We start from the raw sequence: 72,089 nt of genomic DNA on the forward strand, positions 1-72,089 counted from the left end.
TAAGCAAATGGCCAAAGCTACTTATCCCAGGGAATCAACTCTCAATCTCTAGCAGAGTCATGCATCATCACCTTCAAAGGTGCATGTCTGGGCCCAAGGAAGCACTTTTTAAGTTGGGAGGCTTCCTGGAATCTGAGTAGAGCCTGATACTAATGACACCTCATTCCTTGAGGAGCTATCACAAACATAAGCACGAAATTCCATCCAAAGAACAAAGAAATCTAATGTACTTGCATATTATATAGTTCTTTTTAATATGCCTCAGCTTTCATTGTAGGATTAATGAGAGGCAGAACCAAGTAGGGCCTGATAATCATTTATACCCCAATAGCAAAAAAGTGTCTTGTAACAGGCATCAGTATAACTGCAATGTGACCAAACAAACTCAAGGGTAAAAGAGGTCAGTTCCCAAAGATTTGCATCCATGTTATCAACGCTCTCTGCTCTAAGAAACTAGAAAAATTTTATAGAAACAGCAATGCAAAATGCTTTTTTAAATAAATGCTACTAAAACCACAGAAATCAGTAGAAAATTATAACTAGTTTAAACCAAGCTGTAGAATTTTATGGTAAGGATATAATTTTCTGCTAAGTTTTATAGATGAACCCAGAAATAAAACACCAGGCCTCCATTGAGTTTTATAGGGCTTTTCTGTAAGAATTACAAACAGTGGTATTCAAACAATACTTGTGGATCAGCCTGCCAGCAGCCCTATAAGCTAAAACTGCATTGCATAAACCAGGCACTGAATAATTTGGGATAATGAACAAATTCATAAAGAATCAGTGGCTGTTTGTCAGTAATCTGTGAGCAGACAGAGTGGTAAATTCACTGAATAAATAAATAAAGAAAAACCAACCCTCTTGGCTGGGAATAGTTCACCCAGCTTTACTGCTTTGCCTCTAAGGGACTGCCTAAAGGGCTTATAACTCCACAGCATTCCTGCCAGGTAATTTGTGCAGCATTTTTTAGCAATGGTTAAATTAAAAAGCCCTTATGGGAAAACTCAATGAATTTAATAGAGAAGAAATCAATATGGTTCTGCAGAAATTACTCCAAAACCTTTAGTTAGAGCCTCTCCCCCCATCCCAGCCCGTTTACAGAGCGTAGTGTGGTCAACGCAGCAAAGAGAATCCTAAAGGGGTTGATTCCAACCACAGGGAATATATCAAGGGAAAGCACATCCCTGGAAGAAGAGGACAGCATCAAACTGAGGGGTCAGGATGTGGATGCAGCTTGGCTGGGAACCAAATCATGCCCAGAACCTCTCCAGTAGCTTAGTACACGGGAAGCTTAAATGCATTTCAACTTCCCATTTGGGACAGTGTCCTTTCTCTGCAGGTAACCCATAGAATTAATATGGGAATTCAATCTCAGCTCAGGGACCACAGCCAATCTAATATTCCCACAGAAAAGCTGGCCTTCTGGCTAAATTTGGTAAAATACTGCCTTTTGCCACTTCCTTATGCTAATACCTCCTTCACTTAACAGGAAGCTAAATATGGAAAAGTCAAAGATATGGAAAACAGGACAAAGCCTGCTTTTCATTCACAGGTGAATAAACATATCCTGAAAATCCCAAGTGAGGTTTAAACAATGAAAGTAACCACAGGGTTACATCATTGAAAGAGCTTCATGAACACGGGAGGATCCTAATAAAACTCCCTTAAGGAACAAAAGCCTCACCATAAAGATGTCTGTCGTGGAAAGAATAACATTACAGTTATGTTTCACCTTATTTAGATCTTAGCCCAAATTATAGAATACAGAACAAACCCACCACCATCCTCTATGTTCCGTTTCCACAGGCCTGAAAGAAGTCACACAGTAAGTCCAACAGATGGAACAATGATGCTGCACCCAAGAGCTCGAAATCTGAACTGTAATCATGATTTTCTCTCTTCCTGGGATACCATATGGGAACACACAGTAAAGTCTGCAAGGCACGCTGGTTAGCAGGGGAAGTACAGCAGAACCAGAGACACAGGAGTGGCAGGTAAGATCAGAAGCCTTCACCTGAAAATTTGTATTTAACTTCAAGAGAAAGTATTTGATTTTTGTGCAATAACTTTTACACTTTCTCCCTATTAGCTTTTAAAGCCTAATTTTAGTATCCAAGTTCACCTAAGTGGGTGACCAATGGAATAAAATGTAGCTGAAATCAACATGCTCCTAAGAGCTGTTTGGATTTTGTACCTTTGTTTAATACTGAACACGGTCATTAAAGTGCAGTTACCACAATAATAAATGTAGATACCATTAATTACAATACTAGATTTAAAATGCAACTTGAGTCTCTCCGGTGGTTTTTAAGGGGGTGTAATGCCACAGTCAATTGAAATTTAATCAAAACTAGCAGTTTAATTTAGTCTACATTTACAGCTAAAATACCTCCAAACTTTACAGCCATTCTATAACTCTATTCTATACTCATATTAGGTACAGAGAAAATAGGAATATTTCCTTTGATAAATAACTTTATTTGTATTTTTGCCCATCCATGCTTTCATGTCAACTTAGAGTGGAAAAATGCACACACTTCCCTTTTCTTAAGGGATGTACGTGCATTTTTCCACTTAGTGATGAAAGAACTGAACAAATAAATCCCACTGATAATTACAGCACGTAATCTTATCTGAGGTTCAATCTCTTGCACTAAAAAAATCTCCCTTGTGACATGTAAAAGGCTAGACAGATACAATGGAAGATTTCTGGAGTCTGTTCTGCTGTCCTACATTGCTGAAGCCAACAGCAACAGGACTGGTCTCAGAAAATTGCCTTAAGCCTCTGAGCACAAAGCTTTGACTTTTAAAGGAGTCCATGAAAACTGGCTCGTCCTTCTGCCCTTTTGAAACTCCCAGCCCTCGTCCCTGTTTGTGAGGAGGATTATTTTTACCTTTGTACAGCACTCGCATTTAGAGGCCCCAGCAGAGATCAGGGCCCTGTTGTAGCCGACACTGAGCAAGCACATGGAAGGTCTGAGCTCTGGAAAAGAGACAGGAGAGAGTGGGAGGGGAGGCAGAGACACAAGGAAGTGATTTGCTCAAGATCACAGAACACATCATTAAGGGGCCAAGACCTTCTGGTTCTTCATGAGGTTAAGGAACTAAAGATCTCCAACACACAGTGAACTCCTAGCCCAGAAAAACTGTATTTTCCTTTTCAAGTTTATATGGCAAAGAGCCCTCACCTGTCTTTTACATTGTAAAAACACAATGTACTGAGTATTTTCAGACACAACATACTAGTCTAGAATAATCACATCTCTGATCCACTATGGAAGTGTTCATATTCCATCCAGCCTTCAAACTTGAAGGCAGATTTCAGGATTAGGTACTGACCAAAGTATTTCTGCATGCATTAGCAAATAGTGCCCACCTTTGCTTCACCTTCACCATGTAATACCCAGTTCTCTTCAGGCACTATAAATATTTACCCCAATTTGCTATTTTCCTGGAAGGGACACTTGCATCAGCTCTCAAAAAGCAGATGTGTTCCAAATAAAATTATAGTTTTGCTATTGATTTGAATGGGGAGAGAATTGAGACAATGCAAAGAAGGGAGCCTGGGATTTCAGCCTCACAGGTACTGTACAACTTGACTGCCCCAAATGATTTTGCTCAGCACCTCTTTTGCCAAAGAAAGCACAAAATGCATTTCAAGGGAGAAGTATATATTGGGTTGCTCCAAATAAATGCTTTTCTGTGAAATGTGAGCATGAAAACACCCTAACCAGTGATAGCAGATGTACTTAATGTTCTGCTGAGTCAATTATTATAGCTCTTCCTAAGAGATTCTGAAGCTCCAAAGGTTGGAGAAGTGGAGAATCTCTATCAGACTGGCTTCAATCTGTAGCCTTGGCTGGCTTTTTGGAAACAACCATTCAGGCCCAGATACCATTTTAAAGGCTGCACAAGTCCAGATTTCTTTCAAAGTTTGGTTTGTTTTTTTTTTTTTTACCAGAGTAGTCAACTAACTGATATTTCTAAATTGTTTAGAATTGTAATTCTCATGCACACTTCCCAAAAAACCTGGCATGTGGTTAAAATTAACATATTTGTGCCTTGCCACAGTGCTCATTTTAGCACAGAACTAGACCAGAAATAGAGCTACATCTCTGTGGCACAAGTGGCTGATTAAATGCAAAGTAAAAGGTGCTTGTGACCAATGATGAAGATTAATCAAGTGTGTCAGTCATTCATTAGCAGGCACCCCAAAGGGCTCCTTTTCTACGGCTACATTAAAGCACTTTCCCAAATGCAAGAACCACAGCGTGACTCAGTTCTCTCCAGAAATTCTAGGATTTGCAGTAAAAAAAAGTCCATGGCGTGGTTTTTATCAGAACCATGTATCTGTTCCACCTTCATCATGTTATCAGTCAAGGAGTCAAGTGCACTGAAGACATGAGAGGTGTGGTGTAGTTGTGTCACAGAAAATTTACCAGGGCTGTGTGTAATTCAGGGCGAAAGAGGTAAAGAAACTCACTTTAAAATTACACAGGAAGAGACAAACTTTGAGCAATAGGGCAGAGTGTATGTGCAGTAAAACTCCCCTTATGTCCAGTAAGCTCAGTGTGACATCAACAGTAAAATTTTATTGGAATTTAGACATGAAAGAAAGATCCTCTCAGGTTGCCTTCCAAAATTTGTTTGGCAATCATCACTAGCATTATTTTTAAAAGGATTTTCAGTCTAGAACCTAAGCTGCTATTATATTGATATGAGAATCTCCAAGCAGAGTTTATCCAGTATAAACCCTTGGGCTACACAAGCTGAAGGGGCTCACAATCACTTGTCAGAGAGGAGGAAGAAGACGCTATGACAAATGCTGTCAAACACCACACTCATAACACAGCAGAGATCACTTCTTTGATCAAGAGAATCACAGCCTGAAAACCTGTAAATACCAGCACTCTGCACTATCACTTGGAAATTGTGATAACAGTTTAACACTGAATTGCTACTGAACTGCTTTCTTATAATAGCTGCTGTACGGAAGGAAGCTGGCAACAGTTTTGAATTTTTATTCACGTGCAATTTCAGGAGATGAGATGAGAAAGCTTCATTTAAAAATACTTAAATATTTAATAGGTCAAAGTAAACAGCAGCAAAAAGAGAGATTTGAAAAAGCCACACAAAACATAAGTGCAACATAAGTTTAAAACAACCACTGGGAAGAGGAGAAACCTGCCTCAAATAAAAAGAGTTGGATGTTGCCTTAAATCCAGGAAAGATATTAGGTTGTTACAATAAAGGGAAGGGCATCGCCTTCTGATGCTTCAGTTTCCTATTTCACTTCCCCTAAGCTCAAGGGGTATCAGGATATACAAATCCTGCCTGTTATCTATTCAGGCACTCCATAACCAGCACCTTTGGAAACATCAATTTATAAAGGAGATGAGATCTGCCCAAAAGAAACAAAATAATTCCCCCTACTCAGTAAGCCCCTATGAAAACTTAAATTTAAGAAATTGAGAAATTAACATAAATGCCATAGGAAAAAGGAGGGGGAAAGGATTAGATGAAAAGTGCCTTCAATATTTGGTACTTGGCAGCAGCTCCTACCCTCACCTCATGGATCACTGCTATTGATGATGCACTTGAATGAGAAGACAGAATCCCACCAAACATGATTGATGAGCAATGCTCGCTGTGTTTGGAGAGCGTGCACCCGTGTTTATGTGTTGGTTACCTGGAAACCATGTGCCAGTGACTGTATTTTAATATCCACCTTGAATCTCACAGAGACATTTCCACCACATGAAAGATCATGTACGCTATTTCACTCTGGCTTCTGGTTCCACTCTTATGATGTCAAACTCACATATTTGCATTGGCTGGAGAGCTTGCTTGCTCCAAGAGCACTACAGAAATTCGTCACAGGAAGCTGCTCTGACGCCACTGCAATGTCCCCTTAGAAGCATCACTCTGTTGGGAGTTTTCTAAGCTTTCAGTTGCAGGAAGAGTCAACTGAAAATAGCATTTTGCTGGTCACTGGCAGGGAGTTAAACAAGGTGACTGAAGTATTTCAAGGTTCATTAAGTTACAGGGACACACACTGGAAGAACATAACTGGTGAGGCTGTAACATTGGATTATAGAACAATTCCCTCCACTGCAAATCCTGACTCCTTCCAAAGAGTTTTACAATGACCACAAACCACCTCTCAATATTTCCTGGCTTCTTACTGCATTTATTTCTGGTTTTGGACCCAGGTAGACAAACTTGAGATGCAGACAAAGTTAAAAACAGTCTAATATTAACAACAGCAAAAGAACAAGCCTCTGCTTGCACTAACTCCAATTATTATAATAACCACAAATCCCCCACAATTTTCACACTGGACTGAAAGTTTACAGCAACTTGAGTTCTGGCTGACAACCAGCGGATGTGAATCTCAAAACAAGTGTCTCTACCAGGAGCTCCTCTTCCCTGGGCTGTCAGATAATCTGGTCTGGGAGTTATTGATTATAGAATTTCCTTGCCACATTCAAGGGGCATCATTTAGGGAGTGTCATGTATAGAGAGAGAGACTGTCCAAAGAGATTACTGATATAATATAACTTCTGCAACTGCACTCACTTTTCTAAACAAAAAAAAAAAGGAATTGTGATTTTTTTAACTGCACATGCAAACTAAAACTTATTCTGCCTCATACTCTGTTTTAGCTACTTTCCTCATCACTGTTCTGTGAACAATGGTCCCAGGAACTCTCACAATTAACTTTGCAAACTTTTTACTCCAAAAACTCCAAATAGCAAAATTGCTCCAAGCAGTCTTACCCTAGAGGTGGTACTGGTAGTGATGAAGAAATCGCATTCTATCTAATTATGCATGTACATTTGCTGTGGTGTTTTCAGACTTCTTTTGACTGACTCTTTATGATATTTTGGAACGTGTACTTCTGGCCAAACTAAGGTGAAGAAATAAAAAAAAAGAGAATATTGCATCATCAAATGACAGTTTACATTTTTGGACAGTAGTTTAATTTCTTTCATCAAAGATGGTAGAGAACATTAAAGTTATGAAAAATACAGTTCTCATCCAAAAAATGCCAATAATAAGTTTCATCCTAATTCTGTTGCTCCCCATCCCTTGTAATGCAGGCTTTTAATGACTACATATAAAGACACAAATTGCCAAGAGTCCATCTGCATCAATCCTTGTTCCCAAGGTGACAACTTGAGCCAGCCAGGACAGTCTAATACTGTATTTCACATTTGGACACCACAGAGAGGGGAAAAAGGCTAAAAGGCTGTTCTTAAGTGCTTCAACATCACCTTCTATGAGAATCTATAGCATCCCAAGGTTAGCCACTACAGTACAGATACACAAGGTATTACACCAAGCATTTTTACTTTATCAGGTCATTGGCAGGGAACTGTCTGAGTTCTGGTTATCTTTGTTGAACTTTTAAAAGTGCTTATGCACACTTGTACCCAGAAGAGGTCACAGAAACCTGTGGTTTTATCTTTGGGCCTTACAAGCTGAAATGACTCAGCAGTGTAAAAAGTACATTGACAAACTTTACAGATCCTATGGCAGAGAACTTATTTCAGAATTTTTTCCACTGGCCCGCTTTGCAGCCACTCTGTCCCCAGCCTGTAGCCCTGCAGAAGGTTCTTGTGACCTAAGGGCAGGAGCCACCACTTCATTTTGCTGAACCTCCTGTCCATCCTGGCCAGATCCCTCTGCAGGGCCCTCCTGCAGATCAGCACTCCCACCCAGCCTGGTGTCCTTCTGCAAACTGCCTGAGGGTGCACTTGATTCTTCTGGCCATGTGACTGACACAGACATTAAACCAAACTGGTCCAGTCTCATGGGGCCTGACCACGCAGCCAGCAAAGAGTGCACCTGTCCAAGCCATGGACATCCAGTTTCTCATGAGAATGCTGAGGGAATGATAGCAAGGCTTTCCTAAAATCCAGACAGACACATCCACAGCCTTTCCCTCACCTCCTAAACAGATCACCCTGTTATAGAAGGGGATCAGCTGGCAAGCAGGACATGTCCTAAGCATGTGCTGGCTGGGTGTGATCCCCTGGGTGTCCTGTACCTGCTGTGTGATGGTTCTTGGGATGAGCTGCTCCATGAGCTTCCCCAGCACTGCAGGCAGCTCAACACACCTGTAGTTTCCTGAATCCTTCTTCCTGCTCATCCTTGTAGGTAGGCATCACATTTGCCAACCTCCAGTCTCTTAGGAGCTTCCCAGGACTGCTGATAAATGATTCACAGTGACTCAGTGAGCTCTTCCATCAGCTTCCTCAGTATCCCTGGGGAGAATCCCATCCAGCCCCACAGACCTGTGTGTACCTATGAGCTGGAGGAGGTCCCTGACCATTTCCCTTTGAGTTATGGGGTTTACATTCTGCTCCCCAAGACTGGGGTCCTGGAGAACAACTGGTGTTACCAGTAAAGACTGAGGCAAAGAAGGCAATAAGTACTTCAGCCTTTTCCTTCTCTTTTATCATTGTGTTTCCCCCCTCATCCAATAAAGGAAGGAGATTCTCCTTTTGTTGCTCATGTATTTATAGATAAACAGTTTTTATTGCCTTTGCAGCAGTTGCCAGATTAATTTCAAGCTGGGCTGTGGCCACTTCTTTTGGAGAGAAAGACAGCTGTACTTTAAAGAGGGCAAATATCATCAAATAGATCTAAGACAGGAAGTAAAAAACTGAACTTTAACTGCTGTCACTTCAGAATCACTACTGCAGCATCTAAAAGAAACTATAGCTGACCTTTGTACAGACTGCTGCTACCTAAAATCAAATCTGGCCAGTAAGTAAACTCTCTATGAAGAATATTACAGATATTTTAATAGTGTGAAATGAAGAGGACACCAGTGTTTCATCTCATAAAATGGAAGCACAAAGAGCACCTTAAATATTTAATAATATTTTGGAATTTTCTGACTGATTTTTATCCAGACTTGCAAATAATCTAAAATACAGGGTGTCAAGGAACACCAGAAAGGATGCAATTATCCAAGTGAAATGAAATTTTAAAATGCAGTCCAGTGGCTCAGGTTTCTTTATTATTGCCTGATAACACCTTTTACAGACAGATGTCTTACAAAGATGGTAAAGTCCTTTCTTGTCCTTACAAAGGACACAGTCTATACCCAGGAGCTAAATGAAAGGCTCAGTGTAACTGAGGCTGGAGAGTTGGTGTCTTTTCCAGATTATGCCTCTGTTTCCACACTTTGGTGCCCACTGTTTCCATACAAGTTAATCACAAACACAGCCCTTGCTGTCAGCAACAAGTCCTAATCTCAATATGATTCAGGCATCAGCAGAGTCACTCTTTAAACTCTCCCTGCTTCAGTGGGTATTTCCTGTCAAAGCAGGACTGTGGAACTACAGCACATATGGCCCAGCATCCTCCCCTGGATGCACAGCTCTTCGTGCCCTACACTCACAAAGCTTCATATTAGGTCACCAAAAGCTCAGGAATTCAACTGCTGAGCTGACATGTCTGTTCTCACTAAGCTTCACCCACCAGAACAACCAGAGCAGCAGGGGAGTGGCTGCTTTAGAGGTGATAAGGCAGAAGGATTGGAGCAGATTCACACACCAGTTAAAAGCCTCTGAGTGGATGGTTTAAAAGCCCAGGTAATGTGCCCACAATTCAGATTTTGCAAGAAAAGCCAGCAGAACATAAAAAATTAGTTTTGATGAAGTTCTGCATAAGCTTTGTGCAATTACCAAAAAGAATGAGTGGCCCCACAGCTCCTGCCTTACAACTGAAGCAACATTATTATCAAATTGCTCTTGCTACAAGAAAGCGATTTTCATGTACTTACATCTGCTCTCAGAAGGAAAAGAAAATGGTTTGTGAAGTTCCCATTAGCACAGAAAAGCAGAAACATCTGCTGGGAGCTTTAAGAGGCTCATTGGGGTCACTTATTCAGCACCATAGGCCTCAGCTGGTCACCCCTGCCTTTGGCAGCACTCAAGGTGGGGCTTCAAGAAAGGAGGGGGCAACTTGACCCCACAACAGTCCTTGCAAGGTTTCTGTATTTTTAAAAAAACCCAAAACCTATTTTTACCTAGCTGAGGATAAGTAACCCACCTATGCTGATTCCTCCCTTTATAAATCTACAAACTGTATCACTGCTCAAATCAGTAATCCTTTGGTACAGTACCTGACTGAAGTGGGATTTTAACAAGCAAGACACAAAACTAACGTGGAATCACCTCCGTGTGCTGGGGCTGTGGCACCATCTAGAGGATTCGAGCTGGAAATTCCTCACACCATGGGCAAAAGAATGGGAAACTGCACTCAAAATTTGTGGGGGGAAAAAACCACCAAAAAAAAAAATTATGATATTTGGATGTGTGGAGGTAACAGAAGAAAATAACAAAACTTTATCAACAGTCAGATAGAGATATTTCCCAATCTCCTCCACTCCATGTCATGCTTGCTGCAAGACATTTTTCAGGTGAAGAAAGCCAAGTCCTTCCCTAGAGTTTTGTTGATAACCTAACAAGAATAACTGACTTTATTCTGTTTTCTTTCATTTTCACCTTTTTATCTTCATAAAACTAAAGCCAAATTTCAAACAAGGAAAGGAAAGATTTTTTTAAACAAAATAACAGAGATAATGGTTTTTATTATATTTCATACAAGGCTGTGCTGACAGCTGATTGCTCACTGCAGAACTATCAAAAGAGGAGGAAATGGACAGGCACAGCCCTGGAGGCCCTGGACACCCCAAACATCACTTGGAGTACTTTCAGCTTGGCACACTCTCCCCCAATAACTTAATTTTGCTGCAGAAACAAAAAAACACTTTTGCTCCTGTGTTTTAGCCTTCTGCGATAGCAAAGTTCAATCCCTGTTGCTTCTATAAACTCTGAGTTAGTTTCTCAGATGCTGAAAGACTGGGAATTGAGAATATTCACAGTGTGACTACTCCACAGAGTTTGTGGGCAAAAAAATCCAAACTGTATTGCTGAATATGTGACTGACCAGCAGCTTGATTTACAGTGACAGCTCTGCATTAAAAATTCAAACTTTTGTACACCTGAATACAATTTGTATCTGTCAGTGTTGTGTCAAAATAATCATGTAATACCAAATAATCATTTCTATTAGATATTTATAAGGACTGTGGGCTAAGAATGGATTCTAAGCTTTCAGCTACTATGCCACATTATTTGCTTCTACCCAATTTCCTTGGAGACTGTTGGGATAGAAATAAAAACATAGAGGAAAAAAACTGAAAGACCACCTATCTGGTCATCAGCAGCATTACAGGCAGTCATGGATGAGCTCATTCCACTTCAGAGTCCAACAAAACTGAAAACTTCTGGAGATACCCTGCAGCATTGGCATAGGAGTTTGTGCAATAGCTGGCAGACCTTTACAGTTAGTTGTAATCAAGATTATTCCTTATAAAAAGCGAAGTTCTTCCTGATTTTTTTGAATTGATCTGTGCCAGTTCATAGTGGCTGGCAGCAAATAAGGATTGTTTACAGCAATTAAAAACAAAAAAAGTGTAGCTCAAGTCCTTCAGTGTGTCCCTCAGTGTGCTTCACTCCCTTCCTGCCTCTTCCTTGTTTCGCAGGTTCAAGCAGCAAGGAACAAAAGCAAGTTTCATGTACTTACCAGCAGAATCCTCTTCCTAGTTTCCATGTCAAGAATTACATCTTCTATCAAAGCTTGAGGGGGAAAAAAAAAAGAAAAAAAGCTAATAGTTTTGAGTATTTTCCATCTTTCAGTTGACTGGTTTTTCCTCAGTCTTAACTATAAAGGCAGAAATTACTTTAAACAGCAGTCAAATGCAGGCACCTGAAGTTTAAGCTTCTCACTTTTTACTTTTCCAGCAAATACTTAAACTTAACTGGACAGCTAAGCTTTTGCAAGATTCCAGTCCCAGACTAAGAGGAATTTCTCTTTCTCAAGCATTATCACTTTGTTTCTCATACTGGCTTCACTACTCTGTATTGAAAGAGTAACTACGTAGTTTGGAATCTGAATCCTCAGCTCATTTTGAAGTAACCAAGAAAGTATTTTAATTTCTTACGTGTCTAGCTCTGATACAAAGCCTATCTGCATGTCTGTAAAAGTCTGTGTGTTTCAGTCTTTCATGCTGAGCATAAATAATGCTTCCAAGAATAATCCTGCATCATGCTAGCTGTCATTTTGGCTCCAGTTCAGTATTTTCTGCAAAGCTGAGCTGATATTTTTATTGGTTTTAAAAAGACATATCGGCATCTTGCATCTATGAGGGAAAGCAGTGGTCTTGAAATAAGCCTTGAAAATTAAGAAATAGCAACAGTGCAGCAAAGTAAATTTAAACACTGTCCTTTTCATTTTTCTAAATCCCTGGCATTGCCAGCCCAATCACTGAGGACAGGATCATCACTATCCCTTACAGTATGTGCTGACTTTAATTGGACTGTAATAACAAGTCACTAACACCAACAGTAGGACCAGGGTTATATTGTATAATCTGTAAGTTTTCATTTAAGAGCATCTACAGGCTGTATTAAAACAAAATTGCCCAGCAGATGTTCCAGGCAGATTCAATAATCACACACCAGTGCTTTCAATTGTTCAAAAAAATGAAAAGCTATCTGTAAGTAAAGTTACCTCATTTCCAAAAATTCACACCTCCAGACTTCTCCCTGTAACTGACCTGCACAGTTGAAGCAAAGCACTGGCTAAGCTGGGCACATGTGCAACAACTCTCACAGCTCACACATGCCAGGGTCAGCTCTAGGCATAGGGTTCTTGATTACCTTCCACAGCATGGTATGGGATGCTGGATTAACTCTTAAAATAGAAGCTTTTGAAATAAGGGTACTGTTTTTCCTGATAATTTCTCCCTTTCCCCATAAACCAGATTTTCAATTCAGCTGCACAGTTATCTGAACATGGCAACTTCAACACATGATTTATGCTGGCCCCTGCCAGTCTGAAACTTAATAAATGCCTGAAATAATATTGTTGCAATAGATAAGGCAATCCCACACACTGAAGTTATTTTCTCTCCAACATAGGGCCAGCAACTGCATTAAATTATGTGCTGATACACAGTTGTGGTTTCAAATACAATTGTGTCCTCAAAGAGATGCAGATACACAACCAGCTTGTTAACTTATTCTTAAAATATCTACCTAGAAGAAAAAAGAAAAAAATAAATGATGGTGCTGGTGGCTTCCCAAATTTGCCAACTGAAAAGCAGAGCAATTAAAAGCCACCTCAAGAACAAAAACCCAAGAAGCTTCATATGCAACTTCAATAAAACTAATCCCCTTCTCTTAAAAAGACAAGTAATGTTTTTTTGAACACATCAGCACTATTTACTGAGAATGGAGTTCTTCACGTTTTGCACACAAGAATTTGTCTCCTTAATGTTTTGGTGAAAGAGAACAGAAACACGTGGGTAAATTATCAACACCACAGCATCATAAAAGTGATCTATACCAACAGAAAAAGCCTAGATTTCTTCTGAAGATAATTTACACAATGATCACAGTCCAGCAAGACTGGAAAGCTGCTGCTGCTGAAAGCTGTGCTCTGCACACCCACACAGCACGTAACACCTGGGGGCAAACAGACAGCAGAGCAGGAAACAATATACATGCAGGGGAAAGACAAAGGCTTATTTCTAACAACAGCATCTCAACTGGTTACCTTTGGGATTTAGTCACTATCACCCTCAGCTTTACATAAACTAGCTGGAAAACCCCTCTGCTAGGACAACTAAGGCAGCTTGGGGTAGTCTTAGCTCACCTCAGAGTCCCTCAGCAGAGCTCAGCCACAGATTGCCCCCAGCCAAAACCACACCAAGGGCCCTGGCCCCCTCAAGGGCACTAAATAATAACCCAGCCCAGCCCACCCAGCCCAGCCCGGCCCAGCCCAGTCCAGTCCCACGGGGGCTGCCCCTGTCTCTGGGCTCTGTTGGGCCCTGCTACCCCTCAGGGTCCGTCCTGGCTGCTCCTGGCCGTGAGTTGTTGGTCCCTCAGCAGCACAAGGGTGTCACTTGTGCTGCTCCACAGCAAGGACAGAGCAGCAGCAGCCGGGACATGGCAGTGGAGATGGGTCCACCCAACAATGGGACAGGGAATGGGGTCATGGGGGTAGAAGGCAGAGCCCTGGGGCTGCTCTCGAGCATGGCAACTCTGAAGCCTCCTCACCGGGCCATGGGGCATCCCTGGTGTCCTCTTGTGGTGTCCTCTTGTGTCCCCTCTCCTCACAAAACCCCATGGAGGGGTTGTCACAGCAGTTGTTATGAGCACCAGGGGTAAAACATCCTTGCCCTCTCCAAGGATCCCCCTTGGCAGCAGCAATGAGTGTAGTAACTCCTGAGCACAAAGCTGCACAGTGTGATCTCCTGACACATCCACCCACCACCATCCATGAAGGAGCTGTGAATTTCAACATCTGTGTCATCTGAAGACACAAACATTTGGTCTGTGGCCATTCCTTGGAGCTCTCCATGTGATGTAGTTTTTTATTCAAGTTAATGGAAAGCAGGAACATGGCAAAGCGGAGCCTTGACATGTATTCACTGAAGAAATAAGTACAAGTATCATAATCTTCATGTAACTTAAGGAGTTCCATACTGTTACCTATCCCCCTTGTTTAACTAAACTGTTTAACTCAGAACCAGATCTTGAACATCTCATTATAGAGAGGGAAAATGTGTGGCACTGAGCCATTGCTTCTACAGGCACTCTTTGTCCAAAATTCTTCGTATACAAAAAACAATCACTAGCAATTCATTCCCACCTCTTCCTCTGAAAAGTTATGATAGAACAAAAACACCAGACAATAATATCTACTAAATGGTGTTGATCTTCTACTGTGGGAGCTATTCCTTGGCCCTGCTAAATATTCACAACTTATTTAAAGAGTGTGTTGTTGTTGTAGGAGGAAGACCAAGTTTCCCGTCAGGCCAGCTTTGTCTTTGATCCCACTGTCAGCCAAAAGTGAAACTGGTCACAGAATCAGTTTTCAGAAGTCAGGTTTCACAGGTTAATCTCTTTAAATTTACAAAGGAGACAGCTTTGTGCAATTCACTTTGCCAAAAATTTAGTTGACCTCCTTCACTTTTACAAACCCCAAAAACTCTCCTGCACCACCAGCAGTTTAGCAATGGGAGGCAACAACACCAAGAAGGAAACCTAAATGTTATTTAGTCTTTTCAAATCGTGAATAATTTCATATCTATGCCTGGGCACTTTAAGTAAAATGTGCTTTTGTTCACAGAATAGATGATGCAGATCAAGAGGGAAGCATGCACCCTGGCAAATGGAAACTGAAAAGCTGCTTTGTGCCTGCACTTGCTCATGTCAAGATATGGCTGTTCAGTAAGCTGAAATGCAGTCTGGTTTCAGAATGAGCACAGTTTCAGCCATTTCTGTATTCTGTTGCAGTAAATAGAATGTCTTGATCCAGTGAACACTTGGAATAAGCTGCAGATGAGAAGTGAACAAAATCCAGCACTTAGATAATACAAATGATCTTTTTTGAGTTTGCAGACTGATACATTTCTCAAGGCAAAATCACCACTGTAATTTAACAGAAAAAATAACCCTATTTTCTTAGATTCTGTTACTTGGAACTGTTTCCTTCTTGCCACAATATTGGTCATGTGTGCTTTCCCACTCAGGTGTAGAGCTGCAGTCCATCTTTACCTGGGATCGTGCTATGTTACTGAGGCAAAGCTCAGGTGCAGCTGTGCAGAGATAAGACAATAATGTGCTGCTTACAAAGGCTGTCTCTCTGTCTCAATGTTCATTCACAAAGTAGGAAATACATTCCACTTTTTTACGCATTAGATTGTTCACAGCAAGGTATCAGGTGCCCCCATGTCCTGTCTAAACTTCATCATCCTCAAAACTGTAGAACATGTGGCCCAAGTGGACCCAATGGACAAGAGTAGTGCAGGAATTTTGGGTTTAGTTGATCATTTAGAAATGTTTCAACACCAGATGCCAGATGTAAATACAAGAGAGTCTGTAGCTGTGAGGTTGCATTCAAGGTACCAAGGAGTTGGATTCCACAAACAAAACCTCAAAGTGTGTATTCAGAAGTTTTTGTTAGATCTCAAAATATACATAAGTAGCACTGGTCAAGCTAATTACTTCAAGCCTTTCTGTAGAAAATTTAATTTAATTTCTGTGTGAAACCTTTCAAACAAGTGTACAATTTTAATCACAGTAAGAATAGTCCAACCAGTGGTGCAGAAGTGATGTTTCTTACGTTGGTGAGGTTCCCTGAATAGATGAAACCCTCTGTTCTACACTAACAGCTGTCTTTTACTAAGATTTTTTTTGGTAATAGTGTAGGTGTAATACTGTGCAGGTGAACAAGCAAATGAAAGATTCCTGATACAAACAATGCCTGCTATTTGATTTAATGCTCCAAGTTGATTTGTTCATTGAAACACTCTGCTCAGTGTAACTTGTTTATTAAGAAAATCTCATAAACTGGTGCTGTCTCTCACAGTTAAGAAGGATCACAAAACAGCATTTCTAATGAAGGATTTATTTGCCTTTCTCTAATTTGGGTGGCAAATGCAAAGAGAATTTGTCCTAAAGTAAGCATAACTCAGCTTTAATCTAAGGATGTCACTAGTGTCAACTCATTTTCATGTAATGATTAGACCTTGGAGGATCATTTAACATTTACTATTTTCATTGAAAGTGCTATATTTGTTGAAGCAATCATTTAGACACAAGGTCATATAAACTTGACACTAATTCATTGCTGCTTTTAAGTGACTCACTCTTTAATGCTGTGATTATATAGATATTCTTATGCTAATGCAGTGCTTGGGAACACCTGTTTATTTCCATAAAACATTAGTTTCAATCTCAGTGTAATAAACATAAGACACAAAGGATCTAGTCGGTCATTCTGTGCACTTCCCTACACTCCACAATGCAGAATTATTTTTCAAGTGATGACACAGATTTTACATAATTCAAATAATTAGGGAAGTTATTGAATAGTCTAATCTCAGGTGGTTCTTTTATTTCTTTTACTTCTTTGCCTCTAATTCTTTACCTGGCATTCCCTGTTTTTACATGTTGGTTCTCTTTTCATAATCAGACTCTTCAATTTAAGTCGTATTATTCTGTTTTTGTATTCCTGTCCTGCCTATCTGGAAGACACAATACAAATGTATGCAAAGAGAAAATTGCCTTGCCAGCTTGTAATCTATTGTCTTTGTTACTAGGTCAAATAAATTTTTTATTAGTGAAACAAGCTTATTAAGGCTAAACAGTTTCACACTTGTAGGATTACTGTGAAGCCTGGTTTTAGTTTCACCCAGTAGCCTATTAATATAAAAAGATGATTAGACAAATCATCGATAAACAATGATTCATTAAATCATCATTAATTAATCTTGACTGATGTGGTCATATTTTAATAGCTAGGATCAATACACTGTGTACCATCAATTGTCAATATTTGGGCACTGATTGGAAGGGATTGTTCCAAGGGTGCTTTTCCTTGCCAAGTGCAAACACACCACGTCTGCCCTTTGATTGCTCTTGGTATTTCCCTGGGAATGTGTAATTTCTATCCCTGCATGTGCCAAATGCTACAGTGAAAGTGTGGGTTAGACTCTCGCAGCCAAGCTACACACCATGTTTCAAACGGTGAAACACCTGAACTGGTTAAGTACTGCAGAATGGAATTTCACAGGATTTAACAGCCTGATGAGGATCTTAGGATTAGTGATTAGGATCTTTCAGAAGATTCATTAAGGCATTCAATGTCTAATTTCCACTGATTCATATAAATTATACTTTAAATATATAGATACTTGAAACCAACACAACTCCTTTCTGCTACAAAACAGAAAAAAACATAGTGTTGATTTCCCACTCAGGATCTGCTGTATATGAAGAATATTCAGTTTAACTGAATGATTATTAGAAAATTATTTGTTTGCAGGTATTTCAATAAAAACAAGTCTTGATAAGTCTACAACAGTTTAGTATTCACATGTCCTTCATCAGCTCCCATGAAAGCAAGGAGCACAGCAGAAGGTATTGATCCTCAAAGTAATCTAACCTGTTTTAGGATCAGATCAAAGAAACACAAAATTATGGTTACTCCAGTCAATATTTCTGTTAGAACAACAGTAGAATTGTATGTCCTTTAGAATCACTTTTATTCTTCAGAAATACAACTACCACAGAAAATGCATTTTGAAAATGAGTATATGAAAATATAACCATATATTCACCATGTGTCTGGATTTTAGCAATATAGAGTTTAGAGTATTCAAACTCAGAGACAACCAAACAAGTCCAGATCTGAATAATGCTCTGGTTTCCATGGGTTCTCACAAAGGAAAACTATACAAGTATACATCTCAAGAAGTGAAATGTGCAAATCCATTTTAGCTCCAAACAGATGCAAAAATCCTTTTTTTAAATTTTTTTTTACTATCATTATTTTTCTTTGGTGTGCTCTCATGGTTTCCTCATCCTGGGTGGGATCTGGGTCATAGATGTGCAGTATTATCACTGCATGGTAACTGCAATTATTTTCCTTAAAACAACCTGTTTCTCATTCCTGTTAACAGCAAACAAATGTTAAATTTTTAGTTGTGTGTCTAAAAGAGAGCAAGGTGAGGGATGAACCATGGTGAAGCTGTGGCCAGTGACCAGCACAAGGTGAATCAGACAAAGTGGAAGTGACTGGTTTGTGCTGAGAGTCTGCACCAGCAGACTGGGATACCACTGGTATGCACAGCAGGCAAACACAACAGAGAGGAAGCTCTGGGGATCTCCTCACCTCCCAAAGTCCTGATCCCAGAGCAGAGGTGCTGCAGTAGGTGCGTGGCACCTCCCCTCCCTGGAATCATCTATCATGTTGCTATGAAACCAGTGTGTGTGACAGAAGTCTGGCACTGTCCTTAAATGTTAACATTAGTCAGCAGCTGTAACGAAGGTTAATTTTTTGGTTTAGTTTCTGCTTTGGAGTATAAACCTAATGCATTTTTTAAATCATGTTTTTTGCTCATTCATTTGAACAGATGGACTTGATTCTCATTTTGCATTTGCCCTTCACTTATTTTTAGAGGTGACTTTTTGAGTAGCAACGATGAAAGCACACTGACCTGAATATAAGTGGTGTAAAATGTGAAGCCTTTTTGCTAAAGAGAGAGATCAGTTGTTCAAAGGCTCAATTGTATTTTACTTACTAGAAGGTGGCAAATGAACCACCTATGATTTATATTAAGTGGCTTTTGGATAAAAATGACAATACAGGAGTGCAGCTTCTTAACTCTCCAAAGCAGATATGCCCCTTCTAAATTCACTGGATACTTTCATGAAACATTTCATTTAAAATAGATAATGTGAAATAGCTTCCAACTGAATTGTTTCCAAAACTTCCCCAGGCTCTTAGAATTAGTAGGCGAAATCTGGCATGCTTAGAATTTATTCATAGTAGAAGTCTATTCAAATCTTTTCTGCTTTTTTAATGTCTAAATGGGGTACTCCATTTTGAATAAACTAGTTAGTGAACTGAAAGAAGTTCTCTGCACCTGCAGAAGTGGCTGCAGATGTCAAAAGTTTTTTATTGTATCAAGCGCTGGCTTCCAGGTGCTTCTCTTGTGTTTTTTTTTTCATTTGGTTTGAATATCATTATAGCTTCTTAAAAGCAAATCAGGTACTTACTAAAGGGTTTAAATATGGTATAGTTAGGCTTTATACAGATTTTTTTATCTGTAATCTCAGGTTTCATACAAAGTGCTTACATTTTCTAACTGTTTGAGATATACATATATATATATTTGTAGATATATAGATTGATACAAATGCCATTGCTTTTTTTTTTATAAACAAATAAAAAGTTTGAGAGGAGTAGATGAATAAAGACTATTGATCAGAAAGTAAGATAAAATATTTTAAGTAAACATTTTATATATTTTTCCAGCTAAGGCATAGTTCCTGTTTGTCAGAGCATATGTGATTAGTCCTCCTACGATAATATCTTTAGAGACAGTGATGTGGTTCTACTTGTTGAGCCAATATTACCTGCTGATATCTAACATCAAACACAACACTAAGTAATTTTACATAAAGTGTAACTGTCATGACTGAAATGTTTCTAATGTAGGGCTCCCAGATGTGGTAATATCAGTTTGTGATAGAGAAAATCCTAATGCATATATCCAAATATTGTTTGTGTATCTTGATATTCAGAAAAGTGGTAGAAAAGCAAAATGCTTATAATTCTCTTTAGGGGATATTCAAGCTATTCTTTAAATAATTAATCCCCTTTACAATTCTTACATTTGTTTGAGGAAAAATCAAAACTTCTGGGAAGCTGTAGATCATGTGTCTACACACACCTCTAAATGTGTCCCTGCGAACCACAGCAACCACAATTACACAAACCAAAGGACACAAGTGGCATCCATGGCAGTAATGATGGACTGGATACTGAGCTTTGCATCTGAGGATGGGCAGAAACAGTGTCAAAGTGCAGAGCTGGATCTGACCCTGTGCTTGAAAAAAACATCCAGACATACTTGTTCTACAAATCATCTCAGGTTATGGAGATTATATATAAATTTTATCAATTATTTTAACTTTAAAGCTTCAGATTGCCTTCAGTTCTTTGCAAGAAGGGTTTTTTTACCACGTATAGGAAGGAAGAACACCAAATATGTGAGGTGGCTGTGAGGATGAAAGGAAAAATGAATCTGTTGAATACTGCTCAGGGAGCTTTGCTGTACATCATATGAATTGTGGCTGGGGTTATGAAACTGATAAATCACTGGAAGTCTCGGTGGAGACGGAGTCAGCAATTTCCTATTAGGACCGTGTTATGTATCACTCAAAACTTACACAAAGGGGAGTATCAAAGCCTGGTGGTATTTTATTTTTTTAAATCTGAGTGTTTGCTCTGGCTTAGCAGAGCAGTTTGGAAAAGCTGTATTTCACTGGACCGTCTGGGAGAGTTGGTCCTGCTCCTGGGAGCTGCAGGTTCCTGAGCATTGAGATCTCAAAGGCTGGCAGACAAATCCCACTGTGGGCACTGGGGACCACAGAAGAGCACTGCAGGGTCAGAGGAACCCAAGGCCACAAAGGCCCAGTGTGATGGAAATTCAGCCCAGCAATCCAGCTGGGCTGGACTAGCCAGAATTTTAAGAATATGTAAATCATGAGGACACAGTGGCACTTACTGCAGTCACGGCTCTGCCAGAAGAATTTCCTCACCACTGGAGGGAGTTTTAATTGTGCACTGGAAAATAACCATTTTGAGTTGTTTGCAATGAAGCAATATATTGGCATGAGGCAAGGTTTTTAAAAAGTAAGATTTATTTGTTATCTCCTCTGTTTCTATTGTGATAATTTTAAAAATTCAACCTGCATTATGATGCATTCATTTATTCTACTAATATCCTGGCACATCAAACGCCTACCAATTCAAAGCCCAGATTTTTCATTCCAGCACATACCCAAAACTGCTGCTGAATTCCAACTATTATTAATGTGTATTTGGGCCTAATGGTTTTGTTTCTGTGTTTTTTTTCCAGCAGCATTCAATTCAGTGGAGGTTTCACTGTGTAAGTTCAGAAAAGTGGCAGAATTACAGTCCCTGTTATGCTTTTCTGTTGTCAAAAATAATATTGCTGTTGCAATTTCCAGAATCACTGAAATATGTCCTTCAGCCCCGAGAACACAGTAGTGCCTTGCAAAGAGAAAAGCTTGGTATCTGACAATGTCCTTTCATTTCTGTCTGTCTGATACATGTGTTTGTTCCCTTTACAGACTTTAATCCAATATTTATTAAGCAGCTGATGATTGCTGTAGCTTGATAAAGCCCTCAAGAAGACTCTTTAGCCAAATCATTAAAATTAAACACGTGTTAAATCAATCTTACTGAAAAGTGGTCTTTATGTGGGAAAATGGCCTTAAGCAGATGCGTGTGCTTCTCCAAGGGTCAAACACTGCTCACAAATGAGTTTCTTTCCCCGTTCCTATGAGAGGTGCAGATGCAGATAAGAGGGCAAAGTTTGGCCCCTTTATAATGATGTGTGTGGCAACAAAGGCTCTGCAAACACATGGGCTCAGCTGTGCTGCTGCCAGCTCCTCTTGCAGGGCCAGCTCTAGTTTCCTTGAAAGCATTGCAGCATTATACAATTTTGGCAACATCTTCACTAGGGAGCAGAAATTGAAATACTCCATTTCATTCCCTGGTAATTTCTTCCTATTCTCTGTTAGCAAAAGCAAGCTGAACACGTGTAAACTTCTCATTTAGGTCTTTCAGTGGAAAATGGAAGTAACAATAGTCAAGGCTCTAATATCCCAGTGGAAACCCTTACTCAGCACATTGATCTGAACAAAGGTGACCCCCTGAAAAGGAATGGGATTGTCCAGACAAAATACGGGGGAATAAATGTGTAAGTTATTTGAACCCTATTAAAGTGTTACACCAAGTCATTTAAGCTGTCATTTCTGTGAACCAGCAGAGACTTTAATAGCTAACAATTAACTGGGGGGACATTGAGGAAAAAGTAGCATGAAAGAGATTATTTTCATAGATGAACATTTTATCAAGGGAATGTTGAGAATGTCAGGAATGGCTGTTGTTCATTGAACAGCAGTGCCTGGGTTGAGCTGGAACAAGTCAGTAAGGCAGCCTGCCAAGGAATAAATAATGTCACTGTCATGCATTTAGGGTCTTCAAAAAAAAAACTAAAACAGAAAGTTCATGGAGAGCTTTAGAAATAAAGCATCTTGGACTTTCCTTAGCATGTTTTTCAAAAGGCACAGTCCCTTGTGGGATGACAGCTGATTCAGTCAAGGCAGTTGTTCTTTCTCATTGTATTTTCTTAATCTGCCAGTTAAATATTTTTAAATATTTCAATTAATGCACACATTCACTGCACTTGGCCTTCTATGAAGTTGTTTGGAGTTTTAGTCATACAGTCATCATTTAATCCACTTTACACAATGCACATAGAAGTATTAAATGGTGTCTTTTCCAGATATACTTTCAAGATTTATGTAGATCTGCGGTCTTAAGTTTGTACATCATTTGATTGAAGTAACAATGGAATACAATCAGAATGATTGACAAGCTCTGCAAGCAATAAAGCATCGGTCAGATAATGAACTGCTAATTATTTTTCACTTGAGCAGATGTGCAGGAATTTATATTTTGTCTCTACATTTGTATTTTGTCAGGTCTGGCAAGGGCATTCTTGTGACAGAATCCTTGGAAGAGAATGTAGTGGTGAGAAAGGTGATATTAAAATATTAAGTCAAAATGGATTCCAGTGGACTGTAGTCATTAAGGATGGTCACAGTTCATCTAGGAAGAATTAAGATGTTAAATATGAAATTCTCCTGCTGCCAATGAATGAATCACCCATCAGTCTGTGTACTTTGTCATATATTAATTGTACTTCCCAACACAATTTCAGTGAGAAGTTCCTCAGGTTTACTGATGGCACAAGGCTTTGTGTTACAGTATTACCTGCATGATGGGCATATATAGCTGTATATCTGTATATAAAGCAGATTTCTGTGAACTTCCTGAGACATTTGTTAGATCTCACTGGTTTCTCTGAAGAAAATACCTAATGGTAAGTCTTAATAATAATGAACTCAAAAAAGGCAAATTGATAAAATATCAAAAACTACTGAAAATGCAGGTAGGAATTAATCTTATTTTTAAGAGATATTCAATTAATTTAGGAAATAAACAGTGGCAGCAGCACATTCAAAACTAGAGGGTTTCTCTAGTAGAACAATCAACCCCAGCTCCACTATCTCAACTTAGCAGGACTCAAGTTCTAGGATGGACCCACTGAAAAAGACACAATTTTCCTGAATAGACTCATGTCATCCTTTTAATTATGTTTTCATTTTAAAGTTACAATCTAGAGATTATTTAGGAAGATAATTCCCCTTTTTTCAATTCTCTGGCAGCTAAATTAGAACAGCCAGGAGAATTCCAAGTTTGTGTTCTTTTTGCCTGGCACCTGAACAAATTAAATCTCTCAGTTTGGAGAAAAATTAGATCATAACAACAAGCTTCACTGCAGGACTTCACAGTATCCATGGGAGAAAGGAAGACTGATGCTTGGAGAGAAAGCCTAGCATGTCCTAAGTTAATTAAGCATAACAGCAGAGATACATCATGTATTTGTTCAGATCATGGCACTGATTTGAAACTCTCTGAACTTCAGGGCATTCACCTTTGGGGAAACAGTGGGACTAGAAACAGACCCCTATAAAAAAATGCAGCAACTAGCAGGGAAGTAAAGACCACAGGGAGATCAGATGATTCCTTGAGCTTTGCAGATAATTTGAGAGAAAAAAAGATCTTAATTCTCCTTCAGGATGCCACTGAGCAAAAAATCAGCCAGCCCAAACACACTCAATTTTTGCCATCTGTGTAAATCATTCTTCAATAATAAATAAAGCACTCTGAATTTACTTTTTTTAAGAGTTTTCAACAGTTACATTGACCAGGATACACTATTTTTAAGAGCAACGCTGATTAAAGTCAAAATTTTCCAAAGTGAATTAATAACAAGAGGGGGTGTGTGGATTGTACTTGCCCATGTCCTGCTACAGACAGCTGCAGCTCTCAGCTCTGTAGCTTGCTTTGGGTGGTGCTGTTGTAAGGAATATTCTCCTTCTTTTCCAAAACTGTATGCCTGCCTTTGACCTGAGCACCCTTCTCATTGCCCTGCAATCATCTGCACCACTGATTTCAGTGAAATTGTTTCTATCTAAAGCAATTAAAATAATGCAGGAAAGATAGATCACCTTGAGTCTAAGCCAGCTGGTTCAGGAAGAACATCCTGACATCCCTCCACTGCCTTGTTTTAAAAGATACTGTGCAAAACAATTGCACTGGACCACTTGGGGAAGATGGGCACGCAGCATGAGTTACCAGCTGGCAGTAGGTTTACAAAGGATTGTTCAAAGGCCATGATTGCAAGCAGCAAATAGGTAAGTAGAAGTCCAGACTAAAACAGTTTACTGTAATATAATTAATAATTTTTAATGGCACAACTCAATCAATGAAGATGACTGCAAAGAAGGGCAAGGGATGCATCCATTAGCACCACTGAAACTATGTAAAAGTGACTTTTCAAACATGGAGGGAAAACTCTAGAATCCAGTAAATTATTCCTTCCTCCCCTTGCCCCTTGTCCCAAGGGGAACATGTATTTGTTGGACAAACCCATCTGTTTGTCAAACCTGTTGCTAATTTTGCCCAAGGCTACCTCAGATTCATGTCCCCAGAGCTGTGTCTGCTTCTTCCACATTAAATCACAGTTCCTACTGTGCAACTCTTCCTGCTGAACTAAGTACTTAAACATATTCTTCTGCTAAAATAGGCTGGAAATCTCATGGCCACCCCCTAATGAGGATTTCTGAGCTGTGAGTGGTTTGAAGCATCTCACTGTCTGGTTCTGGCTAAACCCCAGAGCAGTGAAGTCAAATAGAGATAATAAATAATAATAAGACATTTAAATTAGTAACAAAACTGTATCATTTCTGTAAGGAAGTTTTACTTTCAGGTGAGAAAATTGTGAGTTTCCTTCTAATAGGCCAAAGAGTGATTTATAAGTGAGAATGCCCATCAGCAGAATTATTTTTCTCCACAAAAAATCCCACAGCTGTAAGTCCACAGCTCAATATTGGCCAACTTCAGGGTTGCCAGCACATGTGTCATAACTTGGAGAAGAAACTGGAAAAGCTTTTATCTCTAAGCAAGTGAAAGAATGGAGATAGATGGGAAAGGGGAAATTGCTTCTGGTTAAGCAAAGATTTTCTTGTTTTATTTTAGTTTGTTAAAATGAGTTTATAGCTAAACACTAATCCAGATTTAAGAAAAAAGAGTCCAAGGTTTTTTTCCAATTTCTCCTATCTTTACAATTCCAGATTTTTGTTAATTGTTGACTATTCTAAGGGGCCTTTCCCAGTGTGGTATTCCAAGAGCATTCCCAATATCTTGCCATAGTCATGACAAACCCATCCTTGGCCTTAGGGGCTGACAGGCTGCAAGGCCAGTTTTCTTCCTTCTACCAAATGAAATGATTCTGCATTCATACATGATTTACTTTCCCCTTGTGTGTTCCACTTTGGAAGAATTTCAGAAATAAAAGAAAGTCTCATGGTTCAGCAAACCACACAACAGGAGAAGTTACAGTCAGGAAAATTTAGTACCTACAAAATATGAGTGCATTTTTTCAATCAGTTTTAGTCTTGTCCTTGAGGAAACAGAGCAACTACAGACAATTTCTACTTATTTACCTGACTGCAATCCATTAATAAGAGCTCTGTAATTCTCCCTTGCCTACCTGCAGTATGAGTTTCCCTAATTTGCTGCAGAGGTGCCCATGCTGATGCACTAATACAAGAGATTCCTGCTTAGCTGTAGGTTCATTTCACAGATAGGATTTGAAAAAGGTTGTGGGTTTTAGAAAGGGCAGCTGTGAAGCCGCTGGACTGCTGAAAACACTAAGCACTACTGCTATACCAATTATTTGTGCAATTTCATACATTGCATCCTCAGTGAAGTCAGCTCTAGGTAGCTAATGGATAGATTTCTCTTTGCAAAATGGGAATGTTTTACCAGGTTTTTGTGTACCTCCCACCCACAGTGTCTCAGCACATTTCACCTTCTGCTTTGGGTTAGAACATCAGAAAGCACATTTTAAAGACATCAGATCTTGTTTTCAGCAACTTCTAGTCAAGCTTTTCACCCATTTTGCCTCCCCTGCTGATGTTCTGTAAGATAAGGCATGAATTTTTTCCTATTGTCACAGTTTTATTACTCAGAAATTTATTTTTAAATGTTCCACTGATCACCATTTCCTGCTGAAGGAGGTAATGTTTACTTGCACCATTTGCATTCAAAACACGCAGAGCTACAAGGGGAGAGGAATTTATTCACACACCTCATTACTTCCACCAGATTCCATGTTAGAAATTGCTCTGATTTGTGGTTCTTAGATTGAAAGTATCAACCCCCCCAAAAAAGGGGGGTTCATAAGACCCTTGTGTGAGGAAGTAGCTTCCAGGAATTTCCAGAGAAAGGCAGGGGGAAAAAGGAGATCCATATTTAGGAATTCCATTTTGCAGTGTCTTTTTTGACTTCTGTAGATCAAGTCAAAGAAAATATTTACTCAGTGCCTGTCGATCAGATAAGCACAGGGAATAATGGACATACAAATATTAAATGTGCATACTGCAAAAAATATCCTTACATGAAAATTTGGCAACTGCTTGAATAAACATTAGCATATTCAAATCAGGGCTTTTGTGAGTAAGCTTGCAATCTTCAGCTTCTATTTCACAAATAACAACAAAAGTGGATGTTTTCTTACAGCAGAGGAAGGCATTTCAAATAATATTAAGAAATTAAAAGGCATATTTCCTAAACAAACACACCAGCTCAGACAAATTCTGGTCTTTCCTTCACCCAGTATCCTTTAATACTTATAAGTATTAATGTTTCTCCAGGAGATAAAGGAATCTAGAAGGTGCTTCATAATTTCATCTCTACTCAGACACCCTTATTGACAGACGTTTCTAATATAGATAAGAAAGATGGAGCGGATATTAAAGTGAAACATCTCCCATCTCTTCTTTGTTATTCCAGCAGAGATTTACCTCGAGCACTTTCTCTGTGCTGGGGAGCTGGGTTATTGCAGGTGCCACCGTGGTCTGCCCAGGAGGAAGAGGCATCAGTGTGTTAACCCTCCCCAGCAGTGAGGGATCTTATATATTGCTCATTATAATAAAAGAATGGGGGTTGAGAGTGTCAGTGGAAGGGAGAATATGAGAAAAGAAAAAAAAATCAGAATTATTGCTCAGTAAGTAAATGAAGGAAAATTTAAAACATCTCAAATTATTATTATTATTATTATTATTATTATTATTATTATTATTATTATTATTTACAGACTTATGTTTGCTGTCAGATATACAATGCTTATAAACAATATATTGCAGGCAAAGGTGGAATTTCTTTCTTAGTTTTCAGCAGTTTTCATTTTTTGATGGTAACAAAAACCCCAGTGTAACACACGTAAATCTGTGAGCAAAAGCTTGCATTTCCTTTGAATTTTCTGTGCATTTAGCTCAAGAATCCCCAGCGACAGGGAGCACCCAGCTGAAGCCAGGCTGGTTTGCTCTCTGCTCTGGCCATTAGATGGCAGGCAGCGGAATGGCCTTCGCTGTGCTCCGTGTCCTTCAGATCAGGAAATCAGCAGGAAAATGCTGCTGCTCCCTAAATGAGCTCCACTGCTCATCCACTTGATATACACAGCATCCCAAAAGCCTTCAAAGTTCCTTTCCTTCTTTTGACTCCCAAACAGCACATTGCAGCAAGCCAAACCCTGCAATAAAACCACTAATCTGCCATTCCTTCCTCTATCCCTGACAGTCAGTTGCACTCAACTTTAAGCAGAAAGCATCATCACACCCTCCATTCCCCACTATTTGTGCACTCAGGATTAATCTCTGCAATGAAGTAATTGGTCTCATCTGAACTATGACTGATTTCCCCATGGTAAGATTTCTTAACAGTACAGAAAATGCCTGACGTTGCTCTCCTGGTAAAGAGCTGTTTAAGCAAGGGAGTACAGCTGCATGCTCAGAGCCTTCTCTTTGGATCAGCACTGCAATATTTGCAAGGGCATTCATCTACCTGTGCCAAACAGACCTTGTTTTTCATAAGCCAGTGATATCATCTACACACAACTGCTGACATGAGGAGCATATTTGTAATGCACAGAAACAGATCTGTGCACGGAAACGTCTTACAAATGCAATCCATTCCTGTTCTTCAGACAGCCCCATATGAAAATCCATTTTGTGGTGTAATTGCATTGTTAATCTTCAAAGAATGCCAAACCATTAATGGAAAAATGCTCCCCTCTGCCACACTGAAACCAGGAAATTTCCAACTAGTGTAATTTGAATGAGGTGTGACTGGTGGTGTGACTTTCTCTGTGATGACAGAGCTGTGAACATGCGCATCAACATCACAGGAGACTTTTGCCAATATGTGCTGTGGAAATAGAGTTTCATATCAATTTTGACTACTTATAGCTTCTCTCCTATATAAATGGCCCAATCTAAAAAAACAAAAAAACATTCTTGCAGTCTTTCACCAACAGCCTCTACATGGAAGTCCTGCACTCATGGAAGCTGCTGTAAAACAAGCAGGCGTGGCTTCTTCTGCAGCCCAGCTTCATGATGTGTTTGAATAATGTCAGTATGAGGCACAGACAAGTGTAAGTTAATAGGAATCATATCTGTGGGATATTTTAGAGTACGGATAATGCAAACACACATGTACCTGCACATACTGCATGGATTATATTCCATCAGGACAGCACTGAAAGCAGCGCCAGCTTTTGAAAATGTGGACAGGGTAAAGTATCTACGGGAACAAATTTACAACAGAGGTAGGAGGCATTATAAAAGTCAGAGTGATTTACAGATCTACAAAAGTTATTATCAACAGACATCAACATAATCTGTTAGTCATTCATGAGCTGTATCCTATCCAACAATAAACTTCCAAAAGATTTTCTTAAAAAGTCCAGGACCCTTTGCTATCATCCTAAATTCAGAGAAAGAAATGAATGTTTATGTGCTGTTACCTGAAGCACAGAGGGGCATGCTTCAAGTAACATAAAAGGCATAAAAACTGACTCTAAAATTGTATGAGGAAAAGCCCAATATAATACTTTGCAAAAGACTCTTTCTCCAGTTATGCTTTTGCATTCTGACTTCTCAGAATTCTATTATTCAAAAAGGTGTGGGTTGGTTCACTGCACCCTGTGCCCTGCAAAGGCAGCCCTTCCCCATAAGGCCCCTGTATGGGTGATAAATTGAAGAGGGCCTGAGTGTGTTAAGAAGTGAGAGGTGGATAGATCCTGTATTGCCCTCTGAAGAACTGGAAAACTCATTTCATCTTCCAGCACCTATGGCACCAGCTGACTGTCACCTGGTTTGCAAGGGTCGTTCACTGTGTGCCTTGCTTGGTTACCACACCAGCTCCATCCTCCGGCACAGCTCAAGGAAGAAACACTGCTCCTGATTCAACACCTCGAGGGTCTGGATTTGAAGTTAACCCAGACCTCATCCCTCCATCAGCACGGCACCACACGTCAGCTGCATCTTGCCCCCTTGCACACCCACTCAGTCAGTGAGCTGGGGATTCTGCTGTCTGCTGCAGAAACAATTACTTCTGCATATTAAACTCAGGGGCTGTGCACTACATTATCTTCATCAGAAATTAATATTGGGCAAGCTGGGATTTGAACATGTGCCCAAGAAGCAGAAACTGCAGCTGCTAGTGCCTAGTCCTGTCTACAGGATATTTTGGGGCCTGTCTGCAGTTCAAATCTTCTTGCACCGCGCCCTCCAAAGAGAGCACAAGGAACACCATGGCCAATCTTGGCACAAATCCCTGTCAGCCTCTGGGTGCAGACTTCCATGTGCTGCCATTATGGAATCAAATGTGGAGTTTGCTTTTAAATTCTCCTGGTGGGTAATGAATAACACTACTTTATTTCATTAATGTTAGGAGATTAGGAGGTTTTTTCATGGCTTGTATTCCACATGCTCTGGAAATAATTTTAACAAATACTACATAAGACTATGTGTGATTGCTGCACAATAGATATCATCTACTTATGCTATCCTTCAATACACAGAGGGATAAATATGAATCCCACATGTGGGAAATTGTTAATATTGCAGCACACAAGAAATCTTTGTGAATATTCTCGTAATATATTATTCATTACACAAAGTGCTTGAAGACTGAGAGTTCCCATGACTACAGTATAAATCCAGTTTACTCATAGCATAAACTATGAGTTCAAAAACACATCCCAACATAAGTTACCACAGAAAATCGCAACAATGCAGGTTATTGTTCAGTGCAGAATGACTAAACATGAGCAGTACATATTGTACATGTGATCATCTACAAATATCACACTGTGCTTGGGCCTTATCTCCATGGCACTCCTGTATCCCAGATTTCCAGACCTAATTCTTGCACCACTTTACCTCTACCTCACTAGACTCTTAGTCCTACCCTTGGTTCCTTGAACTGTACACCAAGATTATATTTTAATACCTCATTATTTATCAGCACTAGACATTTTAACTCAGCTAAACACACACTGCACATGTTGTTGAATTGCCCTCACTAATGCCAGATAGGCACTGTACTGTTCACAAGACACATATAGTATGAGCCACAATTAATTTTCAAAAGTGCCTATGTGACCTTAAAGCCCAAGTTTTTGAATCTGTTTTAGTATTTTTCTGTGAGATTTTGAAAACCTGAACGAATTTAGAAATCGAAATTTTATGGGCAAAACCATTCCTGGTTTAATTGTGCATCTTCAGTTTAGCCCAGTTGGATGTGTTAAAACTCTTCTACATCATCATTACACGCGTGTTTTGGTTTCCACTCCTGTTACAAAACTTCATACATACTGCCCTTCAGAGTGGCACAAATGATCTCAGCAGGATATTAATGTGTAATTATCTTCACATAGTCACTCTCTGCCTAGGAGAACACACATTGGCCTGTCACTGGAAGTAATTGCTCTAAATTATTTTTCTATGATGTTTTACACATTCAGTGAAATAATGCAAAGACCTCATGATGGATAAATTCAGTTAAAACCTTTTAAAAGCCATTATTCTTACTTCTACACTACAAATTACTGATTTAACAATGATTTGATGATGGAGTGGAGGAGTTCTTATAACTGCACAAAGAAATATACGCACTCCAGTGCTGGCTATGTTTTCACCTGTGTATCTGAATTATTAAATCTGCAATCACTGTTCCAAAGTAGATGTTCACAACTTATTTTTCTACACCATCCAGTCTGGATGTATTTCCCTTCTTATATTTATGGTTTCCTCAGTTATTTGCTGGGTTGTTAATTTCTACCATTTTATCTTGACTGGTCAGTCTCATTATTACTTTTTTTTTTTTCTTGCTGCAGTACTTTGATGCATTTCAGATATCCCTTTCTGGCATTTTTAGGGTATCTGACTTTGCCTATTTCCAGGTTTAGCCACATAGCAGAATTTGAGAAAAGGGCAAAATAAGATAAAAAATCTCAACACAGGAATACACTGTAAGTATAGAACAGGTAATTGTCAGTACATCAACTAAATCCTTTTCAACAAATCCCTTTACCACAAACTTCAAAAATAAAACCATTAATATCCATTAAGAATATAACTCTAGCATACAGTTCATTCCATCAGGAAAAGTCACTGCCTTTGAGCAGGGTTATCTTCAGAAACAATGTCCAGCCTTCTGCATCTGCAGAAGGTTCCCCTGAAAGCGGAGCCCTCCATGCGGTCACAGAGGGTGCACAGAGGATGTCACTAAGCAAAGCCAGGTGTGAGGAGGGTGGCTGACCACACTTCAAAAGCTGTGGGCAGACACTGTGCTTCAAATGGAACTGCTGTAACTCCCTCCTCACCCACAGATGTCCAAGCCACCAAGGGCAAGTCGGTAGCTTGCTGATATCTACTCATTAAACTCAGACAATATTTGGTCTCTGACTTCATTAGTAGTTGCTTCAAGCCTTAATGGCTTGAAAACAAGGCTTTTAAGCATCTGCTTTTTCCTTAAATTAAAATTTAAAAAGCATCTGAGACATCCAAGAAATTTTATTTTGAACTGCTTTTAAAAATGAAAAGGAAGTTAGAGGAATATTAATTAGCATTAGCGATGAGGACTTGCAAGGCAATAGCAGCTTGGTATGGCTTGAAACTGCTTTATAAGCCCATTAGAAATGAGGTTTCTGACACAAATAGCAGAAAGCTTAAACTTACTGCTCCTTTGCAGCAAACAAAGGAGGACATAAGCAATGCATTTTGCTTGATTAATTGATATTATTCTGATAACTGTTTCCATGACCACCAGCTGTACACTTCTGCTTGACTTCTGTTTCTGCCAGCCTTTTAGGCACTAACATCATCCCACTTCTGAGCAGGTAGAACCCACCCAAAATTCTCTTTATAAATTGTTACAGCTTTAAAAAAGACTATGCAGGTTTGTTGTCGTACCAATCCTTATGCCTTTGGATCATCTCAATGACTAATAGCACCCATTATGACTTTTAAACTTGACAGATGTCAGCTTAGCATCATATTTAGAAGATAATCATGTGTAACTTATGCTGTAACTAAGTAAATTGCAGTAAACAAGCAGCAAAAGTCACTGCCAGTAAACAGAGCAGACAACAATTCTGAAACAAGGTCTGTGGTTTCCAAACTAACTGCTTTTCATTTTAATCTTCCATAAGTAGCACAGAATAGACCTTTGTTAGTGTGTCTCATACTTACTGTTATGGATCATTAATTATAGTTCTGAGAAAAATATATAATTTTCAATAGAATTGGCTGAATAATTCATAGCAGTTACACTTGTCTGCGAGTGTCATTGGCAAGTAGATCATGATCGTCTTAGCAGTATTCATTATTTAAAATTATTTCCCAAATACCTCCTACAGATAGTTCTTGATCTGTAGTTACTTGGAAGCTGTTAGTTGCAAATATTTAAAATTTATAAACTGGGCATTAACAGCTTGATATCTGGTCAGGAATACACATCTAATTCTTTGCTTGTGTATGGAATTACCACGCTTGCAAAATCACTCAGACATTGTCATGTGAGCATGGATCTGAACGAATCAGAGTTATGCCATGAGCCTTCAGCTCTGACCACGAAATGTGTCCATCAGGCACAAGCCACGTGCTTCCCTCCTGTGTCAGGATTCTTCTGCTCCATGGACATGCAAAAAGGAGCATCTTCCTGCCTGGAAAGGTGTCACAGAGGAGAGACAGATGGCCAGGATAATACAGAAGCAGTAGCACGATCCCCTGCATCCAGGGACAATTGGTTTGGGAAACTCATTTTCAGAGATCAGAAAAGAAGGTGAACTGAAATTACAGAATCCCGTCTCCTCAAGCATGAGGCAGAAAATGAAATGACTGAAATAGAGACAAACTGTCAGCTGAAATGCCAGTACAAAATCCCAGGGAAAGAGATTTAGCCAGCTTGGCAAAAACAGGTGTGCTCCAGATGTGGATCTTTCAAAAACTCTTTGCTTATGCAGACAACATCCAAATATTGCAAGAGTTTTAAGCATTTGATGAGCCAGACCCTAGTCACAGATGCTCCTCTATAAACCCATCTTCCACCACTGCTCTGAATTTACTACAGCACAAAAGAGATTAGAATGTTTCTGAATAGAGAGAGAACTTCTGCTCTGTGAGGATCTGTAGGAAACCAGAATTCCTCAGAGGTGTTTCTCAGAATTATGACAATTAAAACAGAGGTAGACTTTAACATGCATTTGAATGCAAACCATACATTCTGCTCGAGTTAAGTACAAGGACTGTTGCCACTGCAGCATTAGGAAGAAAGGTTCCTCTTACTCCAATTCCCTGAAGCCAAGGTCTCAGAGGCCTAATTTAAGCCATAAATGCAGCACTGAACAAGTAACACATAGGAACGATTTCCTAATGTCCACTATTTCTCTTGCCCAGATAGAAGACAGAACAGAAAGTGGCAACGGGAGCAAAAGGACTGTGGAAAGCGAGCAGTGAAAGAAATAGAATCCCAAGGCAAAAAACAGGTAAAATTATCTTGACACAGCTCTGAATGTTAACTATTGTATCACATAGAGGCTATGGACTTCAGTGGGATTGGCTAAAAACTGGTGTCACTGATGTCTTCTACTAGATGGAGCAGCAAGCTTCTTGACAAAATTAGAAATGAGGTTTCTGACACAAATAGCAGAAAGCTTAAACTTACTGCTCCTTTGCAGCAAACAAAGGAGCAAACAATTCTGGTGTTAAGGTTGAAAGAAGCATCCAGAGTCCGTCAAGTCAGGAATTGACACCTTTTGTAACACAAGAGCCAAACCACCATTTTACATCTATTAACAAGACCTTACATTAAACTTAGGATGAGCCCCACTAGGAAAAATACTGAAAATACAGATATCTTCTCGATGTTTTATTAGGTACAGAATACTAAATGGGCTGTCATCCCTGTAACTGCTTGGGCACCATTTGCCAGATGTTGTTTGTGTGTCCACAGCAATGTAGTCATATTAAAATGAATGAAACTGTTTATTTTTGGTGGCTGCTCAGCTATAGCACAGGCTCCACTGAGCATCCTGGCCTGGTGCAGGCTTCCAGCAAGACACAGTTCAGAGATATGAACTGCAGATTTCACTTCTTCATTGACCTACAGTACAAGTCAATTACTAGCTTAATATTGCTCAGACATTCATTAAAGCTTGAAGCAGGCAGAATTTCATCTGTTTGATTCCTGCTGCTTAAGAGAGTCCAGGGAGAATATTTACAGTTGGTGGGTCGTGACCACTTACTTTTGGAGGAAAACCACAGATCTTTTCTGCAGTAAACAGTGGCTACCCTGATAAGAATTTGCACTGGGTCAAAACAGAGATATTCTGCTTGAGTCAGTCAGTGGCTAGGTTTTACTGTGGTCTTTGGGAGGGGCTGCCTTCTGTTACCACCTACCTCATTTTATGTATTACGTTTTGGCAACTCCTGGCTTTGTTGCATCCCTTTCTGCTGTCTACCCCATTAACTGATGGTCTATTAACACCAATTAGGTAAGAAAACTCTGTTTGGTGGCAAGATAATAGCAGTCATTAATTATGTTTTCTTTTAGTAAGTAAAACAGGAAACATCTCATTGTTTGATATTAATAAATGGATGCATGTTTAAATGGATTCTGTTTTGTCCATCCATAGTTTCTGGGGCATGTTAGAGAGATGCCTCAACACTCCTGATGTGATACATGCCTGCAGATTCAAATTTGTCAGAAGCTTAAGAGAGTTCTCATCAGGGATTAGCCCAGACGCCATCTGCAACAATTATAAATCATCTTGATAGGAAAAGGCTGGAAAGTGCATTTAGGAGAATGCAAAGCAAATCAGACTGGGCCAAATGCATCCCGTCTGCTCCTCAGAACCAATTCTCATCTCCATATCCACTGTGGCTGCTCAGTTCCTTCAGCTCTGCCAACCTGGACCTGCTGCTGCTCTCTCTTTGCCAGATAGGCATTAAGCATTGATTTTTAGAGTACATCTTAAGGAATGTATGTGCTGTTCTGTGTCCAGCCACTGTGACTGCACACAAGTAATTAACTGCATAACAGAGCTGATGTGTATCTGCTGTGGTTTGTATGCACCAGTGGCATCATCCAGGGTTTCTGCATGCTCACAGCTCTGGCACAGAAGGGCCCTCCTGCTTTTGGTCTCTTGCAGGGAAAGAACAGAAACAGAAGGAAAAGGGTGCAAACTCTCCTATGAGCATACGGGAAAGAAACAGAAAGATCTTCTATTGAACTCAAGAGAGCTATGATGATTTATATCCCTTGCAGATCAGGTGCATAATCTACAAAAGCAGACTGCCAAAGGGGGGCTGGGGCAGCTGGAGCAAATACAGCTGTGTGACACCCACTCTACACCAGTCTGGCCTCAAGCATCATTTGCAAAAGCAGCAGCAACAGCTCCCGTTCTCACCCCAATAATGATCGTGGCAGTCGCTGATGTATGAAGTAGAACACAAGTTCATTATCAGATTCCAGTTTAAGCTTGCTTGACTGGCAGTTAGAGGAAACCTTATCTTGATGTGTAAACTCAAATAATATGCTAAGGAAGAGAGAAGAGGAAAGGCAAACATGGAGCACAAAGATCTCAGCCAGGGGTTTGTCTCCTTACACACACAGCCTCCAACTGCAACCCGCTCCCTGCACACAGCTTCAACTCCACAGAAAAGATACTACAAAAAGCAACTGCTCTGATGATGTATAGGTCTCTGGCTAACTGATATTGAGCATGGAGGGTCTTATCTTCAAGTGATTTGTTCATGGCATTATCTTTACAGAGCAGTGAGAGGTATGAAATACCTGTCATGATAGCACACGAATATACCAGACTGCTCCCCCTATAATGAATGACTGAAAATAAGTAACAGTGGGTAAAGAAAATTAATGGCTCGAGAAAAAAATTAATAAGGCACTTATATGAGCTGAGGAAATGATTATGGATCCTTTCAGGTATGCAAACCCCACCTAAAGGCCAGTGTCTCCCATATGTTTAGCTATAGATTGAGGTTATTGCTCCATGAGCACTAATGACTTCACAGATGAGAATACAAAGGATCCCTTGTACCAGAAGACCTGGCAGCCCAGCCTAGCAGGGAAATAATGCTTTCTAACCATTCCTATGCCTTTCCCTGGTAAGACCATTTGCCCCTAAAATTTAGCTTTTTATTCCTTTCTTGATTAAATTCCAATAATGTCCCTCCAACATGGTATGGTCTAAGAACTTTAATACTTAGGGAAAGTGAGACACAAATCTCAACTTCCACAGGCAAAGGAGGTACCCAAACACAAGCTCCAGCAGCCTGACTGTGGCTCGGTCACTACGCTGCCATGAGAGAAGAAGGGTTTGTGTTGGGTTGCCTGCTCACCCTTGCCAAGTTTTAAACAATACAGCATTTTTCGGTGTATTTTATGACAAAGCTGATCAAATCAGAGTGATACGTGGTCACTGCGAAAATCATCCAGGTCAGGCTCCTACAAGACATGGATGAAGAACACCTCATGGCAGGTCAGACCAGATGCTCAGTCTCAACAACACACTTCAATGTCTTGGATGATCGAAGACTCTGGGTGGCATGTAAGAAGCATTTCTGTGTCTTGCAGAGAACTGTGCACAGAAAAAGGAGCTAGCTTGAGAGCTAAGAGAGGTTAATTCCAGAGTTACAGAGGTAATTCCAGCAGAGCAGGTGACTAGCCAGGATGACAATTTTAGCCTGAACTATTCCTGGCTGGCAGAGCTGACAGTGGGACCAGCTCATTAATGCATCCTTCCCTTCATCATTTCAAAGGAGGTAGAGTATATTTGCTCACACCTGCCATCCCAAGCCAAACTCTGCACCTTCTTCTGTTACTCCAGCCACAGTGAAACCCTCCGGGGCCATACGGCACCCACCACGGAGCAATCCTATCCGAGCTGCCTGGAAGGAGAATGTAACAAAAACCTGTCCCCTGCCAGCCCGCAGCACAAAGGGCTCCTCCAACGCTGCCTGAGCCCACAGCCCTGCTCCCACCAATAATCCCCTCCTCCATAATTTAATAAGCCTCAAAGCAGCGAGGTCTGCCCTCCCCCATGCCACGATTCCCCGTTCCCCAGACAGGCGGTGACAGCCGCAAAGAAGAAATGCTCCCCGGTGCATTGTTAAAGGCCTAACTCCCCAAGCCAAAGACAGGCTCAGTTAACATTAAAGCCTCTTCCCTTGTGAGCAACCTGAGCTGAGATTAAGGAATGAGCCCACACTGTCAACCTTAACCCTGATATGAGGCTGGTAACTAGGGCAACAGCATCTCACAAGTAAACCCTGCCATGCTATTTTGTCTTCTGACACTGCAACACAAAATATGATAGGTAAGTGGATGGATAAATAAAAACTGAACATTACCCACTCTTCTGGCTCATATTTTAGTCTTGGAGTTTACTAAGAGCTAGGAATGGTTATTTATTAATGCTGATATTAATGCCAAAACATAATCTTGTTCACTCTGTGCGTGGTGCACACCAGATGATGGTGTGTTCTCCCTTCTCGCTTGGACTCCAGCATAATTATTTACAGAAGGTAGCACAAAATGATCTTCCCAATATTAGACTCAAGCTGCTTGTCTGGTTTAGCTTGATCTTTATTTATAGACACTGAGTCTGGGAGCTTTTTGTATGCAGAGCAGGACATAGTGACCTACTCTGGCTCACTTATATAATAGTTTCAAAGCAGACTTAGTGTAAATTGACCCTAATCTGATCTTGAATTGTAACACATGATAATTCCAAAAATAAATCAGCATTTATCTCACTCTTTGCAACTCATTTATTTCAGAATTGGAAATAACCAAAGGCTGATAAATCTAAGTGTTATTTATTAATACCTTCAACCTTTTTTTAAAGTCCCTCATTAACTCTGACCATTACAACAACCAAGATGTTATTATACCACGTAGCTGGGGAGAGCTCTGTAATACACTTGGCTCAGCTTTAGAGTCTGTTTCCAAATGCAAATATTATATTCACAGAAAGCAAACTTAAAGACAAAATTTTCATGTGGTTTTTGAAAGCATACCCTTAAAATCCACCCAGGCAAATTTGCAAGAAGACAGGAACATTGGCACACCTTCAAGCACACAAGTACAATTCTTCCCCTATCATTATTTGTGCAAATTTACAACTCCATCTCCACAAGCACTTGAGTGTGCAAGAGCTTTCCATGGGCATCTTGATTTTACATTTCAATTGTACTCATAGAAGACAACACAAAACATGGACCTGAACCTGAATCAGTATTTGCAGATATTTTTACAGTATTTGATTAAGATGCTGAAAAATGGTAGCCTGTATGAAAACACAGGGACATGCTTAGAGTGGTTTTCTAATAACTTTGAGCAATAATTTCTTGCCAAAAAACTGATCTAAAATGGTCTTAGTATCACTGAAAAGCAGGTCCATCATATTCTTCCTTTATATCAGTATTAACTAATTAATCAGCCAAACTGATTATGCATGCTATTCAAATCTGGCCTTTGTAAAATGCCATAGCTTGGGTTCAAAGTGATTTTTCACATGGTAATAGTGCTATTAATTTACAGTAATTATTTGCATGGTAAAAAAGGCTCCAGTGCTGCAGACTGGTGTGAGCAGCTCGCTCTTGGCTGGCAGTGCTGGCTGAAGCCCTGCCCAGATCAGATTGTGCAGAGGGTAAATCATTGACATTCATCTTTCCTATCAGGGAGCAGCACACAGATGGGGCTGGCAGTGAGTGTGCACACTTCCCAGTGCAGATATTAAGGTCCATACTGCTAGTCCTTGCATTATGCAGGTTATAAAGCTTTTATGGGTGATCAGAAGCCCCCTTCTGAGATACCTGTCCATTCCTCTCTATATTAAGGTATCCATTCTCTATTTGTAGAGCAGAATAGAGCCTCCTGCTCACTTACAGGGTTTAGAATATTTCACATTATGTGGATGTGCATGGAGAGGGCAACAACTTTTCCTATTGCTGCTATTGTTCCTGAAAAACTAATTGTTTATTGTAAACTAGGTTTGTCCAACACCTTTTGCGAATGAGGATTTGTCTATTTTTCATTTATGCATCAGCTACTTGATTCCTATAAAAAATTCCCAATCCAGGCCCTCAGAACAGGGACATAGTGTTCATTTTTTGTGCAGATCTGCATGAACTAATAACAAAATCCTGCACCATTTGGAAGGGTATTCTCCTTCAGACTTCCTGGCAGCTTAGTTCTGGGCAAAAATACCTCTCTGGACCCTGGCAGTATGTAATCACATGGAGATAGAGCATCTGATCCCGCTGAGTTACTCACAGAGAGCTCTGAAACAAAATTCCTGACAGGCCTTCCAAAGCATTACCTAACTTGCATTTGTTCTGATACACATTCAGAACAGAGTTTGTCTGCTTAAATAAGGTTTCAATGACAGCATTTGGGGGAACAAAAGGTCTTACTTTGACCATGCTGGTTGTCACCATTCCCTTTGAGTGCCCCATAGCTGTCTCTCTTCCGCGGGTAGGAGGAGGAGATCTCTGCAAGGGCAGGCTGTAGGTAAGAGGATGATGCCTTCTCCCCAGGGAGATCTCAGCCATGCTGCACCAGCTTTGTCTCTGCAGCTGCTCCTCTTCCTCTCATACAACCCTAAAGCCATGTACCAAATCCCACTGCTCCAGGCACCAGATATGGGATATTTAACACCCTTTATCTTCTATTTCAGCCTTCCCACACCACACAAAGGCTCTGGCATTGTGATGATGGTCTTACCTTCACATCTGAAACAGGATGAAGAAACTCAAGGTGAGGATAAATCCTTGCTGCATTCCTGTTTCTACATGTTCCAGGAGAGCAATTATAGAGGAGAGGCTCCAGGCCAAAACTTGAAAACAAAATTAAGTCTTATTCCATCACTTGCAGTTTCCATTAATGTGTTTTAATAGGCACCAGTATTTCATTTTTCCTTCAGAAATAATCCTTCTAAAGACACTTGTGTTTGCAAGTAGGCAATATTTTTGGCACACTAAATGTGCTGTGGAGGAAAGACTTGATTGTCTCTTGCTTTATCTGGGAGTGAATAAAGGGCAGTAGGAATGGCTTGTTCCTACTCCAGAAGAGATTGGATTACCTGCATTTGGCATAATGGAAATAAAAGTTAAAATGGTGCATATTTCTTTTGAGATATTGAAAATTAAATCTTCCTTTCACTGAAGTGCCTTTACTCTGAATAAATATTTTTGTTCTTTACCCATAATACAGAATACCTAATTGAATGTGTACTAATGAGCTTAAAATAGTTCAACTTGATATTGATTTTCCTTGTTATTTATTATCACCATCTAGAATTTTTAATTAAAAATTGAAGAAATTGAAAGAAAAAATATAATTAATCCTAAAATATGCAGCAAAGAGATTTCTCAAATTACCCAAGAAGAAGACAAAGATAAAACAAATGCCAAAGGCATAAAACCCAAAAAAAAAATCCTCCATAATACTTGTATCTTGACAACATCTTTGTTTTCAGAATGGTCATGGAGCAATTGTTACTCAAAGGCAGGTGGTGAGAACATGGCAACACTCTCAGAAGTAAGGAAGAGCAATTTAGTCTTGCAGAATTTACCAAAAAAATACAGAAATCAGACAACCAGAAACCCATACAAACAAATGGTAGTAGACTTCAAATCCCACCAAAATACATTAGGTGATCACAAGCTGCAGAACTGTACAGATGCAGGAATAAAGTTTTCTGGAGGCACAATTGCTGAGGTGTCTGGAATAGCACCTTTTAAAGGTCAGTTTTTAAGGCTATCTAAAACTGGACCCCTACTGAGTACTTACAAGTCTATCTGAAATAAAATTTCTGGTGCAGATTACTGGGAAGTTCCTACACTGACACCTCAGCTCCATGATTAAGTTAAGGCTCTGAGATTAGGAACATGCCAAGAACATCTGCACCCAACTCAAATTGTCTGATATTATGACTCTCATGTATTGTGGTCTCCCAAAGAAGAACTCTTGACTTAAAATACACTTTTCAAAACCAAAATTCAGGAGAGAAAAGTTCTCTCTTCTCTCTTTTCAGACTATAAGGTTCAAAGGCATGCCTTATCCACTACACATCTGAAGTCAAGGAATCAGCACTTCTGAGGACACCAGATGGGCCTGAAAACACCAGGCATTCCAAACTTTTCTCTAATGACACCATCTGGGTGGTTTCTTTATAGAAGCCTACATTTCACTGGCAATTCAGTGACATAAATGCTTTGCATATAATATTTTCTCTAGTCTTGCTAACAATATCTGGATTATAAATATATATGGGATATAGTCTACAGCCCATCTTATGGGGTTTTTTTTATGCCACCTTTCTAAGAATATAAGGATCCCAAGTTTCATGCATCTTCATTAGGAGTTTCTCTCTTAATCACCCAGAATTTTCTAACCTGGGCACACTGGCTTCCAAAGCACACCTGTGTCTGAGTGACAAGAAACCTCTCCCCACAACCCAGATCAGAAATGCCAAATGGATGCCCTGAAGACCCAACAAGAAGGACCCTGGGCAGCCTCCCGTCCACATAGCTCCAGTGTGTGCTGAAAGCCCAGCTGAGGAGCAGTAACATATTTGCAAACAACTATGCTTCCCTCCAGTCTGCCTTTGGCATGTGTTTTTTCCCCTGCAGAGCTTCTTGTGGGAACCAATTCAGTTCCTCTGAGTAGATTTCAAATGTCATTTTCAAGAGAGAAAAATAATTTGTGTTGTACATTTTCTCAAGCTTCATAAGCATTATTAGCTCAGTATAACATCAGTCATCCCCTTACAGTCCAGCAGTGCCATAATCTCTGCTTTACTATGCAAACACTATCACTCATGCTTAGACTTTAACTAACTCTTTTCTCAATGCACTCAACCTGTTAGAAATCTTGCTTGACAGCTCTTTGATATCTACACAGTATATTTTCAAGCCCTCAGCAACAAAACTGAAGCATAGACAATATCTCATGATGTTGAACCTTATCCAATTGAAGGGCTGAGTTTAGACTTCAATTATTTATGAACTATTAGTTTCCTGAACTAATCAAATAATTCCACCTAAACAGTAGAATAGCTTTTACCGTAGAAGACAGTGCAATACTCTATAATTCTGCTTGACAATCTGCTGCCATAGGCAGGGAGAAATTGTTGTGCATGTGCCATTCAGATTTAAAACTGATAATGGACATTCAGAAGATAAACATTAATCTTCCAGACATGTTACACCACACAGAAAACAAGCAGTGACAAAAATATTTAGACTAAAGAAATTTCTGGCTGCCTCCAAACCAATATAAGGCAAATACAATAAAGGGCCATTGTTCTAAGAGAATAGTTTCTGTATGGGGAGCATTTCTAGCTGTTGTTGAAATAAACTATTGTGTAGTGCTTAGTGTAATCCCCTAAGAAAATTTACACATATATTTACTTGGAGGACAATGTAAGTTTTCTCATAAGTACAGCACTGCCATGTACACAAATCACAAATCACCCACAAAGAATCACAAACCAAACCCCTCAGAATCATGAGATGAACTCAGAAATGTTGTGGGTATCTCTCTTTGGCCTTGCCCTCATTCTCCTCTTGCCATTGACACTGCTTGGGTATCTCACAGGAATTTCTATTTCCTCATCTTCAGGTGGACTTTGATCTCATGCTCACCTGGTTGGGTTGCTGTGTGCTTTAACATCTCCACCTTCCTCTCCTTCACCTTGACTACAAAGCACAGGCTACATTTAGATTCCCAATTCACACTCAGCTTCTCCAGATATTAAACACAATCTGGTTACAGCACCCGGACATAACCCTTGGGAATAATTGATGGTATCTTGGTCTTGTTCATTTAAGTTTTTTATGAGAATTACTAAGTTTTTAATGTGAATTACTGCATTACCAAAAATATATGGCTGGTCTAGTTTTATTATGTTTTTTGTGTAAACACTGGTCATAGTTAAAAGCTGTTTTATCCAGCTATAGATCTGTCTTCTGAAATAAAAGCTAAGATTTTTAAGAAAAGGATGAGCTTCCACAAATATTCATCACTCATTATAAAAGTGTGAAGGCTGGTAGTACTGTAAAGGCAAACACAGAAAAATCTGGTGTAATTCTAACAACACACAGAAATGGTTTTCAGATTAAGCCATCGATTTTTTAATTTATTCTCAACTCTGAGTTTTTCAAGCTGCCTTATCTGTTAGTTCACAGAAGTGTTACCCTGAACACTTACAATTCAAAGTTTCACCAGTCTCAGGCAAGAATTTTTCTTTTTTCATAGTAAGATATTTATGCATCCCATTTATCCTGATAAAAAACATTTCCATAGACTGATAAGCTCAAATATTTGCCTTGATGAAGCATTAACTACTTCTTATGGTATGAATAAGTATGTGTAATTATGCCCTCACTTTCAAATATATGCAGGTGGCTTTGCACAAAACTCTCTATTTTCTTTCTGGAGCATTTTGTAGTGAATAAAAAAAAAATATATTCACAAGATTAGATTTAAAAACCACTGCAATCTGTTGAGAAGAGTCCATCAGGATCATAGGATTCTGGAAGCTACTGTACATTTCATCCAGGAAACTCTTGTCTTTTGACATATTTCATCATATCTGCTCAATCTCAGTCTGACCTGCACAAGCCTAAGCATCCATATGCTCAGGTCCTCATCCCACCTGTGCTTAGATGCCTTCCTAAGGCAGAGGAAGAGAAAAGATCCCTGAGAGTCAAGCCCTAGTGGATTGAGGAATGGCAGTTTAAACAGTGTTTCTATTCTCTGCCTCATCCTTCTGCCAGAGGTTAATGTCAGCCTAATGGGAGGTAGTTATGCTTGAGCTGGCACAGTTTATTGCTCAGGAGGGTACTTAAACCACCGTGGGTGACACGTGGATACCTGGAGAGGCAGGAGTGGGAAAATGGGAGTCACAGCTTTTGAAACCACTGCACTTAATCCACCAGAGCTTTAAATTGCTGCTCTACCCACCTCTGAAGTTGGCCATGGAATTCCAGTTCTTGCTGGTAAATCCAATAAACTGAATTTGGTAATGTAACATAGCACTAACATTTTACTTGTATGTAATCTAATTACATTTCAAAGTGCTACATTTTTCTTTACTTGCAGGATTTTTTAGCTCTGAGTTATTGTTTTGTATTATTAAACTTCAACTAAATCCAAATGTCATTCCCTAGAACCACTGTACTCAGCATACATAAGAAGTTATTTAGATTTATTTAATGTCCGAATTATTGGGCAGGACTGTGAAGTTATTCCATTAAGAAAAAATACATCTTGGGAAAGAGAACATCTAAAAATGAGATGTAAAGCCTAAATGCAAGGATTTGGGTTACATGTTGGCATTCTGCTTCATAGTAAGAATCTATTTATACACACTCTGCTTCGTTCACCAGGGGAATTGGAAACACATTTGCAAATTAAAGTCTGATTCAGAACAGTCTCTTGCTCGAGTAAAAAACAAAAACAACAACAGTGACACAGAGCCAGAGTAAAATATCTTAATTTGTGTCTACAGGGAACATGTTTTTCCTCTCACTTATACCTTTAGAATTTACCACATCAAACCTCTGCTTATGGATGACTCATTTTAGATGCAGTCATTGGTTATTCTCATACATCTGGTGTCACACATGGCAGGTCACCTCCTCCAACTGCTGCTGCCCTCCTGCTCCATGAGCGTGGAACACAGCCCTGCTGCTGTCCCCTGCTACAGCTGCCACCCTGATCAGCGGCAGAGATCATGGAGTCATGGAATATCTCAAATTGGAAGGGACTCATAAGGATCAAGACTGAGACCTTCAGCACCAAAACCACACATTTCCATCCTCACAATCTTCAGATTTGTAGGAAATGCAGCTCCTCAGAGCATAAAATCAGTGAGAGGTTTGCTACCATAGGGATTCAGCCAAGCTGGATTCACATTAAGCAAATCTACCCTGTCCTAATTGTGTGTAGAGACCAAAACACCCTCCTGAGAGGTCTCTGCTATCTGGTGGCAGCCAAGGACAGCCTGCACTGCCCCCACACCAGAGGACCTTCCCAGCTCCATCTGCTCTTCCAGTCGAGCTCAGGTAGATGGACACAAACAGCCACCTGTGGGCAACACCAGCACAACTCCCACAGATCACTTGTATGTCACTTGAAATAGTGACCAAGTTCTGTCACTGCTGTAGGAGACATTCACTCTGCTGGGTGATAAATCCTCCTCACTGTAGGATGTAGAAGTGATGCTGTTTGAGATCACCTCACTCCCTGCTTCTTCTCGTGCTTTCCTTGCCCATGTTACCATACAGAATTATTAAGGCTGGGAAAGACCTCCAAGATCATCAAGTCCAACCTTCAAATGAAGGTTGTCCTACTGAAAATATGCATAAAACAGGGAAGGAATCCTAGATATTTATTGTTATAGCATGTTATATTGAGTCTCAGAATACAAATCAATATGAAAAATCATTTCTCACTTAAAAGGAACATGGAAGTATTTCCCCTACAGTGCTACTGACTGACTTTAAACCACAGCTGATCCTGATCAACAAGAGATATCTGTGTGTTTGTGAGTGCAGCAGGATTGGCAGTATTAGGAACACATAAACGAGGTTTTATCCATGAGGGCCATGCAAGAGAGCAGCATAGGCATAAACATGGATGGACCATGTTATGTGTCCAGCTAAACAAACTCAAAATGAGTTTCAGGCAGACAAATCCCTTTTTTATGTCCCCACACATAAACCCACTGACCTTACTGAATATGTAGGACTGACAGGCAGCACGTGGCAGTCGGGGCCTGCAGGTCAGAGCCAGGCTCAGGCTGGGTTTGGAATTGAATGCAGACACACAGAATGCACACCTGCCTCTGCCCAAACCCAAAGACCAAAAGAAAAGTGTTTGCCTCAGCTAAGGTTTTAAACAGGAATGATCACATTTTGGGCCAGGAAACCCAAAATACAGAGCCAAAGGGCAAGTAGAAATGCTGGGAATCCAAGGGAAGGGTTGGGAATCCTGGGTGCAACAAGCAGGATTTGCAGGAGGGATCAAATACAGGCAGCAAAGCCTGGCTGGTCAGAGGAGGAATCAGAAGCAAAACAGAGACTTATAGCTTCAGCCAAGGGACACCTTGAACTGCCAAGAACAACTGGAGGTATTTCCAGTCTGACTGTGGAGTGTGGAAATCACCAAGAGCCCCACAAGCTGCTGCTCAGCTGGGCAGGCTGGCTGGGCTGTGTGCCCCAGAGCCCTGCTGATGCCCACAGCAGAGCCTGGCTCCTCTGCCCCTGGCAGAACTGCTCTGGGATTGCACAGATGGGCTGCAGAGGGGTTCCAGCCATTCTGGAGAACACGGGTCCCAGAATAAACATGTCTCTGTAAGATCATGAAGGAAACACTTCACTGGATCAACAACACAAGGCATTTTCCCCCACATGGCATTTCCTGCTGCTTTTTCATTTGCTGTTACTTTCTTTCTGAATCACACAAGAGCCACTCTTTCTAGTAATTGTTCTATTGCTTGGAGTCTGCAAGAGAAGATCTGCTACTGCCCTGAAAAATTTATCCTTAGCAAAAAAAATAACAAATATGTCAATTGAACCTGCCTCTCTTTCTAATGCTTTTATCATTATCCTCCTTCAGATATGGACCTACTTTCTGTAAAAGGTGATATCGGATACACTAGAACTAACAGCAAATAATCTGAGTTTAACTTGCAGATGTGCTTATCATCCAAGAAGATTGACTATTGCCCACACTATTGATTAGAGAAAACATATCAATGCACATCGACCCTATGTTGCCAGTGGAACCCCTTAAAACTAATGACTTTTCATTACTCAATGCAGCAGTGGCAGAACTGACAATTGCTTATTGTAATATTGACTCCAAAGATCACTTGAGTGATGCTGTTTGAAATTATGGAGCACTAAACTTTGCCTTTCAAAGAGCAGATGCACCTTTTGATCACTGATCGAGTTTGTTTGGTTTTAAAGATCCATCAATAATGGGGTGAATTTCGCTGTTCCTAGTCATCTCTAAAGAAATCTCTCTGGGAGCTACACCTAATGGCTGGTAACGTATTTGTCTACAAAATGGGTCAACTGTCAAAGTCTGCAGTGTTGAGCAACTTCCTTAACAGGCTGATAACTGCTTATTAATTGTAAAAGGTTTGCACAGCATTAAGAGGGTCTATAAAATCCACTAATGACAAAAACCTATAGTAGCCTATAACATTTTACTAGGCACTGAAATGAGAGGATTTTATGGGTAGTAACTACAATTGAAGCCTCCAAGAGTTTACATTTCTGTTCTCACTATCTTTTCCCTATTTTCTTCAAAGTGTGAAAAAAGGTGTAAGTAAATTGACAAAAGCATGTCTTCTTCTTCTTCTTCTGTTAATTTATACAGATCATTGCATTTTTATGCTCTCAGATTGTTTAATATGGTATTGTTGTACCATGTCATATAAAAAACCCAAATATGTCCGTGAAAGGCAGAGCTGATCTAATGAAATGATGTTATTGAATGACTCTTGCAGATATTGCAGAGAGATGACAACATAACCATGGCTATAGGTGCATGTACATATAAAAACAAAAATTCCTATACACATTCATATTGTATAGACATGGAAACACTAAAGTGTTTCTTACTTTACTGGCTCATTTGTTTAGTCCATTCCAGGTTTACAGAATAACCTGAACAGCTGCCTTATTCTTTAATGCTCCAAAAGTTGCTAAACTGGAATTAAACTTCATCTAAAACTCCACACTCACAACCTATATACACAGGGGTTTGGATTCATGTGATTCTGAGCTTGATATGTCATCAAGAGAACTGACCCATGCCTGCATGTGTCTCATTAAGGCTGCCCAGATATGTCATTTCCAATTTTTCATGTTGACCCTCCCATCTTCCTTTCTTAGCTAAAGAGTTCAGTCATCTCCATCCTGCCAAAAAAATTCTAAGCATACAGCTGATCTTGAGCTCTTCTCTTGACCCTTTGTAATGCTTAAAATAGTAGATGCTAAGAAATGCTTCAGCACCACAAGAACACTAATGATTCCTTTTATAACCTCCTTTAGTGTTTTGCACTAAATGTTCAATACTTTTAGACAAAATTAATGCAATATTATATCTTTTTTTAACTTTTAGCTTTCATATTTTTCAGATTTTGTACTGCCTTAGTGTGTACCTCTGAACTTCATATAAAGGTTTAGTAAGTTCTCTTCACAGTTTAGTCAGACAAAATAATCCTTTTCCAGCCTGAGGTCCAAGGACACTGTTGCAGCTTTGGGCACAAAAAGTGAAAAAACCGGAGTATTGAGGAGAGCAATCTAGGAGGATGGGACTTCGTAACCTCAAGGTGTAATTGGACAATTGACCCCAATATGTAAATGGACCAAAACTTATAAAAGTGTGAAAACTCCTGACCTGTCATCCATCTTGGGTCCATCTTGGGTGTAGCCATGGCCAGGCTCTTGTACTGCCCAAGGCCTTTTGAAGGGCTTTTAATAAATCCCTACTTTATTCCTTTAACTCTGTCTAGCCTCTGCTCCAGGTAGCCTCTTTAGGCATCATGTTTGTATTTGTAAAGAGACCTTTGAAAAATGTTCAACAAATTCCCTAATGAGTTGCAGGATTAACACTAAATGAACGCTAAATCAGCAACTCCTGTGTGTGACCTTGTGCTCTGCACAGCCAAGTCCATAAACTCCCTCTGTGTTCTGGCTCAGCTCGGATGAGACTGAGGAGATGCAAAGGACTCAAATATTCCTTATGAACCCACTGCTGCTTGCTGTGTTTTGCAGAGAAAAGGGCAGTTCCAGAGAGTGTCTGCAAGGGGGAATGTGCATCTTAACCCACCAGACCAGTCAGTCCTGAGCATGGGGCAGGAGGAGCAACCTCTCACTGCTGTGTGGGGACAAGGCCAGAGGGGGAGTGTCAATACTTAAATGTGGATTTGCAGTGGGACTCCACTCAGTATGGCATGAAGAGATGAGAGTGGTGATGAGCATGTGAGCCCTTCACCTCCACACACAGAGTGCACACACACCTGTGTCTGACTAGCTGCTGCTCCTGCAAATATTGTGATTTGGAAGCTCCTTCTGAGGTCTTCTCTGATAAATGACATTTCTCTTTAACACTGTATTACCTGCAAACTACAGGTCAAATTCTGCTGTCATTTGTCCTTGCAATGTCTGCAGCCCAAGAACAGTATTACAGTATTACAGTATTACAGTATTACAGATTATTATTATTACAGATAATCACCTTTTAAATTAATCAGATGTAGCCTACTAGGGCTGGTTCTTAAGGAGCCTTATGGAAAGGGGATGTCTTTCCATGTGACTATAACCCCATATAATGTCCAGCACAGGAAGATTCTGCAGGAAAAGACTAAAGGTGTGAGTGGCTCAGTGAATCACCTTTGGAAGGACCCTGAGCTGGTGCCACCACTCACACTGCTCAGTGTTACAGGTCCTTGCTGCAGAGAACAGCTCATTCCTGCATTCAGTGACAGATGAAGCAGCTGAGGTGGGTTTTCCTACCTCTATTTCTGCAGGAGCAGAGGCAGTCACATGCCAAGGGCCTGATCTGGTTTGGTTGAAGAGCACTGGCCAAGATGCTGCAAGGTGAGGATGTGCAAGTGCCACTGCTCTCAAAGGGGCTGCACACAAATTTGCCTCCTAAGCACAGGGTCAAGAGCTCTACAAGGCTAACACGAGACTGCTCAGCATCTTTCACTGCTTTGACTCCAGCTGAAGTTCAGATAAAAGGCAAAGCATTTTCTTTCACTGTAGTCCTGATGTGCTGCCAAAGAAGTGTGCTTGGGAAATAAAAACCCTTTGGCTGCCTGAGAGAAAATTCCCCCAGTGCAGTTAGTGCATACCACACTTTTGCTGTAATATGCATGGGATCTCCTACAAACTTCAGAGTAGGAGGCAAAGGGTAGGAGGAAAATCTACTGCTTCGAAACATGCTGCTGAGGCAGTTCATTGTGCTGCTTTATTCAGATTGGAACAGTCATCGCCCCAGTATCTGAGTGCCTAATTATTGTTCTTGAAAATTAAAGCAAGTGCTAACAACATGAGATTTTTCTGCCTGTTCACACTTTTGCTGCAGGGCACTCAATGCCTTTATCAGAAACAACTGGGAGTATGGTTTCACATCACATATGGGCCCAGAAGGGCTACTTTATAGATATCTAAAGAAAACTGAGGGCTTTGGTGGAGATACTTTAAAGTCAGAGAACACGAAGAGCTCCTTCCCTGACAGAAAATGCCTCTTCTACAGAAAATCAACAGTTTCCTCTATTCCTGTCCAGGAGAGGGGTTTGCTTCAGGAGATACATGGCTGTCAAAAGATACAGCCTACAACCCCCACTGCTCCTGCAAGGATGCAGTTTTGTGAATCAACATTCAGTGATGTGGGTAATGCCTCCACAGTGGCTCCACAGTGCTCTGCCTACAGCAGCTGGGAGCTCAGTGCCAGCTCATTAGGTACTTGGTGAAAAGTGGCTCCATACCTGGAGTGCTGGGATAGGAGTAACTACTTAGCATTAATTTAGGTATTTTCCATTACACTCCAGTATAGACTTATCCACAATGTGATTTAAGCAGAGCAGGTCTGAGCTATGATACTCAGCAGATGTAAACTTTTACCTGCCAAAACGGACACCTGTGCCTTTTGCCACACTTCAGCTACAGCCTTTAATGCTACTTCCCAACTAGAATTTTTTGGATAGCACAGAAATTTATGGTAAAGGAAGATTTCTAGCCTGGGAGGAGAGAGGTAAGGGAATATGTATCATTGAGAAGTACTATATTATTATTTTATTTACAACTTAGATGATTCCTGTTGAGTTTCCTTCTTTTGTATGCACTCAAATGCATTTCTGGTTAAAAGAGTAGTATGAAAAAAGGCCATTTTTAGCCTTCCAGCTGTAATTCCCAACATACCACTTATATTTTTAGGAACACAGCTTCATAATTCTTTCTATATGCCTTGATATTTATCGTCTGACAAATCCAACTATATTATAGACCTCTGCCTTAATAATTGTTGGTCCTGTAGGAAATGGCAGACACTATTTTCCCCTTAATGTTTTCTTATGCTAATTGCAAGTGATATGAAGTTCATGTCACCTAGCTACAGAATGAAATCTCTCAGCAAAGCCTGTGTGATAAAGCCAAGTATTCCTTCTGGTAAATACAAAGCCAGGTACTAATCTGTAAGAAAGTCAGCTGTATGTAGTACAGAGCTGCATACTGCATTCCCAGAAATTCAATAGAGGAGAAGATGCTGAAGAAAACCATCAACAAAAAATTCTCAGGACGTGATTCTCATTGACAACAAAAGCACCTTTCAATTTGCAATACTGTAAGAGAATGTTGAGTAGGACATAAACAATATAATATTCTATTCCTCCAAGGTCTCAATGCTGTCTGCACTGGTAAAAAGGTGTCTGGGCAGTCAAATCTGTTTCCTTATAACATTATGTCATGTTATATTTCATTTCAAAATGATGTTTAAACATAACATAACTGATTTGCCCTGAACTTTTAATTTGCTGCCCATTGTCCTTGTCCTCCAACAGTGACAATGAAAAAAATGCTGTCAGCATCCCACTCCTGGATTCACTATAATCCTGTTAGGAAAGTGGAGAAGTCAATGCCAGTCTGACCCACAACATGCACTTGCCTGAGAATTGACTTCTCTTGCCTTCATGTATGAATAGGGATCAGCCTCACGGGTGCTGGATGAGGAATGTGAACTCATCGGCATCTCCTGCCCGCACGGGTTTATTTCAATGATAAAAATAAATTTCTTTTTGAGCTATGACCAAGTCAATCCACAGTTAGGATTGCATTCTCAGCTGGTGTGTATCCCTGTGGTGGCAGGGATCATCCCAGCCCAGTCTCCCAATGTCTCAGTTCTCAAAGGCTACCCCAGGCATTGCTCTGTTTGTGGTGTCTGGAGGACCTTGTGCAGAGTGCCAGAAAGAAAATGAAAAAGCTTGGGAAAGCACATATCCTTCTAATAAATGATCCCTTTCCACTGCAAATTCCACAAAGGCTTGTTTATCTTTATAGTCTGTCATCCCAGAATGACACTTCTCCTGGCTGCTGTGTCAGTCTGCCAAACGCTCTACGTTTCATGAATGAAACCCCCATTTGTGCACAGGCCACCATCCCACTGATGGCTTTTAGAAGAAACAAGGCATCTTTCTGAAAACAGTTTCTAACACCCCAGGTTCTTCTACAGTAAATCAGATTAACAGGACCAAGTACCTTTGTTTTTTGATAAGCAGTATTTTGTCAAGATACCAGACATAAATGCAAGCAGTTGTAAATGAAAATTCCAGTATTTACATAAATTTGGAAATTACTTTGGGGAGGGGGTGTCAACATGTTATTTTTTGAGCTGGCACTATTTCCCAGTCTCACCTTCTGCCCTGATGACCTCACAGCCAAGTCTCACACACAGAGATGATGTAAGGATTTTCTTCAGCAGCAGCAGACAGAACCCCAGTGCTACCTGCACGTACTTACCAGCTGAAGAATCAAGTGCCTGACAAAACTAGTGGGGAGCTCCAGTGCCTCATCCTACAGGAATATGAGAATTTCTAACACCTCACAAATTATCCCACCTCTCCCATTCCCCAGAGGTTACTCCTCTGTATTTGCATCAGCAGAAGCAAGTAGTGACTTTGTAGGGACTAAGTAACAAAATTAGTAACTTGCTCTACTGGTCTTAACCGAAGTGAGAATAAGTAAGTTATGTTTTAGGCACTCTCACTAGCACAACTGGACAGAGCTTCTCAGGAACATTTCTGGGCCATGAACATTAATTAATCTCCATTAGAATTGGTGCAGGGTACTGAAATCGGTGCTTCCAACTCTACAAACAGAACCACTAAAGCTTCAACAGCACTGAACAAGTAATTCTCTCTTTTGTGTTTCAGTGAAAAGAGCCAACAGTGACAGCCTGACAATGGGATTTTGTCCTGTCCCTTTCAGAGGCCATTTCCCCTAATCCAGGCTGGGCTGTTGAACAAGACCCCCCTGAACATGAGCAGCACCTCCAGTGAGACATGAGCCTTCCTGGCAGGTCTTGTTCAACTCTCCATCACACAAAGGTACTTTTACTACACATGGAGACTCTCCATCATGCTCACTCTGATTTCTTACTGCTTCAGATACCACAGCAATGTTAAGCAATATTAATGATGTTTATGCAACCTCTACTGCAATTCAGTTCCACAGGACATCATGTGTCATTTGATCCTGTAATTTTGTAGCCTCTCCAGACTTAATCTGACCTTAACTGGTTTAACACAACTGACTCAGAACCAAACCAAAATACTGAACTTGAGGTTGAATGTGTGGTTGAAGGATCTTTTTTTTCCTTCTAAACTGAGGCTAGAAATAAACCAGAGATATTCAGTTATAAGGTCATCCTGAATGAAAGAACTGAGATGAAGATTTTCTGCTTTCATTCTGATCTATCAAATGGAGATGGAAACATTCTTGAAATGTTTTGGCTTTGGCAGTAGCTATGATCTGTCCTCAGATGAGCCTGCATGCATAATTGAAATGATAGCAGCAGTTCTGCTACTGAGGCTCATATGATACTTACCTTCAAGATGGTCTGCAATAACAGGAGTGACAGCATGAATTTGGCATAGAGAACTATACAGACTGAGCTACATACCTGTAAGCTACCATCATATGGGAATGTTTACTCACTGATATTTGCTATTGAAAACATTGGTATTTTTTGAAGTAATTTATCCTAACCCCTACACTCCTGGATGTTGAATGAAGAATTTTGTCATGGACTTTCTCCTTGCATCTCTATCTGGACAACATTGTGCAAACACAGCAAAAGTTCCATCAACTTTGGTAACATCAATACATCACCCTTGACTCACATATTGAATATGATGTTCATTAAAGTTCATTCCAATTTATTAAAAGGGTATCTAAATAGAAGAATGTGCAGTTGACTTCAGCCAGGCCTGAACCAGACACTACAATTTCTGAATTACTTTATTACCCACAGTCAACTAAATCAATAATATCTGGATCAAAACCATCTCTCTTTCAGCCTCATAATTACAGAATGAGATTCTTCATTGTACTGTTGTTGTGGATTAAATTGATTCCACATACTTCCAAAGAATGGTATTTTTAAGGGCCCCATCTGTTCTGTTTTCCTTCTCACGTTCTCCTGTCAGCTAATTTGTCAACCTTTAACTCCTTACTCGGGCATCTTCTGAAAATGTGTAATCATCAATTCCAGTGCAAAACCAAGGTGGATGCTGCCCATTATAACTTAAATGGCTACAACTCATCAGTAGCACAATATCAAGGGGAGATTTTGGTAAAGGAAGAGGTCAGATGAAAAAGTAACACACCTCTTGTGACTCATGATCTAATATATTTGTTTGTATTCAAAAATTGTAAAAACTCTCTGAAAGAAAGAAAAAAAAAACAAGAAAGAAAAGAAAAATGATAACTGCACATGTTGATGATGCCCCAGGATATTTTAACTTGCTTGCCAAGATATGCTTGGGTTTGTGAAGCTATTGTGCTTATTCTTGTTGTTCAATAAAAAATAATTAGTTGCCATGGTAACTGCCACATCATGTCATGCTTATGTTGTTTCTGGGATAAAGGGCACCTTCTTCAAAAAAGTCATCACTTTGTGGTAAAACGTCTTTGCTTTTTGTCATATCTATGAGAAACAGTTTCTCTCTACTTTAACTCTCTGTGTGGAGATGACGCCATATGGTCAGATAATTTTCTTTTCCCTTTCTGTACTGGAATAAGCCATTTTTATCTTCATTAAGGAATTAAGCAACAGTTGTGAGAATAGTGGTTGCAAAAATAATTCCATATTTTTTGGACATTCCAGGTGCAGCTTTTTAATGCAAGCAAAACAATAAAATAATTGCCTTAATGCACACCTTGGCAACGCATTTCATAGAAGAGGGTGGATATTGATTGAACTTGCACTGGGTAATATGAAGGGGAAGTATCAGGTTCTGAAGGAAGCAGAAAGAGGTTGTGCACAGATTTATGGCTGCTCCAGAATGTGCTAAAGCTTCATTAGCAGTGCAGGTGAAAATGAGCAAGAAGAACTGTAAGACCTGACCCTGGCTGGTCCAGCACACAGTAAAACACACCACTGCTGCATCTCCTCATCCCTCCTTTCCCCAGGCCAGGACAGGCTGATGCCTTCCAAGCTCATCTAACACTTTGCAATGCCTGAGGATTAGTGGTTTGGAGTAAAGCAGATCATATCTCAGCCTTCCCAGGAGTCACCACATTCCTTAACACTTTTTCTTCCCTTTAAGTCAATGGCATTCATTTAAGAATAGCAGAGCCAAAATAATGTCCATTTCTAGAGCCTACCACTTTGCATGACTACCCCACCACCCCACTTTTCCTATACTTATCTTAAGCAGATTGTTAGTAAGGTTTTGACTTACTTTTCTTAATGACTTTTAAAACGCCTTCCTAAGAAATAATTACAAAATTTGTTACTTCAAAGACATTAAGATCTAATCCAACTTTAGACACTATTATCAAAAAACAGGGTAATACTTGTGGATTATTTTATCATTCAAAGCCCAGAATTCAGAATGAGGGATCTGTGTGTACCCCCCCACCACAAGGATGGTTTGTGCATACAAGTTAAAGGTGTTCAGTAACCCAGACACTGACAGATAAATACAGGAGCTGGATGCCACCATATCTAAGTGGTTCTGGTCACCTTTCAAGATGCTCATATAACATGAGCTCACATAGAATGAGCTTAACAAACTCTATTTTTGACATTTGACTTGTAAAAGCCCAGAAAAAGAAAGGTTTTCTTCTTCTATAAAAGAAAATCTGGTGTTCTTCAAATAACTAACCAAATTTTACAAAGAGCTGGACTTACCTTTTAGTGCTTCCTAAAAGTGATCCTCAGGCCATTACAGATGAGTACAGGAGAGAGAAAACTGGGAAAATTCTTACTCAGGCAGAACAGTCAATAGCATGTGTCTTTCCAAACTTGCAATGAATTAATGTGTCTTAAACATCACCAGTAATTTGCCTCGAGGTGCAGTGAAACACACCTTACCTCAGTGCAATCTTCATTCCACCACTGCGCTCCACATCCCCATTTCTAGAAGTGACAAGTACAGAGCCACTAAATACAACAAATATCAAAGTCTTCAGCACCTGGGAGATGAACATAAGCCACAAGCTTATTTGCATGCATACAAAAAGCTACATTAAAATAATGCTAGTTCTGTTCTATTTCAGACTTTCCAAATGTCACATTTACAGCTGCACATGCAATCTTAATTTGTCTCCCTTGTGCATCCAGCCTGTGTGTTGTGGCAGGCAGACTGTCAGGGAAAAAATGTGACCATGTAGTCCAAGATCATAATACCTACACGCATGGAAATGCATAATCACCATATTTCTGAAATTCTCCAAACTTCTGTGTGGATTCTCTACCATCTCACATGTATTAATTATGATATTGAATTTTTAAACACTCAGACTAAAGAAGAACATTGTGGTGCATACAACTTCTACCATGCTCTCTCTGTTGTGACTCAATACCAGAAGGAGAATTGATTTCTTGCTGCTCAAAGCAGGCTCCCATCACTGGGGAACAAAGCAAAATAGGCAGCATCTCGCAGGAGGAGAAGCCTGTCACCTTCAAAGGATTGCACAGCACTCTTAGCACCATGCGCTGGGTTCATACAGTGCCCCAAAAGTGGGGTTACAAAGCCACGAGACCAAAACTAAGAGGTGGGGAGATGGCGTCACCTTGATGTCCCCAAACATCCTCAGGACACTGCTCTGAGCCTGCTCCTGCTCTGCTGGCAGCATGTGCTGGGCTCTGCAGAGTTCAGTGAGGGCAGCAGACTGGATTTCCCCAAGGATCTCCTGGGAGGGAAGGGAAATGATGATTTTAACATCTCACAACTGGTTAAGCTTAAAAGGAAGGGCACTGGACCAGTAATGGCCAGTTTGTACCCTTGGAGCCTTGGTTTTGTTTTGTTCTTGGGTTGGTTTTCCTTGCTAAGTATATAAAGATTGCTGTAATCTGTGGGGCTGATAATGCTCCCCAAAGAAACAATCAGACCTTTTATACTGGATAATAATATCTGGCAACCTGAGTGTAAGAGCTTGGTTTCACCTCTTTGAAATTACAGATGGTTTAATACTGATACACAAAGTATGACCTGCATATTTCTGGGATTTTTTTTTTTTTTTTTTTTTTTTGCAGCAAGAGACTTGGTAAAAATTCTATCAAAGAAAAGAAGCAACATCTAAAAAGGAAAAAAATGTTGCTGTTACTGTAATTTGAGGGGAGGATTTTCCCAAATGTTACTTTTTTTCTATTAAAATGTGTTAACAGAATTTTCACTTTTTTTTGCTTAGATGGTTAAATATTTAATGAAATTTAAGTATGTTAAGATTTTGATCATGCTTATGAGAAAGTTCTGAAATTATTAATAAGCAATAACTAAAAAACAAAACAAAAAATCTAAAATTTAAAAAAAAAGAGCTAGTCCAAACACCTTGGAATGAAAATAATCTGGAAACTATAAGAATATTTCCATGTGTCTGCACTTTTTCTGTCATTAGACTTAAGTGGTTTTTGTAATAGCCCTACATTGAATTTTTTTTAAAAATCCATTTTAAGTCTTCTTTATAAACACATGAGATTCAGTTATACCATGACTTTATAATCCTTATTTTGAAGCCATTTGCCATTAATTGCATTCCAGCCATAAAGTTAAGCGAACAAAGCCTGTATTTTCCTTTCCATACTGCACACCCACTGCGTCACACAGAGCTGCACAGGGTTTGCAGCCTTGCAGGATGCCACTCCCTTTTCCCAACCAGAAAACATGAGTCAGACGATTTAGCAAGAAGCAAGAGTTTGCAGGAGAAGCATTTTTTTGGTAGCATGTTGTAAACGGGCAGGCGGGAGGGGGCAGAGTTCCAGTCTGGATTGTATTTATAGATTCATTTAAAGGGTATGACTAATGGTCAGCATAAATTTCAGATGAAGCCCAAAGTAAAAGTGAAACCTTATTGTTTCATGGAAGGGGGAAAAAAAGTATATATATAAATTATCCAGAGCAGAGCAGAGCTTAGAGCTTGTCACAAAGCTATGATCCAAGCCCACAGCTTGGAATTATAGACAGAAGCCAGTGGCTGCCTCTGCAGTGTCCTCAGCAGCAGCATAAGGACACACATGCCCCATGGCAAGCTCTGTTTATGTCTACATTTTAAAGGCTCATATCTGCTTTGAAACTTATCCTTAACCTAATTAAATTCTTTATGGGTTTGCCTGCTCATGATGCCCCTATACAGAGGTAACCAAGCAGTTTCTCCTGAAGGGGGGCAGTGGACCTGCCCCAGCCTCCTGGGCACACAGTCATGGGGCAGAAGTGTAGGGGCAACTACAGAATAAACCAAGAGACGTGATGGAATATTAAAATTCTTTCCTACCAGGGGACTCATAAAAAACTAGGATATATGATCTTATATAAAGCATCAATAATAAGACTGGCAGAGAGGGACATCTGTGCAAAGCAGAGCACAGACCTGCCCTGTGCTGCACTGAGAGCAGGTTTTTTAGGTTTTTTCCAGGTTCTTTTCCATTAAATAGGTCCCACCCCCAAGAAGGGCTGCACTGCAGGATGCTGGGCTGTTAGGACAGCCCTTACCCAGCACCTCAGAGAGATTCTGCAGCCCACACTGAGACCTTTGCTGCTCCAGCTCCAGCCTGGGCAGACTCACCTGGCTCAACAACAGCTCAGCTCTGGGGGACCTGTCAGTGTGGCACTGTTGGCATAGTCCCAAAACTTTCATCCCTCTCAGTTGACTGATTTATTAGTGGGAAAAGACAGCCTTGCAGCAATAGCTTACAAATTAGAATTCCTGATTTCTGATTTCTAATGGTGTTCTAGATTCCCCATCAGGTAAAATGGTCAGGCCACCCATAAGGTACCATATCATTCCTGTCAGCATTTGGGCTACCCACTACCCCTCAGTGAGGGGCTGAACAGGCTGCACCACAAAAATCCCTGATTTCCAATGCAATCCCCTGCCAGCACAGCCCCGGGGATGATGTGCAATGAGCAGCACTCCTGAGCAATGAGCTTGTGCAGTGCTTATCTGGTGGGTCACCACCATTATGTCTTTATGGGGTACCACAAGAGCCACAGGGAAAGCAAAGAAGGTGGCAATCAAAAATATGCTCCTTTCCCTTTTGGCTGGAAAGCAAATAATTTTTTACTTCTCCTTTCATTTTTCAAATTACACTCATCTAGTCCTTGTGCTGTCTTATTAAATCATATATGAATAAATGTTGCCTAAGAATTAAACAGTTCTCTGAGAGACCCAGTTTAGCCGTTAGCCATGGTACAATGTTTTGAGATAATTTAGTGGTGGGCACAAACAATGAAAATCATATGGAAACTGTCAAAAATTAAAATAATTTCTAGCCCAAAGCTGTATTTATAGAACAATGCTTAAGTCTCAAAAAGTGAGATCAGATTACTGGTTCAGCGCAGTAAAAGAAAGCAATAACAAAAGCCTTACTTATAAAAGTGTGATGAAAAAGATTAATACAAACCTGAAATCAGTAATCTGAAAGACTACTTTATCATACTGTGTCTGAAAAACATTGGGGAAATATTGACTCATTCAGTATTTGAAAACATCACGCTTTTCATTACACACATACCCAAAGAAAGGTCTTTCGGTTTCAGCTCAGCACTGACAGCGTTATCACTGTAAATTACCTCAGCACTGCCTGAAAACCAAGAGAATGCAACAAGTTCTATTCTTCACTGATGCTTTGAAAAGGAAAGGAACAGATTTCCAAAAGCACTGTAGGTCAACGTGGCTTAAACACCCAAATGCTTGAGTAAATTCTGAATAAAGTTCCTGATTCTGCCTGGTTGCTTCAAAAATCTGGAAAAGAGTTTACTGTCCAAAATACTACTGGGCACTGTCATTGCACTATTTTAACTCCACAATCCAGTTGTTATTTATGAAGTAGAGGCTACATTGCACTTAACACATTAGCATCCAATTAGGATTCAGGTTCTGATTATTCACATTAGCAATATCCTTATCAAAAACACACAGATGGGAGAAGATTTAGTAGCTATTCTTTTCATATAAATTCACAGAAAAAGTCAGGCGAGTATTTCCTTACAAAAATTAATGGAGGTTTGCTAAACTGCTCAATGGTTGAAACTAATTTAGTTTAATCACCAAGCAAATTAAATACTAAGAAGATACATTCACATTTACATCATAAATTTCTGTGCAAGGAGGAATAAATATTTCCCACATGGTCAAAATCTGAAGAGAGAATGAACTGAAAGCCAGATTTTCAGACTTAGCTAACCTTGTGGTCTTCACTGGAGAGAGACGTTTACTTTCCAGCCGGCTTCCTCTCACATTTCCTGCTACTGCAGAGCAGAGCTGGAGGTGAGAGCTGGAGCAGGGCTTGGCCACAAACACACCCTGGCACAGAACAGCCTGGGTGAGAATGGATTCACAGCATCCTGGAGGAGAAGGGCTTGGGGTGTTGGTCGATGAGAAGCTCAAGGTGACCCAGCCCTGTGCACTGGCAGCCCAGAAATCCAACTGTGCCCTGGGCTCCTTCCAAAACCATGTGGGCAGCAGGGGAGAGAGGGGGTTCTGCCCCTCTGCTCTGCTCTGGTGAGACCCAGCTGCAGTGATGCACCCAGCTCTGGGGCAGAAGGACATGGACCTGTTGGAGCGAGTCCAGGGGAGGCCATGAAGGTGATCAGAGGGTTTGACCACTTCTGCTGTGAAGACATGCTGAGTGTTGGGGTTGTTCAGCCTGGAGAAGGGAAGGTTCGGGGGAGACCTTAGAGCCCCTTCCATTGCCTAAAGAGGCTCCAAGAGATCTGGAGAAAGACTTTTGGGAAGGGCATGTACTGACATGAATCACTTTCCCTCTCCTAAAATTGATTCCAAATACCAAGGCAGGGAATAACACTCTCCTGACATGGTGGAGTGCGTGAGAAAGCTGCAGCCACAGACACCGAGCAGCTCAGCGGGGCTGTGGTCAGACACAAGACACGCTCAGCTGCTGCCGTGCCAACCTGCAGCTGGTGCTGTGCCAGGTGCCACGCTCTGACCTCCTTTGTGCTGCTTCTGAGCTCACCAGATCCTGCGAGGGAGCTAAAAGTGATGATGCATCACTTCACAGCAGAAGTCCTCAGGTGACTCCACTCTCTAAACCACGGTGCCACCGAGGCACGAAAGGAAGATCCCAGGCAGTGTCAAAAGCGTGGAGAGGCTCAGCCTCAGGAGTGGGAGTACAGAGTTAGGGATGGCTAAAACTTAAGTGGCATGGAAAGCTTTTAACTCACAGCAAAAATGACATTATTTTCCCTCTTGAGCTCTTTCTCAGTCTCTTCATGGGTTGGCCACACAGGCATGTCCCAGTGCAGAACTGAAGAGTGAACAGCAAGGCCCCAGTGGTGCTGGAGAACTCCTGGATGATGCACAGCCTTTGGTCTGCTCTCCCCCTTCTTTATCCACCATGTGTGACTAACACAAGGCTGGCTCACCACCACCAGCCATTCACTGCTGATGAGTGTCTTTTAGGCAGTGTTCATTGCTTTGGTCCCCTGGCAGGGCCCTCAGGACACCCCTGTCATCTTCAAAACCCATTTAGATTGCAGCTAAGAAGCTTGGGCACAGGGAGGTTCCCTTGGGCACTCTGAACTGGTCCTCTGCAAGGCGGGACTTCCCTGGGAGGGCATGGCTGGTGCAGGAAAACACATTGTTCCTATACTGTGGAAAATGGCTGTGGCCATTTTTTTTAGCAAGGTTTTTTTTTCAAAGCCATTTATATCCCAGAAATTTAAGGGGAAGAAACAAAAAAAAAGGTGCATTTCTTCTCCCTAGCAAAGTGTTTGCAGAGTGCCTCCCTAGCTTGTTCTGTACACTCAGCTTCTGTCTGCCTGTTTTGTTTTGGCTGCTCTAATTTACATAGTACTTCCTCTCCCTGTGTAGACTTCAAGGTTACACCGGGGTCAAGCTGTATCTTTTGCAAATCAGGATGTAAACAAGTCTGGATAACTCATGTGATATGGCTCTGCCCACCCCTTTCTGCTTGGGGGGTTTTTTTAGATTTATATTAGCATCAGAAATTATCCAGAATCCTTTTGAAGATCCAATTTCATACTTTCCAGCATCCAGTAAATTGGCTACATAGCAGGGAAATGCCAAGTGCTCTGAAATAGCCAGAGCAAAGGACACTATAAGAAGCCCAGCACACCAAAAACTCACCCAGAGAGCAATATGCTGTCAACTAGAATTTGCCCCTGTAGTAAAAAGAGCTTGAATTTTATGTTCCAACAGAAACAACTCCATAAAGCACCTTTGCACACCAAAATAAAAACTAAAAAAGCAAAACAGTTTGATTAGGGATGGAATAGGCTTAGAATAATTCAGGCTGGTGAATCCTTGCCAGCTCCACTCCTCCACACATTCCTGCCTGCATTCTGATCTCATTATGCGCCAGGCAAGAGTGAGCTGCACTGGAACAGTTCTCACCCATCTGCATCCTCTTCTTCCTTCTCCAACTGAAGGAGGATGTGTATTTATAACCCCTCTGAAACAGTGAGCATTCAGGGAGTGAAGATGGTGTGTGGTGCTGTGTGCTGGGCAGGGCAGAGGCATGGGACAATTGGTACAGATGATGCTCATGTGTATTTTCATGCCCATCCTGTTTTATAAAGCTGAGGCTTTGCTTCAGATGGTGACATGAGCTGCCCTAATGCCTTGCTGTTCCCAAATTAAGGCCAAAGCTTGTGCTCAAACACCACTTTTTCCTCCCACAAGTATTGAGAGTGGCAGGATGTATCAAGCAAGGTCCCCTAAGGATCTGTCCTGAATCCAGGTCGATTCAGTGCTCTCACAAATGACTCAGCTCACAGAAAGGACAGTGCAGAAGGTGCAGATGCTGAGGAAGTTTGTGACTGTTTTGAAAGACTATCCTAGAATTCAGACTAGTCTTGATGTATTGAATAAAGTCCCTTAGATCAAGTCAAGACATTCAACAAAAGTAAGTGTGAAGTAGCAGGAAAAGAAGGAGAAGTCAAAAGAACAAATGCAAAATAAGAAATAACTGGTTAAATAAGAGTACTGCAAAATGAGTGCTGGGAGTCATGGAGGACCCCAGGTGGAATATGACTCAACAGTGACACACTGCAACAAAAAGAGCAAAGCTCATCCAATGATGTATTAATACGACCAATCGGTGTCAGACATCAAAAGCAATTATTCCCTTTCATTAAGCATTAGTGAACCTTTTTCTGTGGTAACATTTGGAACATCATATTTTTAACCAAAATGCAGACAAATTTTAGAGGAAAATATCCTCTTATAGGGCAAGGCTGAGTTCACTATTTGCTCAGTCTGGAGAAGAGGAGACTCAGGAGAATAAGATACGATCTTCCAACATAGTAAACAAGAATATGAGACCAATAACACAGGAATTCATTTCATTCAGAGTGAGCAATATATAAGCTATATATTAGGAAAACTTTTCTAAGAATAGTTAAGAGCTGCAGAAGGATATCTGCAGGGTATCTTTGTGTGTGCTTAATTACCCCTGCCTCTCAGCATGGTTGATGATCCTGGGCTGGCTGCACTGTGCCTGGCTGATTGTCCAATGTCAAACCCGGCTGCTCGGAGCTCGTTGTGTTCTCTCTGCTCCCTGCAAGGTTTTTGCAGCCTACTCTGCATTCCGATGGCATCGAGCTCCCTGCAGGACTGCATCTCTCTGAGTCAGGGCTCCACTACAACAAGTGTGGCTGCTCGGAGATTTCCTGCCTCAGCTGCTCATGCCAGAACGGCCCCGGCGAGCGCTGCTCAGCACAGGCTCCTGCCAAGGACACAAAGACACAAAGGGGAGCTGAGCTGCACATCAGCTCAGCCTGCAAGGAAAACGTGTGGGGCCTGCTTCCAAACCCAGGAGGGGGGCCCTGCTTCCAAACCCAGCTCACCCTGCTTCAGGAAGAGCCAAGGTGTCACTAGGCAGGTGCCTACCTGCATCTTCTCAGGGAAGTGTATCTCCCAAATCCCTCTCAGCACTGAGACTCACTGGCAGCCCTTGTCTCAGAGACATCCAAAGTTACCATTACCAAAAAGAAGGGAGGACAGCAATTCTTCAGCTGCTCATGATGGTAAAAACATTTCAGCTTGTCCGTGGTCAGCATTCATCCTTTCTGTTCCTGCGCTCAGGCTCTGCCCATAACCTCTACCAACTTCAGCTGATCCAGAAGCTTCCTGGGTCTGTTTCTCCCAAGTTCTCCCACAGCCAGCACGAGGCAGCCTTGCTGGAATAGCCAACATATAGCATCCTTTTTGGAATAAAGCGCCATGGGCAAGCTGAGGATCATACCCAAAATGAAAACCTTCATAGCAGAGGTATCACCAGACCATCTGATTGGGAGCCTATCAGTCATTAGGCAATTACAGGTTACTGCCATGGGCAAGTTTTCAGGTCTCTTTGGGATGTGACAGACCTTGTGAGAAGCCCAAAGGACCTCAGTAGTTCTGCAGAGGAATAAAAATAAAACCTTCTTTGTCTCAGAGCTGGAATGCGACCCAATGTGTACATATGGGAAAAAATAATTAGAATAGACAAAGCCATGGGCAATTGGGCAGATGATGTGCCTGAGAACTTTGAACATCTGTTGTGTGGTAAATATACAACCATCAGCTCTTTTTCATAATCTGTGAACAAATTCAAATAAAATAACAGAATGGTAGCTTGTATTTGTATGAATCCATCTACCATGGAAGTCCAGGAATTAACACACAACTGTAAAATGCCATCTTGACAGATCAGCTCATTTGAAGAGCACTGTTAACACTCCACAGAGTGCATTTCCCCCAAAACATCATGGATAAAATGGGGTTCATGGGGTCAACTCCTCTCTTTCACCTCCCCCATGTGTAACCCACCACTTCTCCACCCTGTGGGCCTCCTCTCTGATGGATCTGTTTCTTGCACTGATCAGATTCAACCTCAGATGTGCAGATGTTGCCAGGTCACACCACTCACTGGAGCTTTGAACAAGTGAAGTCAGGTTTTCTCTTCCTCATGCCTCTACTTTGGTGCCTATAAAGACAACTGCTCAGCTGCTTTGTGTGTTGAAGATTGTTTTGTGGTTTTCTTGCACCCTCCACCACCATCCTCTGTCATCCCCCTCCAGAACGTAGAGGACAGGCTTAGTGAAAGGACAACCTTTTTATTATGTGTATTTATAATGCCAAGCACAGCTCAGTCTCCTTCAAAACCAAGTTTTGTGAGTCCTGCAGTAATAAAAATAAATAAAGGCATCACCATTAATTCACCTTCTCTTTCTATACTGGAAATTGTGGCAGGCAGGAAGAACCAGGGTTAGGCATGCATTTTGTGCTATCTCATTGAAAGGAACAGAGCAGCAGCAGATGTAACTGGGCATGTTCAAAGCTAGAAAAGACCCAGAAAAACAGTTTCACCAAAACTCCAAACACACCCTGCTACGAAGACAGCAAATTACCATTGCTGAAACAACACTTTTATATTGTTAAAACAAGGTAAGCACACTTTATTAAATCCAGCTTAGTGGCATGCTGTCGACCACAGAGATATTTATTACCATTAAATTGCTGCTTTTCATGAATAGATTCTTGGCCAGTGGCTAAAGCAAAGCACGGCAGAAGATGAGGACCCTGCAGAGAGCTCAGCTGATAAGAGAATGGGTTAAAGAGAAACTCCTCTTATTTGTGTGACAATCACCTTGTGAGAATATTTTCTGTCTGTGCTATTTTTGGTTCCCAGTGAGATCTTCTTACAAGAATATGGAATTAGAATTTGAATACAAGGATAGTAAGAGCACTTTGCATGTGTGTCCACACACCCCTCCTCCCCCCACACCTCCATCAGGGAGCTCCAATGCTGAGCAAGGTCAAATTATATCAATAAGGTATTGCAGGAAAATCTTTTACATTCCCAGATTGGCTGGAGAAATTAAACCTCATCTCCTGGGAATTTAAAATCACAAATGTTATTTATTTTAAGGATCACTTTAGTATTATATATATGACTTACTAATCACCTTGGCTTGAAAATCTGTGTCAAATGAGGAATCTATTACAAGATTTTCACAAGATGGCCGGATTCTGTTGCCACATGGTCTGACAGAAAGAAAAGCCCTCCTTTTCTGCACAGAGAATTTGAAATTATAGACATGTCCCTGCAATTATGGACTGAGTTACTTAACCTTTCTGACGCTGACGTTCTCCCACAGGTCTCTTTTGGGCAGGAGCAACTCCCGGTGCGTGCTTGTTGTGGGAAGAGATTTACTGGAGTGACTAAAGGAATTAGTGGCTTTTGGGGCAGCACACACTTTCCAGGTGTGTTTTTTTTGTGCCTGCATGTTTGGCCCCAGCTTTCATAGCACCCAGGAGAACATCAGCACAGCACAGGGGCAGCCCAGGATGGAGAGTGTGCAGCACCCTCAAACCGGACCTCCATGGGGGACCCTTGTGGTGCAGAGCTCTGAGCAGAAGGGACCAGAGCCAAGGTGTGACAGTACAAGCAGGCCATGGGCAATTTGAGGCAGTGCAGCCCAGTTTTCTAACAGGACTGGTCACCAGCACAGTGCCGGTGTCACACAGAATCCATGTGCAGCAGCTGACCTGGCCAGGATGGGAGCCTGTAATTCCTTCAATACTTTAAAATGGCACTTAACTGACTCAGTTTTGTCTTCCAATGATGTAAGTTTTAAAAATTAACCTCCCAGGGGAACTAGAGGATACACTTGAAAGTCTATTCGTGTAAACAGCTAAAAAGGTTTGTTTGTTCTATTCCTGCTGGAAGTGATACTACTGCTGAAAAATGTAATGCACTTCTTCATCTTCATGGTATTGAAAATACAAGGTATTGATTGCACTTTCAGCAAAAGTAAACCCACCACAATCAAATAAAACCTCGAAATTTGAGAAAGAACTGGGCTGTGAGCTTTGTTGTTTGAGAAGTCACTAAAGCATCATGTCCCTCCAGTTCACACCCATAAAAGACAAGGCAGAACATTGCTGGTACAGGATCATAAACCAAATACTGATGAACAAAGACTTTATATTTACTGACTTTTCTAATGGAGTTTTAAAATGTGTCCTTAATTTGTCAATGAACATTCATATAATAACATAAACATTAAATGCACTGTGTTGATTAAGCATAATTGTAAAATTATTGCTTTATGTTTTCAAATCTCTTTCCAGATGTTAAGGAATTAATCCTGGTGTCAGTCAGTGAGGGTCATGAATGCTGGCAGAGCACACTAAACAGAAGCAGGAGGACTAAGTGCCTTACCTAAGCTTTTTGCAGTCTGCATCTTCACTCTGTAGAGCAGGAAAGTCCTGACAGTCAGACCACTCAGACCAGAGACCTGGTTGATTTAGCTGGATTAGTCTGAAACTGTTTTTCAGCTGTGGGTTTCCACAGATGTCAGGGTAAGGAAGGGAATGCTCATGTCCAGGTGTTTTTCCACCATGGAGAGCCTGGCCATTGTCCTGGCTCCTCAAGCTCAGGCATCACCAAATTAGGATGAAAGAAAGGTAGGACTAGAATTCATGACTCTCAGTTCCCACCATTATTTGCACTTTACAATAATTCCTCAAATAGCATAAGCTAAAAAATTAATGTAAATTAATGAGAAATATTAAATATCACAGATTAAAGAAATGGCAGGTATAGGGAACCAATCTATTTTGCTGTGATTCTCTCTAATGTCTAAAACTCACCTGATCTACCTATAACTTCATCATCACCTTCCTTCCAGTGTCTTACCCCTGACTTTACCTAATTCCTAGCACAGATATCAATGGGAAAGCTGTTGTTGCCTAATTGAAATCAAAGGACACAGGCATTATGACAAACAATTATCAAACACATTCAGACACTTCAAGCAAAAGTACCTGAGTTTTTAAGGGCTACAATAATAGCAGTTCTTACCACCTAAGAGCTCTCAATTGCATTTCATGGCTCAGAGGTGTAGGAACTTTTGTATCACGGGGTGTTCTCAAGGCAGTGAGGTTCAGCATTGCAAGAGAACTCATACAAACTCAAACCCTCAAACCCCAGCCTCTCAAAACCAGCAAGCAACCAGTAAAAACAGCCCCTGAAGGTTCCAGTCCCAGTGGCCTACATGGCTCATCAGAAACATTTAGCAATAGGCAACGTCAGTAGAGAAATCGTAGTGGGAAGTACAGGAGAGCCTCTACCCCAGAAACACAAATTGAGCAGAATGACAGATGTCAAACTTTCACCCACTTGGGTGCTCCTGAGGGAAGTGGAACCCACTGCATTGAGTGAATTTTAAAATCCCCATGTCTCTGGAGGGAAGAAGTTCAGTGTAATAACTGCACTTTGTGTTCTGGGCTGGCTTTACCCAAGGACTCTTAGTCCATCCTATGGTGCCTGTTTTACTCCACTCTAAAAGCAGATCACAAGAGCTCATAAAAGGCAGGGTGCTGTGGGATGAGAGTGCCACAGAGCGAGGCAGGTTAGTGAACTTCATGTTCGTGTGCCACTGTACTGTACTGTAATTCCCCCCAAGGGTTCCAGGAAGAAGTACAAGAAAGTCCCAGTAACACTTCACCCAGCAGTAAGTAGTTTCTACTAGACCTCATTTAGGTATTTTTAAAGGTTCTGATTTGTCTCATTGTTTTACTTTCTCTATTAAACTGAGGTCAACTTAATTTCTTTAGGACCTAAATAAATAAATGGATCTCAAGACATATTTCCAGTATCCTTTCACAGACACCCTTCTCAAAGGAGATACAATAAATAAATAAATAAATAAATAAATAAATAAATAATGCAATTGCAGAAAAAAAAAGTGATTGCAAAAAGAAATCTTCAGAATGGTGTAAAGCAATTGCCATGGTTTTGAAACCAAAGTTTTAGCATCTTTCTCCTCAGACTTAGCAACGTTCTTGCTTTAAGTTACAACTAGTCATAAAAAAGACATTTTGGAGAAAAGTCACATTACTGGAGGTTTCTGCAAGAAGCTGCTAAGAATAAAACTGTATTCATTTCCATTAAAGGACATGAGGCTCTCGGGGGCAAAGGAATAATATTTGCTTTGTACAGCACAGATCAGCTTTTGTGAAAACATTGGCTGAAATGATAAAAACTGATGCAGATCGACACAACATATTATTTTACTCCCATTTCTCAAGAGGTAGCAGCACCTCCTCCCACTGTAGGCAGCAGGAGTTGTAGATGTGAAGTGCATCAAAAATTATGTCCTCTCAAAAATTAATGATAGCTAGTAACAAACAAATCCCAAAGATCATGAATTGAATCTCGAGATCCAGTCATTTCCAAACAGCACAAGTTAACCCTTGCACAGATACGTAGATACAAAAAAAGGTTTCCTTCTTCTGGTCTGCAGGCTGAGTACAAAACTTCTCCCTTCTGTATGAGATATGGGGAGCTCTGTGGTTACCCTAATTTGCACCCTCTGCAAATAATCTCTAGGGGCTAAAAGGGAGTGAAAGGGATGAAAAACGGGCATCCCTGCTTTTCTCATAGGCACAGCACTTTTCCTGTATTTTCTGATTTTTCTGGCAGGAGAGAAAATGCTGATAAAAAGTAGCGAAATTAGTTCTGTGACCACATCTCCCATGCAGCTAAGGAGACGCTCCCTGGACCAACACCACCTGCTTTAGACATTAATCTACCTCAGAGATTAGACATAGACTGGCCTCATTAGGTGAGCAAAATCTACTCCAGATCTCACAGAAAAGGGGAGGCACAGGAGTCAGTTTTGAAAATCAGCTCTCTTTATGCCAGTCCTGCCCATGCCTGCACATCCAAAAGCCATATCAAACCCAGAAGGCCTTTTGTCTTCTCTAGAGCCAATCTCTAAGGCCACGGATTCTGCTGGTTTTGCTTTAGCTTGGATATGTAGTGTCAACACAACAGCAGCTCGGGCTGCACGCAGATTGGTGCAGAAAGTAGGTCAACATGAGACAAGCTGTTCTCAGAGTAGCATTTCTCTCTCCTCTCCCTTCCCTCTTTGTAAATGAAGAGTGCTAAACTAGTTGCTTTGAAAAGCACATAGGCGTTCACCCTGTCAAACGGGAGTAGAGGCATTTTGCTGAATGTGTCACCCTTCTAGACGATTATTTATTATGCAATTTAGAACAATGTGCCATGTTTGCAATAGGCTTCATAGGAGATGCCACTTGCTAGTACCAAAATTCAAATTAATTACTAAAAAGACAGTTTGGGTATCAGAAAACAAGGAGAGTATGTAAGCAAGACTAAAATAGTTATAAATATTAAATAAATATTAATTAAAATGCAAATTTTACACCATTCATGTTTTTGTGTTGCAGAAAATGAGTTTCACAGTTGTATGTCAAAGGAACAGTCAGGACTTGTGTTTTAACTCAGAACACTCTGTATTCAGTGAAAAGGTCTTAGATGTTCATCAAACAAAAACCCTGTAACAATGGAGTGTCTGTAGCCCTGCCCCAGCTGCAGCCCTGCTCAGGACACGGAGCTGCAATGTGCAGAGACCCATTCCCACTCCTCAGATCTGATTTACCCTTTACAAATACCTACACAATTATGCTCAGGTGATAAATACAAAGGAAGGAGGAGTGCCCATGGATGGATTAGTCACTAAACAGTCAAAATGAGCAAACTAATCCAATGCGTGATTTATCTCCTGTTCACTCTGAATTATATTGGGAATATTTAGAGAGTAGATTGATGACTCCTTAAATTTCTCCAGGTAGTTCAGCTATCTC

General features: G+C 40.6%; 1 long non-coding RNA gene across 1 annotated transcript; it reads left to right on the forward strand.

Moving 5' to 3' along the window:
* Window positions 1-1,822: 1,822 nt before the first annotated feature.
* On the forward strand, window positions 1,823-55,780 carry LOC119705376. The gene is made up of 4 exons (XR_005258218.1): window positions 1,823-1,997; window positions 34,572-34,660; window positions 40,877-40,956; window positions 54,155-55,780. It is a non-coding gene; the product is annotated as an uncharacterized LOC119705376 (long non-coding RNA).
* The last annotated feature ends 16,309 nt before the right edge of the window (window positions 55,781-72,089 follow it).

The sequence above is a fragment of the Motacilla alba genome, chromosome 11, assembly GCF_015832195.1.
Source record: "Motacilla alba alba isolate MOTALB_02 chromosome 11, Motacilla_alba_V1.0_pri, whole genome shotgun sequence".
NCBI classification, from domain to species: Eukaryota; Metazoa; Chordata; class Aves; order Passeriformes; family Motacillidae; genus Motacilla; species Motacilla alba.